This window comes from Furipterus horrens, unplaced genomic scaffold, assembly GCF_987537825.1.
Source record: "Furipterus horrens unplaced genomic scaffold, mFurHor1.1.pri manual_scaffold_4, whole genome shotgun sequence".
In the NCBI taxonomy this organism is placed as follows: domain Eukaryota; kingdom Metazoa; phylum Chordata; class Mammalia; order Chiroptera; family Furipteridae; genus Furipterus; species Furipterus horrens.
The window spans coordinates 47,202,478-47,274,566 of NW_028327174.1; the positions used below are offsets into that span (position 1 = coordinate 47,202,478).

The window sequence follows — 72,089 nt, forward strand, 5'->3', positions numbered from 1 at the left end:
CCCCTGGAAACTCCCCTAAAATTCCCACCTGCAGAAGAGAGCTAAAAACCCTCAAGACAAAGGATACCAGTTCTCTTTTGGAGCATACCCATACCTTTCTTACCCTTTTCTTTCCTGGGTGTGAACTTTTTTGCTAAACTCTAAGGGTCCCCAAGAGATTTGCAACTAAGAAAGCAACAGCAGCAGCAGCAGCAGCTCATCCTGGGCTAACCCCCTGACCCTCTCTTCTCCAAGGCCGCCTTTTCCCCAACTTTTCAGTGAGCTAACAGCAGTCGCACCTGGGCTCATTTCTGTCACTGTGATTTTTACTTCTCAGTGAGTCCACGCAGCCCCATGTGGCTCACTTCTTTCCTTTAACTTTTCTAGAGAAACAAAGCAGGCTAGGCTCTCTCCTATTGCTTCTTCTATCCTAAGCCCTTCCTTTGTTTCACTGCCCCCAGCTTTAGTAAATATATTCTCAGAGTCACCTGGACTCATGCTGTGAAATCTTTCTTGCACAAAGTCAAGAATCTACACACTACAGGCTGGCCCAAGGCAGGCCTGCTCTGGGTCTTATCCCTTTCTGGTGACAATGAGAGTCATTTCCTGTGTGCAGGCCCTAACATATCTGATTAAAACAAATCACAGGTACACTTAAAACATATGGCCATGGTGGTAAGACAAGTAACTTCTAATAGTGATGGATTAGTATTGTCTCAGTGGAGAGGAAGAAAAGTGAACAGTTACAATATGGGTGGGATGAATTAAATAAGGAGTGAGAAAGAAGGAGGTGTCTAAGATCATTTCTGGGTTTATGCTTTGTTCAACTAAATGGATGCTGGTGCCATATACAAAGAGGAAATGCAGGAAGAAGACCATTTGAGAGAGAAGATGGTGAGTAAAATGTGCTTTCAAGACAACCAAATAGAAATACTGTGTGGGCAGTTGGATTTAAGATCATATTCATGGAAAGGAATTCCCACTACACTTATTTATCTATCCATATATGATGATTCCAGGGCACTACTATTTATAGAGTGTGAATTTTCTCCCTAACATATCACATTTCTGGTTGATGCAAATGACACTTAAAGTGAGAAACATTACTATATTTATATCACTGGTGAAAAATTAATTTTCATATGCTACAGATGTTATTTGATACACGTCTGTGTTCCTGTTGTCCTTGTCAAACTAAAATCCATTCTCATAGTGAAACAGTCTCCCAACTTGAGCCAAACTGCCTTAAAGTACCCTTCATTCTATGGACCATAGGATAGCACTTCCTTTAATGTGACAAGAAATCACATTGTCTTCTGATTCACCCTAATAATCACATTTACTTGACTTGCACTACAACACAAGTTGTCCTGAGATTGATCCTTAAATTTATGAGATGAAGAAAACAACAGTTATGGGGAAATTTTGAAGTTTGCTGTTACTCTTGTAATTGGCCTGTCTTTCATAGTTTCAGGATGAAAGTAGGGAGATCAACAAGGTGACACAGATATTTACCCCCTCCCTTGAAACACAAACTACAGAGGTGCTAAAATAATGGCTCTGCTACTGTTGCTATTACCAAGGAGGTTTAAGGATTGTTTTCTCTATCTGTGCTTTAAGAAGTTTTAACAAAAGTGGCTGAAGTTGTTAGCTAGCTCAATTTTGCCAAAGGGGCTAAACTGATTGTAAGAGAGAAGTCTACACCCTTTCTGAAGGAGACAAGACTATTCCATGGTAACTAATTGTACTCACAGGATCCTGATCTTGGATCCTGTAAGATGTCTAAACTGCCTACAGACAGTAGCTGTTACTTGGGAAATATAGCTGCCTGAATGAGTCAAGATAAGGAAAGATGTAACCAGTTTTGTAGAGTCTTAATGGGGTACAAGCAGAAGGATGTAACTGGTGGTCACTTTCATGATGCATTATGCACCCCACTGAAATCGTCTGACAGCTTTGAGGAAGGTTTCAGAATCAAAAGGAGCCTGGTATATAATCCACAATTGGAGAAGGAAGGAATGAATTCCAAGCCTATTTTATCTTGTTTTTCACTTACTATCAAGAAAGAAGTTGACATCTATAACATACTGTTACATTAGGGAAAAGAAGGGCTTCTTTGGAGGAAGGTGTGCCAGGTACATCTCACCTATATATAACATACTGTTACGTTGATGATGATGATCAAACCTTTTAGAGCTTTTACCATGTATTGGCATTATACCAATGAACTTACTTAAATTATCTCATTTAATCTTCATCAAAACCCAATGGGGTAATTACTGCCATTATCCCCATAAAAAATAAATCTCATGGCATGTCCAAATATATTTTTTTCCAAAATTATCTGAAAAATGTTGCTGCATATTTAATTCTATAAAAAGACTATTTACCTGAAATAATCATTATTGATGCTAGTTTTGGGTGCTCATGAAAGTAATCTGGTAGAGCTTATTTATTTAAGAAAAAAGAGACAAAGAAATTTAACCCAGATTTATTCATTACTTTAGGGTTGGGAGGGCAACTAATAAAGTTTATGACTCAAGTCTTTTAAAATCACTCTAGAGGTAAGGTTGTAAACATAATGACTGTTCACCTAATGAGTTTAAAAATCTATTAATAATGTTATGCAAACATACACTTTTATGGAGTGGGATAAAATTTCCAATGACAGCATCAAACACAGATTCAAAAGTTTGGATTCTCATACAATTTGGATGAATGTGAAGACAGCCTCCAAAAAACTGTGCAACAACTCAAAGTAGCCAAAGTAATGACAAAGACACTGATGTTAAAGATGGTTGGGGAGAGTTTGAATCAAAGTATTTCCTGAAGTATGAAACTGAAAAATAAGTAATACTTCTAAACTAATATGGTTTTTCATATATAATAGAATATTAAATATGTACATGTAACTAAATGTGTAAATATTACAAGTTATAGTTTACATTTAAATCTTTTTTGTTTATATATTTAAGTTGACCAAAAACATTTTTTTATATCCCCTCACTGGAAAAGTAAAAACTCACTTTATTTCCAGGTTGGCCTAATTTGAACATTTGTGGTATCTTCCTCAAAGTTTCTATTCACTTACCAAGGGGCAGAAGTGGGATTTGAGTTCAGATCTTCTGAATCTAAAACTTGCTCTTATTCACTTCTTTCTATTGCACTGTGGGTGGCTCCAAGCTTTTCTCTTCATATACTAATATTGTAATAACTATGTATGGTACCAGGTGCGTACTAGACTTATCAGGGGATCAGTTTGACAATTATATAAATGTCTAACCATAAAGCTATACATGTGAAACTAATATAAGATAATATTGAATATCAATTGTAATTGAAAAAGAATTATGACAATTGTAATTGAAAAAGAATTATGACAAAGATAGGGTATAGATAATTTTATTTGTAATTGTCTGGGGCACAGTGCCCAAAAATATGTAGTCAAATGTCATTCTGGATGTTTGTATGAGACTAACATTTTAATCAGTGGACTTTGAGTAAAGTAGATAGCCCTCCATAATGTGGATGGGCCTCACCCAATCGTCTGAAGGCCTGAATAGAACAAAAGCTTGACCTCCCCTGTGAAAGAGATAATTGAACTTGAACCACAACACTGATTCTTGCCTCAGTCTTCAGCATGACCCACAGCACTGGCCTTTTTCTGCATCTCCAGCCTGCAAATCCACCCTGCAGGTTTTGGACTTGCTAGCCTCCCTAATCATGTGAGTCAATCCTTTAAAATAAACCCTATTCTATATATACACAGCCTATTGATTTTGTTTATCTGGAGAATCTTGACTCATATGGACAAAAACCAAGTGCTCAATTTCTTTGGAATTCTCTGCTTTAAGCCTTTTGTCCCATAGTAATTTCTGAACAGAAGAACTACTCAAAATGCTTATCTATAGACTTATATTTAATAAATATTAAAAATAAATAATTTTCATCTTAGACTACTTAAAACTTTTATGATGCAACTATTGCTAATAAATAAGTTTACTCCCCTCCCACCCCATAGGTGCTTTTAAAAAGCAGTTTGGATAATGCACACACAAGGACCTCCCTAGCTTTTCTCTTTCTCTCCTAGAATTCGCCAGCTTGACTCCCATACTTTCTGGTTTCTTACAGATCTAATGGAATGTCCTAAAGTAGAAAGAGTGATCTAGAAGGAGGTAGACAGATTAAATCACAGGATAGGAATGGACTTTCAGATTCAATTTTGTCCTGCTCAACAAATCTTTATGAAATTCTTCTGAAGTGCAAGGCACTGAGGTAGGCCTATATATGATTCAAAGATGAATATTTATGTTATCATTATCCATTCATCCTCTTAAGTTAGAAACCTGATTTAGTAATAAAAATAATTGCAATTACACACTTAATGCCAGGAATCATTCTATGTGCTTTTTATTTTTAATGTCCTTTAATTTTAAAAATCCTATGATGTATAAAAGATTACTAATATCATTTCCATTTTATAAAAACTGAGGTTAAGTAACTTGTCAACATTTACATGGTTAGTAAATGGCCAAGTCAGGATTCAAAATCCAGAAAATGTAGTACCCAAGTTCATGCTCTTCAACACTAAGCCACCTGCCTCTATTTGCTACCTTTGTCTTTTATCCCTCCTCCCAGAGCTAATCTGTGTCCACATTTCATTAAAAAAAAGAGCCACACCTCCAGCTGTTCCAGCTAATGCCTTTGTGAAATACCAAATAGAAGTGGAAATAATTGTAGTATTAATTCTTATCTTTTCAATGAATCCAAATGTCTTTCAGTATATGGTGAAAACTACAATACTCTTCACATAGTCACAAATTTTATATATACCTTAAGGAGATACACAGCCTATATAAAGATTAGGCCAAAAAAAAATCTCATTAAGCCAGACGAGGAAGAAGAAATTCTGCCAGAAGACTGCCTTTGGACTTGAACTGCAACATCAGTTCTTCCCTGAGTCTTCAGCCTGCCAGCATACCTGCAGATTTTGGACTCTGAAGTCTCCATAATCATGTAAACTAATTCCTTAAAATGAATCTTTCTCTCCCTCTCCCTCTTTATTTCTCTCTCTGATCCATTATAAAAGTATCTTTTACCCTTATAATTAATAAGTAACCTATGGAGTGGTACTTTGAGACTGTGTGAATAACCAGACCCCCCCCCAAATTTTAACCCTAATTAAGTTTTAGAATCTATTACTAACCCAAGCCTTTTATTTCCATTATCCTATCTATGAATTCTTAGCATTCTTCTTTAAAAAAGAGCTTTCTTTTTCAGCCAGCCCACACCCTTTATGACTCATGAATTTTTAAAAATTGTTCTATATATTGCAACCCATTACCAACATTATGTTTTATGGTGCTCAAATTGCCCCAAATTTGACTTGTACTATTGCATCTCAAAGACTTTGGTGTTAAACCAAGGAAGAAAAATGTGGCTCTTCCTTTCCAATCTGCCATCCACGGTGGAACCTCCACCAAGACACAGATTTTCATGAAAACTCTTATGGAAAAAAAAGAATTACTCAAGTTCGGACCCTCAAATACAATAGAAAATGTAAAGGCCAACAGCCAGGATAAGGAAGGAATTCCTCCTGATCAGCAAAGACTGATCTTTGCTGGCAAACAACTAGAAGATAGACATACTTTGTCTAACTACAACATTCAAAAGGAGTCCACTCTTCATCTTGTGTTGAGACTTCATGGTGGTGCTAAGAAAAGGAAAAGTCTTATACCACTTCCAAGAAAAATAAGTGTAAGAGAAAGAAGCTTAAGCTAATTGTCCTGAAGTACTGTAAAAGGTGTGTGAGAAGGGCAAAATCAGTGTCCTTTGTCAGGAATGCCCTTCAGGTGCCAGAAATGTTATGGCCAGCCACTCTGACAGACATTGTTGTGGCAAATGTTGTCTGACCTTCTGCTTCAACAAACCAGTAATTTTATATGGGTTAATAAAAGACATGAACAAAAAAAAGTGTATATATATATATATATATATATGGCAGAACATGGGCAGAACATGGGCTTTCAAGTCAGGAATCTGCCACTTACTAACATTGTGGCAATAAGCAAGTTAAATCCATGGAGCATCTATTTCTTCACCTACAAAAGGATGCTAATAATAATAATGCTTGGTTCACTGCTGTATCACCAATATCTTAGCCAGCAGACAGTTAATAAATAAATTGTTGACAATGTAAAGCATCTAGAATAATGCCTGCTACATAATAGTAGCACAATAAATAAGTTGTTTTTATTATTAATTCTTACTATTGTTGCTCATATTTATATAATATAATCTGGATTTATTAGTAAACTATTATTGAGATCTCTTTATGTGTAAACCATTGTACTGGCCATCAAGAAAAAACAGAGGGTGAGGCTACTTCCAATTCTACTTACTAATAAAAATAATGATTACTATTGTCATAATGACGACTAACATTACTATGTGACAGGCAATATTCTAAGCTCTTAATTAATTTATTTAGTTCTCTCAACAAGCTTGTGGATTAAGTGCTAGTATCATCCCCATTTTAAGATTAGAAAACTGAGGCCTCAAAATATAAGTAACTTGCTACATAGTCAGTAAGAGATGTAGCCAGGGTTCCCACACTAAGGATGTGGCATCAACAGTATTCTTTTACCCACTATGCTCTGCATAAAAAAAAAAAAAAGCTTTTAAAAATAAGATACATACAAGCAGAAGATGTTCTTTAAGCAGGACAGTGTATAAAAGAGCACATGACATTTATTTGAAGAACACACTCTACGTACTGGCACAGGACTGACCATGAAGACATCGGGTTCTTGCCTTGAAGTCTACTAGTGCCATAATTTGTTTAAAAAGATCACATTCTGGAAGATTCTGAGACCACTTCCAGATCTTAAGGCCCTAAAGGCAATGTAAGCCTTAGGAAATTAGAAGTAGATGCCAACTCTTATCTTCAGCTGGTGTTCCGTGGCAGCCGTGCAGTGATACACGCTGCTATGTCTGAATAACCCACCAGATGGTCCAGCTGTGAGAATGTTATTGTTTTCTACCAATTTGTATTATTCCCATGGTTTCACAAGTTCTAGTTCCTGAACCATCAAAAGATACCACAGTCTTTTCCTTAAGCTATGACAAAATAATAGGTTTCCCAAATTCATCACAAAAGTTTCATCGGATCTGTAGGTGAAGGCACAGGCAAATAGCAATGCTTTTCATAATCTCTTTAAAAGGCTGCATGATTAGTTCATAGGCGTTTTCCCTTACAAGAGGGATGAAAGTTTTGACAGAAAGTTTTCATCTGAGAAGATTGTGTGCCAGTGCTACCACTGTCAGTTAGTTAAGGCACTTTGAGAAAAACAATTCTCGTCTCTCAAAGGCTATTTTGTATCTCCTCCCTACACTCTCACCTTCTTCAGTGTTATGCGAAATTACTTGCCTGATGTTATCTCAGTGAGCATCCTGGTCATTCACAGGCACTATACATTCCCAGCTATCTGTTTCCTACATGAAAGATAAGCAATAAGAACTCATACAGTGTGAATTATATTCTAATAATTAGTATCTTGTGCATTAGAAGATGAAGGGCTGAGGGCTATGTAGCCATTCAAACAGTTAAGCATGAATTACCACACTATAATTCAGAGCCTGAAGCATCTTCTATACATAGAAGCAGATGTCTCTTATACTAGAAGAAGGAAACAAGTAGTAATCTGAAGGGGGAAAAAGTGTTTTAAAAAATTCCGGAGTGACCCCTATTGTTCCTATTACACCCAGAACTGGGGTATACAACATTCATCTAACCCCCCTTGCATTGATCCCAGCCTGCATATATCCGGCTCATGTAATTTTCCCTTGTACCAGCACAAAGGAGTCCTTCTGATTATTGAAATATACAACAAAAACAACAATGTCCCCCAAAGACTCTACTGGAAGCTACATTTGAGGTGTGGCCTTGTAGGGAAAGTAGACAGCCTAGAAACTTGTTACCATGGCCTACAAGGTCCTACAGCGCCTGGCTTCAGCCTGTGTTTCAGACCCAATCACCTGTAGTTCCCTCTAGCACATTGCTCTAAGCCACATTTGCCACATTTGTCACATTGCTGTTCCTCACACACGCCAAGTATTCACACATGTACTAAGTACATGCATCAGGGTACATGTCCTTCCTTCTGCCTGAAGACTCTTCAATCAGACACCTGCATGGCTGGTTACCTCACTTCATTCAGGTCTCTGCTCAAATGTCAGCCCCTCAAAGATAAAGGAAAGAAAAAGGGAAGATGGGGAACAAGGAACAGAGTAAGGACAGAAAAAGAAGGCCTCAGAGCGTCTTTTCTAGACCATCACTCATAACAGCATTCAATGCCATTTTTGTTCATTTGTTTCTTTACCTGAATTATTTTTCTTCCAAGCGCTTATCATTACTTAGCATTAAATTATATATTTATGTGTTTGGGTTTGTCTCTTGCATACAATTTAAGTTCCATGAAGCCAGTTCTTTTGTTTTGTTCACTGCTTTTTAGCTTCATAACCTCAGTCCTTAGAACAGTGCCTGACACATAGCAAGCCCTAAAATATTTGTCTAATGGAAGAATGATTTAATACACTCCCAGTTTCAAGGAATGGAAGAACTGGTATTTTCTTTTTTCCTTTTTTTAATCCTTACCTGATGATATATTTATTGATTTTAGAGAGAGAGAAAGGGAAGGGAAGAGAGAGAGAGACAGGCATGGATGTGAGAGAGAAACGTAGATCAGTTGCCTCCTGTACTTGCCTTGATTGGGGATCAAACCCGCAAACTTCTGGTTAATGGGAAGATGCTCCAACCAACTAAGCCACCTGACCATGTCTCCTTTGTAAAGGAGTGGGAACCTAAGTCCTTCAGCTCAGCCCTTTGAGTGCTTGCCTCACATTGAGCCCTTTCCACTTGGATGACCAACTAGTTTGCAATGTAATGGTGAGGGCATACCTCCAAGGATTTGCTCTTTTCGTGGTGTCCCTTCCACTGTCAGAGATTATAGGTCGGCTGAGAAGCAAAAGTTCTTTAACCTGAGCCCTTTTTCTAAAATATGGCCTTGAATTTTGAAAGCATTAAAGAAAAGCTATCATTTCAAAGCTTCCACTGGTTTTTTATTGAGATTTGTTTTATGTTCCAAACATGGTTTACCTCAGTGAGTGTTCCCTATACAACTGGAAAGAATGTATATTCTGCTGTTGTTGGATATAGTGTACTATAATTTTCGATTAGATCAAGTTAGTTCACAGAGTTCTTCAGGTTTTATATATTCTTAATGACTTTTTTGCCTCTGTGTTCTCTCAATTATTGACAGAGGAGTGCTGAAGCCTCTGGCTGTAATTGTGGATTTCTCTGATTATTCTTCTAGTTCTATCAGTTTTTGAGGCTCTGTTGTTCGATGCATCTACAGTTACTATTGTTATGTCTTCTTGGTGTACTGACTCCTTATCATCATGTAATGTCCTTCTTTATCCCTGGTAATAGTCCTTGTTCTGAATTTTACTTAGTCTGATATTCATATGGCCACTCTATCTTTCTTTTGATTAGTGTTTCCATGGTATATCTTTTTCAACCTACCTATGTCATTATTATTGAAAAGAGTTTCATATAGACAGGTCATTTTTAAATCCATTCTGCCAATTCCTGTTTTTTAATTGGTATATTTAGACCATTTATATTTAATATAATTAATGATATGACTGGGCTACAGTCAACAATCTCACTAGCTGTGTTTTATTTGTTCTATCTGTCCCTTGTTTCTTTTTCTCTTTCTTTCTTTCTCTTTCTTTTCTTTTTTTAAATTTTCTTTCTTTTTGCTTGCTTTTCTTCTTCTTGCTTTATATCTCCGCAACTGGCTGTTTTTTAAAAATCTCTTTTTAAAACTTTTAGTGGTTACCCTAGGGTTTATAATATGCTATTTCAAATAATACTGCTTCATGTTTAGTAGAAAAACCTAACCTTACAATTCTGTATTTTCAATTTCTTCTTCCCATCTTTTGTGTTCTAGTATATCTTGCTTCTACATGTGCTTTTAAACCAAACTACATTATTGCTGCTTTACAGAATATCCCTTACCTTTCAGAGCAATTAAGAATTATTTACATGGAGGCTGGCTTGGCAAGGGGATTTTCTCAACATTCTTACTCCACCTTCAACTTTATGTCTTACCTGTACACCTGTGCCTTAGAAAGAACCTGTCCTTCCCACAGAAGATTGCTGTTGCTTGTTACTCAGTGCTTCCAGCTTTGTGGGAGTGAAGGCTGGGGAAGGGGTGTGGATTGTCTGTTGTCTTAGTCTAGCCTCAGCCTTAGGCAGGCCCTCTATCCCTGGGTCTTAGAGGAAGGACATTCTTAATGATCTTACCTCTCACCGAGGTAAAATAGGCATAAGAGACCACTAACATCCTGGGTCACAGATGGTTTCTTGCTCCATCTCTTGAAATAGAAAAGTTTATTTTCTTTTTCCTTTTACCCACCCCTCAGCCACACAGCTCTTCGCAATGCCTCAGGGGTTTTAAGGTTTGCTACTCACCCCCCACCCCCACCCACGTCTTAAGACCTTTATCCTTCAAAGACCAAAAATTCAAGCAAAGTTTTATGGCTTTTGCACAGAAGCACCCATTTCCCTCCTATGAGCCTGCATCACTGAAGTAGGCTTTCCATAAGCTCCCACCCTGCCCCTTACCTTCCTTGTGAACATTGGTAAAGAAGGGTCTGTAAGTAGATGTATATATTCCTTGCTTGGGTGGCACCTAGGTTCTGTATTTTCATACTATCCTACCCCTAGTCTTTAGCAATTTATTAAAATATTTAACTGAACTCTTCTTATCAGGTGACTCCTGAGTTCCGCCAGAATTGACACCCTGCCTCTCCTTAGAGAGCCTCAATTTTCCTTAGACTTGAGTCTAGCTGTTGGCCCTTTGAACTCAATTTTCTGGTATATTAGAGAAAATGTATGATTTTCATTAATTATTTAAGTTTTTCTTATTGGGTGGGTGGGAACAACACTCCAGCTTTCTATATACTAGTTGGAGACCAAAATTCATTTTGGAATTGCTTCCTGTTCTATGCTGTAATTTCCCCACTGAGTCCCTAACTTTCATTAAAAGTCCACTACATCCCATTGCATTGTTAGAGTCATTTGCAAAGGATAGAGGAACATCCTTGGGATGAAGCAGCAGAGAGATCAGTAGCAGGCAGATGATCAAGAGCAGATCAAGAATTGCGTTGACAGCAGATATTTGCAATCAAGGGTGAAGGGCAACCATCAGGAAAATGCAAGCACCTCTTCCCACACTGGAAAGAATTTGGAAGGATCTTTGACTTTCCACAGTTGTGTGTAAAGAAGGGTTCAATTTATTTTACATGGCTGTTAAAGCAAAGTGGTTAAGCAGTGCTATAGGACTCAGGCCACTCAAGTTATAGGGATATAACCCAGTCATTACAACTGTCTGTCACCAAACCTAAGGAGCGGAACTGTGGTCTCAAGATGAGAAATTAAGTTCTTTGATAAGAGAAAGTTAACAATTAACTCAGGAGTTATCTGAATCTCACCACAATAGAAAAAAAAACAAAACTCAGAAAATTTGAATATCTTCTTTAATGAAAAAAAAAAGATACAATTTATTTCCTGTGTTATCTTACTTATTAGGTATTACAATGAGGGAACTAGAGGTTTAATTTTTATCATATTATGAGGGGCAAAGGGGATCAAATTTTAGAGGCCATCTCAGCATCTGAGTAATTTTTTTCAATCTAGCAAGATCAGATGGTCTGATTTACTTGCTCAGTGTTTCTGGTAGAAAAGGCAATTTTCAAGACTGAAATAGCAATTTCTTAGCCATCAGTGAGGCTCTTAAAATCCATTTTTTGAACTCCAATAGACTTCCATGTGTAAATGAAAGAAGACTCCTGGAAATACACATTTTTCTATTTTGAGAGATAACTCACTCAAGCATAAAGTTAATACAATTTATTAGACCAAAAGTAAAGTTACATTAGAGTGAGCTCATAACAGATGAGTGAACACACTTCACAAGAACGGGGTTGATGTGTCTGCTTTCCTGATTGTGTCTCCTTCATCTTCAATGCTTCCTTCAATATCTCATTCCTACATCAGACCTGCTGACATAGGACAGGACTGTCCTCCTGAGAGGTTTTAAAATCACCATCAGATCCTTGAAACTTTAATGCTAGTCCTTAGATGGGTAATAGCCTTTGATTATTCTTAGTGAAACAACATATTCACAGTCCTATAACATGAAAGCAATAGGATCTGGCCAAGATGGTAGTGTAGGCAGACACAGTTCACTTCTTTGCAAAACCACATCAAAATTACAGCTAAAATATAGAGCAACCATCAGCCAGAACCATCAGAAATCAAGTTGAATGGAAATCTGAAACTATGGAATTAAAGAAACCACATCCATTGAACAGGTAGGAGGGGTGCGGATGCAGAACAGGCTGGTCTCTCACCCACATGTGGTGAATAAAAATTTGGCATATCTTAGGGGCAAGGAGTCCCAGCCCCACACCAGGCCCCCCAGACCAGGGTTCCAGTGACAGGAAGATAAGTCCCCACAACTTCTGGCTACAAAAACCAGCAGGGATTGAATTGGTGGAAGAAACTGCTGGAGCCCCAAGCAGTTCCTCTTAAAGAACCCACACTCAGACTCACCTACTCAGACTCACTCCCTCTGAGCTCCAGCACCAGGGTAGCAGCTTGAAAGGCACCAGTGGTACATAAAGAAGAACTGAAGTATCTGGCATCAAGGCAAATAGAGGCCATTGTCTCTTTTCTAAACCCACCCCCCACAGAGCCAGCAAGCTGGTGCCATATCTGAAACTCCATCAGCTGGGCTAACACTGTTTGACCTGCCTTGGAAGCCTCAGAGACTCTACCTCATTCAACTTATTGGCCCACCCAAGCTGCTTGTTCCATAGGAAAGGCTAGACTTGGCTCATGCTTCATACTTCCTAAATCCTATCAAACAAGCAACAGCTGGCCTCAGTGAGCTCCAGGCCTGGCACTGGCAGTAGCCAGTCTAGAATAGACAAGGGAATGTTAAGAATAGTATAGGAAAGGGCGAAGCCAAAGAACTTACATGAATGACCCATGGACATGAACTAAGTAGGGGGGTTGCTGGAGGGAATGGAGGTGCCAGGTGGAGGGGGGCAAAGGGAAAATAGTGGAACAACTGTAACAGCATAATAAATAAAATATAGTTAAATAAAAAATGAAAGCAAGAAAATCAAGTTTAAGGGCTACTGAGCCAGGCTGCTCAGGCATATTAGATTTAATAGAATACTACTTATATGACCTCAGTCGAGGAGGTAGATTTCTCTGAGCCTCAATTGCTTCATATTGGAGTGAAAATTATTCTAATAATGATTCTAATAATGCCTAACTCATAGAGTTGTTGTGAGGAAAATTATATGCAAAGCACTTAGCAGAGTGTCTAGCACACAGTAGATATCTGGTAGAGGTTGAATATTTATTGATATTATCATCATTACTACTACTACTACTACATCAACCACCAGGTCAACCTGCTACCCAACCTACCACCTCAGTTTATTCTTTTGACAAGTTCTTGAGTATCAGCTGTGTACCAGGCTCTTCTGTAAGAGCTTGTGGTTAGTAAAGTAAGAATATAAGTGTTGTCTCCCCTGCCACCTGCCAGAAAAACACTTCATCTCCCTGAACCTGGGTTTTCTAGTCAATAAAATGGTAATAATCAGGACCAGGACTCAGTGAGGACTTGCACAATCTGAGAGGGACCCCTTACTGGCCTCACCCTCATTTAAGCACTTGGGAATAATAGTAACTACCTCACATGGAGACGAGGAAGCAGAGAGATATTTGCCATGCATGGCGGTGGGATTTGGGAAGCCTTGCCCAGTGAGAGTATGTTAAGGTGAGCCTCAAAAGATGGAAGGCATTGGGTTGTTCCCATAAACCAAAGAGTGAATGATAAGTTGTCCTTGGAAATGACAATATAGCCTAGAAAGAAATGATGATAAGAGCTAAGAGCTATTATTTACTCAGCACCTACTATGGTCAAGTACTTTACAAATATATTCTTTAATCCTTACAACAGCCTTCAAAAGTTGGTATCACTTATTCCCATTTTACAGTGTAGCCTCCTAAAAGCCAAGCCCAAAGAGGTAAAAAAAAAAAGTTATACAGTGTATTAATTTTCTATTGCTGCTATAACAAATTACCCCAAATTTGGTTGCTTAAAAACCACACAAATTATTATCTTGCCATTCTGGAGGTCAGAAGTCTGACACAGATGTCACTCAGTTAAAATCAAGGTTTCGGTAGCGCAGTGCTTTCTTCTGGAGCTCTAGGGTTGTCCTAGAATTCTTAACTTTCAGCTTCCAGAAGCCACTCGCATCCTTGGCTTGTGGCCTCCTTCCTCCATCTTCAAAGGCCACTCTGATGTCCTTCTCACACTGCATCACTCTGACCTTCATCTGTAGTCAGGTTTCCCCTCTGACTCTCTCTTCCACTTTTTAAAGACCTTTGTGATTATATTAGGCCTACCCAGATACCAAGATTAATCTCCTTATGTCCAACTGATTAGCAACAGTAATTTCATCTATAACCTTATTCTCCTTTGCCATGTAACCTAACATAGTTGCAGGTTCTTGGGATTATGACAAAGACATTTGTGGGGGGTGGGGTGGCAGGGAGTATAATTATTCTGCCTACCTCCAGGGTTTGTTAGTGGCAGAGCTGTTGTGTCGGGGTCAATTAGGATTTCATCCTGGGATGATAGGGAGGCATTGATGGTTTTTAAGGACTAAAGTGTATAAATCAATCTGTATTTTACATAAATAATCCTTAAATCAGGATGTAACAAGAAACTGCAGGATAATTAGAACATACTGGCATTAGAGAAATCTGTAAGAATTAATGAAGCATCAGGTGTTGAAACAGAAGAAAGGAAGTGGCTTGAAGGATATTTTAGAGACAGAATCTTCAAGGCCTAGTGACCAGTTGTATGTGGAAAGGGAAGGAGAGAGAGGATTCAGAAATGAATCCTAGATTTCCTAGTTAGGTAACAGAGGGGTGGTGATTTATCTTTGTGTTTCAATGTATTCACAACTGCTTTGCAGTCCATACATTTGTTCAAATCATTCATTTGTTCACTGAACATTTGTTCAGTGCCTACTATTGTTTTAGGTGTTTAACAAATGTAGTCTCTTGGAATACATCAATGAAGCCAGAACACAAAAATCCCTGCCCTGTAGGAACTTACGTCCTATTTGGGGGAGAAACGCATCAACAATAATTATAATGAAGAAGTAAATATGAGTATATTCAAAGGTGATGAGAGCTCTTGAAATGAATTAAAAGGCAGGGTACCCATGAAATCAGGAATACTGAGGGTGAAAGGGTGAGTGTAACTGTTACAGGGTGGTCAGAGTGAGCCTCATGTCAGTTGTATATAAGGGACAACCTGAAGGAGGTAAGGAATTAGCCCAGGCACGTCTGGGGAAATGCATTCCTGGCAGAGGAAACAGCTCGTGCACAGGCCTGAATGGGAGCGCGCTTGATGTGTCTGAGGAAAAGCAAGGAGCAGAGTGAGCGAGGGCAACCAAGTAGGGGCAGACGACCCTTCCCCTATTCAACGGGGAGAAAATGGCCTGACAGGTCATTGGGATCTCACAAGGAGGGGAGGGTGAGAAGGAGAGGGGGCAGTGTCACCCCTGCACCTGGTCACAGACGGGAGGAGTCCCATCCCTCCCTGACTGCTCACCCTCTTAGGAACCTTAGTCCATCTGTGCTCCGTTTGACATACATGGAACCGAAGATCATCTCACATCTCTTGAACTCTCACTATATGGCAGACTCTTCCTGAATTCATTCATTTGATCCTCAAAACAACTCCATGAGGCAGGTAGGATGATCAGCCCCAGTCCACAGCGGAGGGAAATGCGGACGATGACGCAACTAAAGAGTGGCCGACTGGGACTCAATTCCAGACAGACCAGCTCCAGAGTTGGCTCACTTAGCCTTCCCCGCACGCCGAACTGCATAAGGATCTGAAGAGTCCCTGACTGGAGTCCTTTCTATCTAAAAGGACTCCTCTCTGATCCCTAAAATCCCATCATTAACACTTCATTCCCACCATGAGCACTACCTGAAACTTCGGGGTGTGTGATAGGACAAGCCCCTTATACCTTTCGGCGAATGAGTCCATCCATGCAGTCAACGAGAGCTATTAATCACCTCCTCCTCCTCCTCCTCCGTGTTAGGTCTCTGCGAGAGGACTTTTCTCCACGGCAGGAAGGACTCAGCAGCGGGAAGTGTGTGCCAAAAAAAGAAAAGCAGGGCCCTACGGACAATTTTCATTTATTTGAAATTTTGCCTCAGGACATGTCCACATTCATCACTTAGTAACCATTAAGTCACCACACGGTATGATGAGGCTCATCCTTTCTGCGGGATGGCTCTCCCTCCACAGCTAATTGCCTTACATCTATAGTCTAGTTCTTGTCAGTTTTGTCACACTGTTATTACATACAGTAATGGTGTGTAAGATATTAGCCTGTCATTATATATAAATGTGTCTACGGAAAACTCATTTCCAAGAGTCATTTTTGAAAATGAATTCAGAAGAGAGGTAAAAGCATATTTTCTGTCTCCAAGGACAACATAAAGTAATTCTGAGGCTTGTCTGAGGATCATTTACGGTGGACTTTAGGGCCCCCCAGAATACCAAAGCCACATGTACATTTTGAGGTGTCTGAACAGCCCAGGAAATAGTTAAGCTGGAAGGCGGCAGCAGCTTTTGTCTCCTGCTCACTGTGCCATGCCTGAGGGTGTGAGCAACCCAGCCCTTTCCCCCTCACCATTCCACTATTTATTTTATTATGGTTAATAACACGTGACCAGAAAATCATTTTTACTACTTTCCTTCTGGTGCCATTAAGTTTAATATTCTTGTTTTATAATACAGCACCAGTGACTTGTCTGACATTAAAACTTTTTTCTCCCAGTTATCTATTAAAGTAACACTTTATTACAAAATAAACATTTCATACAACTCTCAAAACCGCGTGTTTGTGATATCTCTAAGTGTCAAGCGCTATCAGTGTTCCCAGTGTATTGACAGCTTACTACTTTCACCGCTGAGATATAAACTCTATGAAAGGCAGGACGATGTGACTTGCTGTGTCCCCTCACATGGCAAGTGTGTAACAACGCCCACTGAGTGACCAGCAGAATACACACCTTCTCCAACCTCTTATGCCTTCTCATCTCTGAACATACATGAAACAATCAAACGCTTTTCCATATGAAGAGTTTGTCTACAAAATGGGATGAAAATGGATTCTAACCACACTAAGAAAATGATTTATCTTAAATTACTTTAAATACATTAAGTATGAGTTAAATACCTGCTCTTTATAAGAGGAAGACTCGATTCTGGGCACTGAGGGAAAAATAAACGTACCCCAGATACTGTGCTTGCCCTACAGGGGCTCAGAGTTGGAAGGAACCTAGTTATTACCTGCAGAGAGAACCCTGAGTGAACTCAGTCTTTAAGTACCTCCCCCTCCAAAGCTCTCCAGTGCTCACAGAGGCCATTCATCTGGCACGTGCAGATGAAGATTCAGCTTATGGCCTCTGAGGCCAAAGTGTCCGAGTTCAAGTCCTGACTCTATCAAACACGAGCTCTGTGAATAGGACAACTTATTTACCTCTTCTGTGACTCAGTTTCCTCAGTTGTAAAATAGGATTAAATATTGGACTAATCTCATAGAGTTGTGATGAGTAAATGAATTCACGAATATGAAATGCTTAGACCAAAACCAGCTAAGGATTCAGATAATGTTAGCTATTATTTAATTATTTCCACTTTTTGATAAATTATATTTTGCATGGCTTTCTTAGGCTACTATTAATTTATATTGTTGTGTATTTTAAATAGAAATATCTTAATTGCTCTTTAGAATGATACATGATCATTATAAAGATTTAAGTTACATAGAGAAAGAGAACATTTCTCTGTAATTGTACCCCCAAAGGTAACCATACTTCGCAACTTGGCAAAACTTCTTCCACATGACAATTTGTCTATTTAAAGAGGTAGAGATAGATTCTCAACATAAGTGCATTATGCTCTACATATTGTCTCACAAACAGCTTATTTATTAAACTCACTATATTGAGATCATCTATCTGTAAATTTATGAAGATCCATTCTAGAATTTAAATAACCATTATCTTATTAGCAAATGTGAGGAAGAAGCCCACCATTTTGAAGTCTGCCGTTCCAAACAAAACCCCACCTTGAGGCAGCTCACCTTCCTCCCCACTGCCCCTAGCTGCCCTAGACTCAGGCGACTATCAGGAGAAGGCAACTGTCCACTTGCCAACCTGCTGGCTGTACAAGGGGACAACTTAGCCTACCCTGTACTTCTTATGTATTCCAAGCCTCAGAACTCCCTAAAAACTCATTCCACCCTGCCCCTAGCTGCTGATGTCTGTCTCCAACCCCAGCCCGCCATGTCGTGTACTCAATAAACCATCTTGTTCAGCATTTGGCTGCTGATCTTTTCCACCTCCAATGAACCCCCTGAAACCTAACACAAACATTTAGAGCACTTACTGGTTATATAGTGTTCAAGCAACAGCTCATGTTTCTTGAAGGAAATGCTATTGCATTCTCAAAAAGCTCTGCAGAAAGGAACATCTGAGTAAAATATTGATTGATTGATTGATTGATTGATTGATCGTTTAGAAGAATTGAACAGGCAGAAGAAGTGAGCTTCAACTACAGAAAATTCTATTTCTAAACTTTTGCTAAGTGTTCTAAAAAAGATTTTGACTAGCATAATATATCTACCAATTTTTCAGGGTTTTTGTGAAGACAAAATAAGGTCACGTATATAAAGGGCCCACACCCTATAAATGCTCAATATATGCTGGCTATCGTTGCTATTAGGATGGCAATTAACATGGGAAGAGATTTGACACCATATGTCTTTGATGACTTAGTCACTGACCTAGAAATGGTAAAACAGATATCTCTGGCAACCACCCTGGGTTCTAGGATTCTACTCTTTAATGATCAGATATTGTACTGAAGATCAATTAGAGCATGGAAATAAAAACATAGACAAACTCCCAGCAGCTAAAAATTCTCTACATGACATTTGTTAATTAATAAGAAAGGTTAAAAATAGTGTTTATCATATTTGCTTCCTCTGTCTAATGACCTGTAAGGAGGAGTGGCACTTGCAATTAGCATTTCACTACCTCATTCAGTTTGCCCACAAGAGAGAAAGATTAGCTAGGAGAGTATCTATCTATAAGCACAAGGAGACATGGGAGAGAAGCAGGAGAGAGAGTGATTATTGAACAAGACTCAAGTTCTGCTTTTTATATCATACTAAGGGTTTCTCAACCTTGGCATATTGACAGGTGGGGCCAGATAATTTTTTGTTATGGGAACTGTTTTGTCTATTTCAGGATACTTAGCAGCATCACTGGCCTCTACCCACTCAATACCAGTAGCATCTTCCCCCACCAAGTTTTGACCCCACAAAATGTCTCCAGACATTGCTAATGTTCCCTGGGGGGAGGGGGAACACCCCCAAATGAAACTCACTGATAAATGTATATGTATATATGTATTGTATAGGACTTTACACTTTGCAAGTGCATTTAATATTCACAACAGTTGTGCGAGTAGCTGGGTAGATATTCTCTGTTTTATAAATGGGAAAAACATGATCCTATAATACTAAACATGATCCTATAATATTAAATGTTGTGAAATCAAAATTTAAGTTATGAATCACTGAGATGACATCATGAATCATAACAGAAGAAAATAGTCTGTGAGTTTGTTTGTTTGTTTAAGTATTTTAATAAGAAGTCAGAGCTTCTCCTCCTTACCCGAAGACCACAAAATGATGATTATACAGCCAGCCTCAAAGAGGACCCTCTAAACAAGAACAAGTGTGATATGCAGCCATGTATTTCAGAGTTAATTTTGGGCTCAATTCATTACTTGCAGAGATAATGGTTTTAAGAAAAATTTGCCTGCTCCTGCAGAGATGGAAATGGGACAGCATGTGAATAAATGATTCTAATAGCTGCAATGATATATCTTTAGGAGGTATGAGCATTCCATCTATAAAGAAAGTCTGCCCATTAATTAAAATTTTTATGGATAGATGCAAAGCAGATTAAAATAGATAAAAGCCATAGCACCAACAGGTCTAAAAACCAATATCTTAGAAAATAAAGAAACTGCCTGAAGACAAGAATTTATAATCTAGAGACATTAAAAGAAGAGAGGTTTCAAGATGCCAGGAAGAGCTGAAGTCCCAAGGAGATGAAGAACAGATGAGGAACCAGAGGAAATTCACCAAGGTCATCAACTCTCAAGCTGAACCCCTAAGTGGCATGAGGAGACATCTATTAATTTGCACATGTCATTTCACTGATTGTGTAGGTATCAGCCCAGATGCTTATTTCTGCTTATATCTGCTGAGGTTTTTTTTTACTATATCAGAACTCAGGTTTGTAGACAGTGAAAATGTCATCACATTAAAAACAATCTGCTTCACATGTGTGAGATAATAGGCTTTGGGGTTAATGTGCTCCTGTCTGGGATATCGATCCATTCGTGAATAACTTGTAATTGGCCATTGTTCAATGCCAGTTTATAACGCATCCAGGCTATATGAATGGCACACTTTATTCACTGAAATAACTACAGAACCACAGAAACCAAAACTTACTCACAGAACTGGCCACTTGCCAAACAACATCTGCCTTCCTCCCTCCCCCCTCACTCTCCTATTTCCAGTTAAATACTCGATTGCTAGGAAAATATAAGATAATACATGGGCCCATCATAAATTACTGGCCTGGCAGGCCCCACAGGTAGAATGAAAAAGCTGTGACTTAAGACATAACAAGAGACCTTCTTTTTCACCATCAAGCATCATTTTATTATTTGGCCATCACCACCTCAGGTTTTGAAAGATCTGATCACCAAATACTAAGGTTATTTAAATAACATCTCATACAGCTCTAATTTCCTACAATTCCATGTAAGGTAGCAACCACCCTTTGGGTGAAGATACTTTGTCCATTACCGATAAAGCAACATAGTATCCATGAATAATAACATCGACAATTTATCAGGTTAACTATCAAAGTACAGAGGCCCCAAAACTATGGATAGTAGGACTGGTAAGTCAATTGAAGGAAGGAAGGAAGGAATTCAAAGAAACCTGAGGTGTCAGGGTCTGCTCAGTGATGGCAGCAGGTTGAGCAGCAAAGAGTAAAGAACAGAACATGGCCTTGAAGTTGAGTTTGAAGACTACGTTTATCATTTACTCAATGTGTAATAATTGGGTAAGCCCCTAAAGCTCTCTGGGCTTCAGTCCTCATATCTATGGGTAGACTAATACCTGCCTTAAAAGTTAATGTGTGAACTGAAAAGATGATGGCTGTTAAGCATCGTTAAGCACCTTGTTACTAAGTAGGTACCCAATGAAAACTAGATTCTTTTCTTTACTTACTCTAATGTAGTTTAAGTCAAACTTGTACTGGATTGTAGTGTTATTACTATTAATTATGAACTGATAAAGGGTCAAGCATCGTAAAACTAAATGATTATTTTCTATGGGCAGAATATCTGTAAATATATGTAAGTATTTAACAGGGTGTGGCTACATTCATCCATAGTTTAGATAAAACACTCAGTATGCTAGATACATCCCATTTCTACTGCTGTAGAATTGGGACTCTGAACTCTTAGCTCCAAAAGTCTCACTCAGATCAAGAGAATCAGAGTAACCCAAAAGGCCCCCATTAAGAGACTAAGGCGGGGTTCAGATCCTTCTGCACAAAGACCAACACTAGGGGGAGACTCTCTCCCTCTTAGCAGAGAAAGACGTCAATCTCCTTGCTCAATCACCACGCCCGTGCTCTTTGAACATTTCCTGAATAGTATCAAGTTCAATAACTGGTGACTAGAGTTGGGCAGGCAGCAAATGCCACTTATGGGATGGGGGAATGAAACCCAAGTAAGTGATAAGAAATTATTTTCCCAAAGTCATTTAGAAAAATCTAAAAGAAAAGTCAAAATTAAAAAGCCACAGCTTTTAATTCACTAATATTATCAATTGCCCAGCAATACGTTTTTATAATCACAATATTTTGTTTCTTGGTGGAAAAGTGACATTTACTAGTTAACAATATCAGTGGCAATATATTAATGATATTAATAATAATCAAAGGAATTAAACCCAATCTGTACAAAGTTTTATGTACACTTCTTTTTGCTTTTTAATTCTTCCAACAATCCAGTGAATGGATATATTAATCAATTTTTTCTGTATATAGAGGTTAAATGACTTAAAAAACAGTTTGCAGTAGTGGTTAAGAGCACAGATTGCAGAATCAGACTGACTAGATTCAAGTTTCAACCTCTACCACTCACTGGCTGTGTGACCTGGCAAGTTCATTAACATCACTAATTTTTATTTTCTGGTATTATTTGTTCTGAGGTTAGTTGTAATTCTTCTTGTGGTTGCGTGAGGAGGTGAAGTGTGTCTACCTATGCCTCCATCTTACCAGAAGTCTGGAATTTTGTGTCCACCCCAATATTCATATGTTGAAACCTAATTCCTAATGTGATGGTGTTTGGAGGTAGGGCCTTTGGGAGGCAAGTAGGTCATGAGAATGGGGCCTTCTTGAATCAGATTAGTGCCCTTATAAAAGAGACCCCAGAGAGATCGCTGACCCCTTCCAACATGTAAAATTGTGGAGAAAAGACAGCTGTTTGTGAACCAGGAAGTGGGTCTGCACCAGACACTGAATCTGCCAGCACTCTGATCTTGTACTTCCAGTCACCGTAACTGTGAGAAATAAATGCATGTTGCTTATAAGTGATCCATTTTATGGTATTTTTGTTATTACAGCCTGCATGGACCGATACTTTCTATACTATTAAACTGTCTTATTCATCTCTATGCCCCAGCATTCTGCAATCTACCTTGCACATAGTACACATTCAATACTTTTTTTTTTCTTTGATGGATTGAATTAAACTGTGAAGTTAAAATGAATTATTGAAACCCTATTATTGCCTTTGCACATCACAGAAGCCTTAGTTCGGTTCTGTGATTTCACAGATGAAAACACTAAAAAACTGAGTGGATAAGAAACAGAAGTTTTCATCTATAAAACTGAGTGATTGCCAAAAAGCAACAGATGATGATAAGAGCTGGCATATTCGGGAACTCCATGACCTTAAGATAACCACCATTCATGTTTTAGTGGCCATCTTATTTGTACAAATTGGATGATATTATACTGTAATATTCTTTTTCATCATGGACAGTTGCTTAAAATGCAATCTTTTTCTTTTAAACCTTGTCCTCCCTTCTCTTCTCCTCTACAAGATATCCCTTTGTTCTATCCCATCTCCCATGTAACCTGCGTTAATGATCTCTATATATCATTTCATGACATTTCCATGCTGCTAGAATCATGAACAAACATAAATACATATATGATGTGGTGTTGTCATCATTTCTCAAAAATGGGAGCATACTATATATACACTTCTCTAGGTCTTGCTTTTTGAACTTAACAATACATTATAGAAGTATGTCCAAGTTAACTGTGAAGTGGGGCCCATAGTCGGGTGATAATGCCATACTGGAATCAATGACTGTGGATCAGGCATTCTGTAAGCTCCTGGATGAGTTTTGGCGGTGGCTTTGCAGAGAGGAAAGGCAAATCCATATCAAGAATAGGGATCTATCAGTAAGGACAAAGCACCGGTCCCTCCAGAATGGAAGGGACCCAATGTGGTTCAGTGGCCACCAAGGCACTGGTGGCCTCCTTAAGGATGAGTGCCACCCTTTCCCTCCCTGCCCTCTGACCAGCCAGCCAGTTGGGCTGCTGGTTACAGCCCCAGTTTTTAATTACCACCCTAAGCAGCAAGTTTGTCCCATCCTCTGTGGTCTTTTCCAGCATTACATCCCAAGTCCTGAGAAAGTTCCCTGAAGCCAGTGAATTATTGCTTATCCCATTTTATGTTCTGCCTCCTTGACCAAGCCCATCAAAATTTATTTTCAGGCATATTTCTCGGACTCTTCCCAAAATGTGCTAGTTAGTCTTTGCCGTTCCTTTGAGGTATAATCTCTTTCCTTCCTTCTCAGTCTAGCTCATCCTCAGGTGGGTTCTGCTGTAAGTTAACCGTAGTGAGCAGACTGGCATTCAGGAGAGGCAGCAGGGGCAATGGTTTAGAGGGCCACCTGTTGCCATATGGAGGTGAGGTCTCTACCATGTCTTCCCACATGAGGGAAGACTCACTCTTTGAAGACAGAAGTGGATTGAAAGTTGTGTGGGTTCAAGGGAGTCTACAGAGCCACAATCCTTGTGGGCGCCCACCTAGATCTCCTCTTCCCATATAGCAGGGCCCCAAGCTTTCCCAACCAGGGTCCTTCACTTGGCTTGCTGAGAAAATAAAGGTCTCTGGAGCTCTGTGATTCTAACTGCTAAGTCCTGCACTTGCTCCTGACCTATATTCATGCTCAAAAAGAGTTCCTAAGAGAGGGCCTCTACTTCTCACACTCAGCCTTTAGAGGTTTATTAACAGCCTTCAGCTTCTCATTCTCTCTCTGTAGAGTATTAATACAACCTCCAAACACCAACCAACACCAATGCCTTATATGCATTTGTTCCCCTCAGTGAATTTCAAATATCTAAATCATCAAGAATGTTTTCATCCATCCAGGTCACCAACAGTGAAGGTTTTAGCAACTGAGTTGCCAGATTGTACCAGGGACTATCTGTATCCTGCATATTACATAGTAGTAGATAGAATAGAACAATGCCCACCCCCAAGATGTCCACATCCTAATCACCAGAATCTGTAAATATGTTTTCTTACATGAAAAAAGGGAGCTTGAAAATATGATTAAGTTAAGAATCTTGGGTTGGGGAGATTATCCTGAATTATACATTGGTGAATCCAATGTAATCACAAGAGATCTTTTTAAGTGAAAGATGGAGATAAGAGAGTCAAAGTCAGAGAGAGATTTGAAGATGTTATACTGCTGGCTTTGAAGGTGGAGAAAGGGACCACAAGCCAAGGAATATTGGTGACCTGTAGTGGATGGAAGAGGCAAGGAAAGAAATTCTACCCTGGAGCCTGCAGAAGTACACAGACCTGACAACACCTTGATTTTAGCCCAAGGAAACCCATTTTGGACTTCTAGCTTTCAAAACTTTAAGATAATAAATTTGTGTGTTTTAAGCCACACAGTTTGTGATAATTTTTTATAGCAGTCATAGAAAACTTATACAGATAGGGTAAGGCCCTCCTTTCCAGTAGCAAATGATCCAACCCAAACCCCATATTACTGCCTGCTTTTTCAGACCACTCTTGATACCAACTGTGTGTTTGGGTCCTCTGAGAAGCAGTCATCAATACAGAATTGACTTGCAAGTAATGTATTGGAAGAAACACTTCTGAAGCATTAAATGGAAGGAGAGAAGGAGTAAGCAAGAACAGCTTTCAAATTACAGTGCAGGTTTGTTATGCTTGGTGTACATATATGCAATGAAATATTATTCAGTCATAACAAGGAATGAAATCTTATCATTTGTGACAACATGGATGGACCTAAAGGGTAATGTGCTAAGTTAAATAAGTCAGACAGAAAAGGACAAATACCATACAATTTCACTTATATGTAGAATCTAAAGAACAAAACAGGTATCACTGCCCTTGTCCCAGCCTGTGCACCCAGCTCCTCTCACCATGGCCACACTCACCAAGAATCTGCAGTTCCAGAAGCTGCAGGAATGGTACTGTGAGCATGGCTCTGACCTCAACTTACACCACCTTTTTGAAGGGAACAAAGAACACTACAATCACTTCAGCTTGACACTCAATACCAACCATGAGTTTATTTTGGTGGATTACTTCAAGAACCTTTTGACAGAAGGTGTGATGCAGATGCTGGTGGACCTAGCCAAGTCCAGGGGTTTGGAGGCTTCCCAGAAGCACATGTTCAATGGTGAGATCAACTTCACTGAGAATAGGGCAGTGCTGCATGTGGCCTTGCAGAACCAGTTAAACACACCCATTCTGGTGGATGGCAAGGATGTGGTGCCAGAGGACAATAGTGTCCTGGAGAAGATGATGTCTTTCTCTCAGCACATCCAGAATGGTGACTGGAAGGGGTACTCAGGCAAGCCATTCACAGATGTCATCAACATCGGCATTGGTGGCTCTGACTGGGAACCCTCATGGTGACTGAAGCCCTTAAACCATACTCTTCAGGAGGCCCCAGGTCTGGTTTGTCTCTAACATTGATGGGACCCACATTGCCAAAACCCTGACCTCCCTGAACCCTGAGTCCTCCTTGTTCATCATCACTTCTAAGACTTTTACCACCCAGAAGACCATCACAAATGCAGAGATGGTGAAGGATTGGCTTCTCCAGTCAGCCAAGGATCCTTCTGCTGTTGTGAAGCACTTTGTTGCCCTGTCTACCAACATGACCAAAGTGGAAGAGTTTGGAATTGACTGTCAAAACATGTTCAAGTTCTGGGATTGGGTAGGAGGATGCTACTTGCTATGTTCAGCCATTGGACTCTCCATTGTCCTGCATGTGGGATTTGACAACATTGAGCAGCCAGTCTTAGGGTCTCACTGGATGGACCAGCACTTCCTCATGACACCCCTGGAGAAGAACACCCTGTCCTGCTGGCTTTTCTGGGTATCTAGTACATAAACTTCTTTGGGTGTGAGACACACGCCATGCTGCCCTATGACCTGCACTGCTTTGCTGCCTACTTCCAGCAGGATGACATGGAGTCCAACAGAAGTACATCACCAAGTCCAGCACCTATATGGACCATCAGACGGGCCCCATTATGGTGGTAGGAGACCCAGGAACCAATGGCCAGCATGCCTTCTACCAGCTCATCCACTAAGGCACCAAGATTATGCCCTCTGACTTCCTCATCCCAGTCCAGACCCAATAAGGAAGGATCTGCATCGCAATATCTTCCTCGCCAACTTCTGGCCCAGACTGAGGCCCTGATGAGGGGGTAGTTGACAGACAAGGCTCAGAAGGAGCTCCAGTCTGCAGGAAAGAATTCAGAGAACTTGTAGAAGCTGTTGCCTCACAAAGTCTTTGAAGATAATCATCCAACCAACTCTGTTGTGTTCACCAAGCTCACACCATTCATTCTTGGAGTCTTGATTGCCATGTATGAGCACAAGATCTTCATTCAGGGTATCATCTGGGACATTGACAGCTTTGACTAATGGGGAGTAGAGCTGGGAAAGCATCTGGCTAAGAAAATTGAGCCTGAGCTTGATGCCAACAGCCCAGTGAACTTTCACAATTCTTCCACCAATGGGCTGATCAACTTCATCAAGCAGCAGCATGACACTCAAGCAGCAGCCAATAAACTCATGCTGGGCTGCAGTTTTGTTGTGACTGTCCTTCTTGTGACTCCTCACCAGAGCCTGCACTGCATAGTCCTGCCCAGATCACCCTCTGGTCATGGGCTTAGGCCACAGGCCCTTTGAGGAAGCTGGTCTGGAATGGCCACCCCCACCCTCCGTGTCCTCACCCCTCTGTTTTACAATTAGCTGGAGTGTTTCAGTGCAGCTGATTTTTCTAACTCACGTTCACATTATTCATGTACCAGGTGGAAAAATAAAGGTGCCACAAAGGAGGCTGTAAGCTCAAAAAAAAAAAAAAAAAAAAAGAAACAGAAACAGACTCATGGATACATAGAACAAACTGATGGTTATCAGATGGGAGGGGATTGGAGGACTGGATGGAAAAGGTGAAGGTGTTAATAGGTACAAATTGGTAGTTGCAAAATAGTCACAGGGATATAAAGTACAGCAGAGGGAATATAGTCAGTAATATTGTAATAACTAGGTATGGTGCCAGGTGGGTGCTAGACTTATTACTTCATAAATTATATAAATGTCTGACTATTATGCTGTACACCTGAAACTAATATAAAATAATATTGAATGTCAACTGTAATGGACAAATTAAAAATCTTAAAATAATGCAGGTATGACACCTGGGCAAGGAAAATAGGAGGAAAGGATTGGATAGGAAAAGCCTCAGACTGCAGTGTAGCTCTGAAAATGTCTCATTCAGGTAATTGGAGAGCCCCAGAATAAAGACAGTCGTACCCAGGGAAAGTGTGACCTTGACATGAGGGCTGTGGCTGATCTCAAGGTGTAGCAGCTGAAGGGTGTCACCGTAAGCCAATAAACTCATTCTCGCAGCTAATTATCTTGAAAAGAGACCTAAGGAACCCACCTCAGTAGTCACAACCTCACTCACCCTCCACCCAGCCTCAGGCAGTGCTGACCATAGACCTCTTGCAGGGGAAGAGGCCTGACCCCGAGCTTACCAGATGGCCAAGAAAGTACCAGAGCCCATGGTCTCTGCAGCTGGGTATATGTATCCCTGACAGAGAAGGAGAGGGACTGACCTATATATGCCCAGGTCCTGATCCTCATAATTCATTGCTCCTCAACTGCTACAGAGAATGTGGAGGGCTCAAGAGAAGCCAGGACTGGTCCTCAAATGGGGTCCTCGTCACATCGCAAAAAATGTTAGAAGAGGGAAATAATGTGCCCCTCTATCAGATTGCTAGAACAAATGCCTTCCAATTCATTGCCAGATTGCTTTCCAAAAATATGGAAACATTTTACACATTTACCAAGCAATGCTCAGAGGACTGTCTTCTCCTATACCTGTACAGCACTAGGTGCATTCTCACTCTTTAATTTCTGCCATTCTAATGGATGTGAAATAGTTTATTCTTACTTAATTTGCATTTGCCTAACTGCTACAAAGATTGAACACCTTTTCATATGCCATCTGTTTTTTTTGTTTTTTTTTTTATGGACTGCCTATCCATATGCTTAGTCCATTCTACTATTGGTTTGCTTATGTTTCTTTTGTTAATATGTTTATAGAAGTTGTGTGTATATTATAGCTATTAACTCCTTATCTGCTATATGCATTGCAAATATTTTTCAGTCTTTTTTGCATCTTTTATGGTATCTTTTATAAGACAAAACATTTGAGGCTTTACGAGTAAAATAAACTTTATCTTTTCTTTATAGTTTCTGGGTTTTCTATCTTTGTTTGCAGGATCTTTCTGTTCTCACATTTTAAATAGTCTCCTAAATTTTCTTTGAATATTTTTACCATTTTAATTTTACATTTACTATTTCATCCATCTGAAATTTATTCTTATATTGTTTCCTTCCCTATCACAAAAGAATACATGTTTCTAATGGACATTTTAGGAAGCTTTAGATGACAAATGAGATACAAATTTTAATTACTCATAATTCTCCACTATCCTAATACATAGTCTCTGTGAACATTTCTGGCTATAGCCTTTCAGTCATTTTTTCCTATGCATTTCACACAATCTTAAAATTTTTCAAAAATATTTATATTATAAATTCTTTTATGCAACCTCCTTTTGGCACTTAACAATATAATCAAAACACTTTTTCACATCATGAAATAATCTTCAACATATGTCTAATACCACAGGAAAAATTCAATGTATAAACGCACCAGCATTTGTTTAATCAGATCTTTACTTTTTGACATTTACATGATTTCCAATGTTTTAGCCATGAAGGAATATGCCATGATGCTTCCTCTTATTTGTTAGACTGCATTTTACACTTTGTTAGAAAGCTCACTCATTTTCAAGTATATTTGTTTAATTTTAATAGCACCTAAAATTATCTGCTTAAAAATCAGATTAGGAGGGAAAAAGAAGATCTTTTTTTTTCCCTCCTGTACTGCTGTATTGATATACACCTGAATTGAATAGAGGGTTTGGAACTACCTTTAAGAAAGAACTGGATCCCCACAGTGCAATTGATGGGTTCAGAAATTACGTTTCTAAAAAGCAACACCTAGAAAGAGTCCAGAATTGAAGAGTTTGGAGTTAACAAAATAAAACAGTGTTCATACATGGGTGAAACCGCCAGGTGGAGAGATCAGAAAATCCTAAAATACCAGTAGCTGGGTGAAGGCTCAATGGGGTAACGATGCCAGTTCCCTTAACACCAGCACCACCTACACACCAAGAAGCCACCTGCAAACTCTTGGAAAGAGACAGACATAGATCAATATTCATTCCATTTCAGAATTTTACTAGAATCTCAAGACAAAAAAAAAAGAGTAATAGAAAGTCAGAGTGGAATGTTAAAAAAAGAGCACAGAGCATATTTTAAATAAATATGATTTCAAAACAAATACAAATATTTAAAAAATATTCTAAGTGGAGCAAAAGTGTGTACATTAACCTACTTTCAAACATATTTCTATTTGGCTTTGAATTCATTATGACTTGGGCATTGCTCTCTCTCTGCTCCATTCCACAACTAACTATATCCCAAACAAGAAAAATAAAAATTCAACTGTATACAATAAACCCCAGGGAATGTGATGTTAGGAGTTTACAGCTCAGCTACTCTGGCCTCAATATTTACTAGTGGGGAAGTTGTAGCAAAAAAAAAGGAGGGAGGGGGAAGAGTGGAGTAAATTGCTAAAAATCAACAGCTAGCTAGTTACCTGCTGAGCCAGGAATGGAAATGCAGATCTGCCTCTTAGCACAATGCTCCTGCCACTAGCATCACAAATCATGGTCATACTTGTTCTGGTGTCTGTGGTCATGAGTCGTACATCAAACCAGGAAGGCAGCAAAAAGAAATCTACGTTTATATGTGTGTGATCACATTTATTTGAGCACTGATATCTCTCCTCTAGCTGTTCTCTACCTTTAAGGTTTATATGTGAAGCTTTCTGAAAAGGAGCTACCAGGCATACGTCAGGCCTGGATACCTGTGGAGCCCCCTCCACAGCACACCTTACCTCCAGTGGCACCACAGCCTGCCATTTCCCTTGCTGCCAACGTTGAGTGGGAGGGGTCTTATCTCTCTTCAATGCCTGCTCCCCAGGGTAGAAGACCTTTCTATACTTTCCTCTGAGAAAATCTGATAGTTAGGAGCCAAGTGGAAAATGTTCAAAATGATCAGATACAGTTCCTACTAGCAAATTAAAATACATAATATTACAAAGAACATTTTTTGTCCTTTTTTTTAAAGCTTAAGGTTAAAAAAACTAGGAAGGTGTAGCCTGGAGCAAAAATTCTTGACTTTTCTCTAACACAATGCATATCCCATCTGTAACAGTAAGTCACAACAGAATATGGCTTGCCGAATATAACTCTACCCTCTCTTCCCTACTACCACTGAAACACCATAGTTGGGATAATGTTGGATATTTTAAAATAAAACCTGACCCAAGAGTCAGTCTCCTCTTTAATCTAGAAACTGAAGTTGTTTTGACTATGTGCATAATATGTACCTATTATTACTAGTAATAATAAGGACAAAAATGGCCAAATTATCTTAGTTAGGAATTAATTGCATGTAACTATAGTTATTTTAATAACTATAATAATGACAGTTACCTGGAGGAAATCTTTTTTAAATGCTTACTACAGAGTCTGACACACAGAACACTCAATAAATTTTAGATGATATTATTATTGTTGAAAACAACTACCAACTACATGAACTATTTTATAATCAAGATAACCTATACTCCTAAAAGCAGAACTTCAATGTAGTGGATGACTCTGGTGTTTTTGTCATATGATTTTTGCCCACCTCAGATCTCAGCTACAACTACCAGAAACCCACTCAAGTGCAACACTGCACCCAGCATTCTGCAGCATACTGCACCCACCTTGAAGGTTACCTGGGCATGAGCGCACAGCCTGAAAGTACAGGGGAGGTAAAAGCAGTTGGGAAAGCCTCCGTTGATGGGAAGCAGTAGCCACTGTCTTTGAGGAGAGCAATTCTGGGTGTTGTCTAAACTGTTTAGGTGATCTCCACAGAATGGCCCTTCCCACCATGCTCCCAGCAGGTTACTCTACGCTGCCTAATCCCCTGGCTTCCTCACTCACCTCCCAAGTTCATCACCTGCCCCCAACTCCTTGTCTCAGGCTTTGCTTTCAAGGAAACTCAAACAAAGGCATTCCGTTCCCAATCCAAGTGATTTCCAGAAACATAAACTAAAAATAATTTAAATGGCTGCTCCCCAACATAAGACAGTATCAGATTATTTTTTTCCATTAAAAATACTTTAAATGAAAAAGAGAATATTATTAGACATGAACCTTTTATAAATAAAGGTCATAATATTTTATCATGGGAACAATACATTGATGATTATTTCCATGTTCTCCATCGATGAGCCAGGTGCTCATTGGCCAAGTTCGGTTCTGATGCAGGCCCACAAGAGCATTTACTGTGTAACTACTTGATCATCTGGTCAATTCAAGCTTGAGCTCTTTGGTAAAATGGGGTCCTGGCAAAATTCCAGAGGCTGATGGCTAATTTGGAGTGGACATATCATGGGTATTTGGCTGCACGTCCAATGAAGTGGGTAATAACCAGCATTCAACAGGACATTTTAAGGTCTTTACCAATTGTTGTGAGTGACACGACCAGATTAGAATATCATAAAACCCTAAAGAGATCAAGTGACCAGGAGAAAACACTCAAGTCTTTTTATGCAATTGCCTTGAGAGAATTGACCATATAAAATTTAATTCAATAAGCACATTTGGAGCACTTCCTATGACATAACAATGAATAGTTATAGAGCAGTTTCACATCTATTATCACATTTGAGTCCAACATAACCTATTAGATGGGTGTTATGTACTCTCCACTTCACAAATGACACAACTGATACTCAGAGAAGTGATGAACACCAGGAAGGTGCTCCATGAATGCTCGTAAACTGAATACCTTACCTGAGGTTCTACCTCAAACATGAATCCAATTCTAATCCCCAATTCCTTGGTCTTTCCTCTATTTCCTGCTGCTTAGTACCAAGTACCAAGTATCACTTCTAACATAACATGCAAATGAATAGTCCTTGTTCTCTGCCTTAAGGACTCTTACCATCGGGCAGTCAAAACAGCACTATATTTGATTAAGTGAATTGACCCTGTGTCATATGAGTTTACCAAAGAGAGAGAGAGACGAGTGCTGGCCTGCAAGGTTAGGGACGCCTCTCTGCAGGGGAATGCAAACAGTGTGGGGCCCTGAAGGATGATCAGGATTTTTACGGGGCAAAAGGGAGGCTGAACGCATCGAATGCAGTTTGGACGACGCTGAGGAGGTGACAGCTTTGGGTTGTGAAAATCTCACAGGCCTTGATGGCTTAGAACTATTTACCATTCTTTAATTTCCTCAAAGTAAAGTTTTTATGGACTACAATTTTCTTAAGTTCTGTACTTATATCACTTCTCAATATGAAGGACTAATAAGCTCATTTTGGTGGTCTTCCAACATTTTTAGCAGGTGGACCCAGAACCGTAAGTGGAAGCCAATGTCAAAAGACGAGCTATTGTGGATGGAGGCAGAGGTCCGTGTAGGTAATTAGAGACCTGATGGAAAGGGGGTTGTTCACATCAGGCAAGTCCATATCAGCCGCCATTCTGCTATGTTGGACACGGCGCACCTGTCACTCAAGGTCCAGCCAGGAAAACAGAGAAGTATCTCCGTTACTATAACAGAGAAAATAAGACAGAAAGAACTGTATGGATGGTGTCGGAGGACTGGAAGCCAGAAAGGGAACAAGGAGAAAGTAGCTTCTCCCCTAGGGGAAAGGGAAATAAAGGAAAAGTGGTTGGCGTTTTTAAAACAATGAGGTTGGGCCCTGGCTGGTGTGGCTCAGTGGACTGAGTGCAAGCCTGTGAACCAACAGGTCACAGGTTTGATTCCCAGTCAGGGCACGTGACTGGGTTGCAGGCCAGATCCCCAGCTGGGGGTGTGCAAGAGGCAGCCACACATTGATGTTTCTCTCCCTCTCTTTCTCCCTCCCTTCCCCCCTCTCTAAAAATAAATAAATAAAATCTTTAAAAACAAAAGATAACAATGAGGTTGGAGGAAGTGTCACACTCAGCTGGTACTCAGACATTGAGGAAGTGGGTACTGCCCAGCTGGCACTAGCACCTCTGATGGGGGGCGGGGGGGGAGACCGGCTCTTGGGAGAGCTGATGGTAAAAATGCTGGGGTCTGGAACAAACTCCACCGAGCGGACAAAGGGCCATTCCTGGGGTGATGCTGATGGTAGCAACAAATAACCAGGAAGGACCAAGTCCCCCTTTCCTCCTCCTGTCTTCCAGTCTCCTGTTAGCATCTCCTATTGGTGAGACTCATCGGGGTCCAGCTGGTGAAGAAAAAAGGCGGAGTGCAGAGTCCTAACCTCAGCATCACAGAGCAGATTGTCAAGATGGAGCCGAGAAACAATAGCTTTATAACCAAATGGTGCCTCAGACCACAAGAAGGAGCAGACTGGAGAATAACAATGAGAGAATAATCCTGCCCTGAATTTTCATAATTGTTGAGAAAACAATTCAGAGTTTAGTCTTACAAATTGCAGATCAGTTGTCCTATCTTTATCTCTGAAGGACGAGATCATGATCTGTTAAATTGAGTATGAACCACAAGTTAGTATGTACATACAACTTTTTGGCAGGAAAAGGCCAGGACAATGGGATGAAGGAACAAAGTAGACTCAAATTCTGAAATATCTCATTTTGCCATATTTCCTGGTTCAGACTTTACTATTAAATAATTATTTATACTCTTCTTTACACATGTTCTCTTTCTCCAGGCAGATTCATTTTCTCTTCTGCAACTTATTTGGATAAAGTTCATACATCAGAATGGATGTCAAGCGATACAGCCACTAACTTCAAGTTCAACAAACGTCTGTACCATTTTCCCCATCTGTGAGATAGTGACTATTAAGGGATTATATGTAGAAATGAGGATTCTCTTGACAGTGACTCACTCACTCACTCATTCATTCATTCATTCAGCAAATACATTTAATATCTACCATATGCCAGGCAATGTTTTAGGAGGCAGGGGTTAAAACACTGGCTACAGTAGACAAAGCACCCATATCAGTTAGGAACCCCTATGGATTTTAATGGAAAAATCCCATGCCAGCGGCCTTACCAAACAGGGCTTCATGATTTTCACTTAACAAGAAATCATGAGGCAGGCAGCCAGGGCTAGGCGATGTGTTGTGATGCCATCACAGACCCAGTTTCTCATCACCTTTTTGCTCACCTTCCTTAAAGGACTGCTTTTCATACTCGTATTTGTCATTCCATGATCACAAGCTACCTACTCCACTGCCAGGAATCGTACCTGCATTCCAAACAAGCAGAAAGAGAAAAAGAGAAAGAGAGAGGCAACGTCTATGTTAGGGAAGCAAAGATGTCCCAGAAACCCCCACCAGAGCTGTGCTCATGTCACTGATGAGAGCTATAGCACATGGTTACCCCCAACTGCAAACCAGAATGTGAGGGGGAGCATTTTTAGTTGGACATATTTCCACTCCAAATAAAACTGAGAATGAGTTAGTAAAGAAGGAAGGGCCTGGGTGGTTCTCTAGCGGTCTCTGCCATGGCCCCTGCATCACGGAGCTCATATTCTAGTCTAGTGGGTTGTCTCCCTAGGGCTGCGCAGTTACAGCAACTAGAACCAACAGGAAAAGAATTTGTTGGAAGGATGTAAACCAGCTCACATAATCAAAGGAGAGTTGGAGAGTCAGGCTGTTGGAAGGATAGGAACCAGGCAGCCTCTGAGTGGTCTCATTAGGTAAACAAACACCAGCCACAGAAGAGGTAGTGCAAAGTCTTAGAGATGAGTCCAGCTGCTGGCTTGGGTCCTAGCAGTGCCACCAGGCCTGTACACTTTGGGAGAGGTGACTCCCCAAAATGAAGTCAGAGAGCACTTACCAAAAAAAAGAGATCAAGGCACTGGGAAGTCTAATAGGTCTTGGGCATGGACCAAGGGACTATTAAGCACTGTAAAATTCTTAATATTGTATCTGAATCTTAAAAACACATCTTAGCTTCAATTCTTTAATACCTCAGAAAGTCCAATTTTCACTTTGCTAAACTGAATCAGAACTGTGAAAAAAAAAAGTTTACACTAACAGAAAAGCAGACAGCTGAAGTTTAGATCATTTTGTTATTAAGACCGTCTTCTGGTTCATTTTATACAGAGCTTCTTCTGAATGTAGGTTAGGGAGCTATTAAAAAATTAAATAAGAGTAGAGCATTACTTCTGCTATTTGACTTGAAGATGTTCACAGCAGGGCAACATAAAATCAGATTTTTATAGTGTTGCCTGAAAATAATACCATATACTGAACTAGAAGCCCATAGGAAGATCAGGCTGTTGAGGACTATTACCCATGTTATTACTGCTAAAATATTTATATATATTATAATTTTGTAATAAGTTATTTCCAAAGAAAATAATGTTGGCTTAAACTGCACATATTAGTAAAGCCATTACAGGATAGCATTGTTTGGAAATCTTTGCAGGAGTCAAAGCCAAAAACACCAAACAGTTATTCCAAGTTTGGATTTTGCCCCTCTAAATGCCTTTTTCCTGATCCTTGAAAACATCTACAACAAAAGAAGACCAATAAAATCAAGCACAAGATTGCAATTTATTACAAAGAAAAAGAAAATTGTTATAGGTCCAGGTGCCATTGTTGTTCACATTCTTTTTCTGCAGTAGGATTACTTCAACTTTGAATCAGTTTTGAGGTCATTCTGTTATTCAAAAAATATTTATTGAACTTGCCTAGTAGGGCAGACATTACTACTTGTCTATTCAATAGTCATTCTCTTTACTAATATAATCCATATTTTTCAAGATGTTAATGTGTTCTGCTAAAATAGTAACTTCCAAGTACACTGGCAGCTAGGGGATGCCATGTGACCTAGTCTGTACAAGGAGGTATAAAGGAAAGCGTTATTTGTTTGCTTGTTTGTTTTAAAGGGGAGAGACTCATTTGGCAGTATCTTTGACCTTTCTGTCTGGAATGCAGATGTGATTCCTGGAACTGTGGCAGCCATTTTGCAACCATGAGGATATAGAACTGAAAAGAGGTGGATCATAGAACTTTGATGGCATTATGGAGATACTGTACCAGCCCTATACTGCCTATTTTCATCATTTTTCCTGTGTGATTAACATAAACCTCTATTTGGTTCAGCTATTGCAATCAAATGTATTACAGCCAGATGTATTACTAACTGATAGATGTACTATGTATCAGGCACTGTGTTGGACCTAGGAGATACAGCAGTGAACAAGATGTGTCCCTTAGCTTTAGAGAGCTTGTTATTTAATGAGAGAAACATTCAACAAATAATTACAGAATTAACTACTTAATTACAACTGCTATAAAGGGTAAGTGGTGGGGTATCTAAACTAGTGTGGATGAAGGTGGTGGTCAGAAAAGATCTTTTAAAGTAAGTGACTTATAAACTGGGACTTGGATAATTAGAAATTAAATGGGCAGTAGCACTTGGAGAGAGCATTCCAGGAGGCAAGAATATAGTGAAATATGGAGATTGAGAGAAATGATACTTCATGAGAGCAGGGACTTTTGACCATGATAAGAACTTGAGACCTTAATGCAGTGGAAAGTCATTGGTATACATGAAATGATCAGATTTCTGTTGTGAAGAATTCATTCTGTTTGCAGTATAAAGAAATGGGAGGAAGCAAGAGTGAATGTGTGAAGTAAGAAGCTTATTGAAGTAGTTTAGGTCAGGGATCAACAAACTACTTTCAAGGATCTGTTTCCATAAATAAAATTTTAATGGCATTCAGCTATACCCATTTGCTTACATATTGTTTACGGCAGCTTTTGAGCTACAATGGCAGAGTTGAGTGGTCGCTGCAGAGACCACATGGCCCACATAGGCACAAATATTTACTATCAGCCCTTTTACAAAACAGGTTTGCCAACTCCTGCTAGAGACAAGAGAAGATGGTGCCTTGGACTGCTTCCATGGGGATGTAGAAAAGTGGACAGATCTGAGATATGCTGGTGTGTTAAATTGGGGAGCTGAAGGAGAGAGAGAGAGGGCAGAGAAGAGGGAGAGGGAGAAGGAGAGGAAAAAGGAAGCAGGGGGAGAGAGAGAGGAACAAAGACTTTAAACATAAGCACCTGAAAAGATGAAAAAGTGATTTTTGGAGGGTAAAGTGTTCTGTCTAAGCAATATTGAGTTTAAGTATTTTAGAGAGAGAAAGAGACAATATTAATGTCATGGTCCCTCTCCTGTTAGAATATGAAAATCCTACAATATGGGGACTTCCCTTGCATTCATTCCATGTGGTAATCAGTACTGCTCACTAAGCATCATACTTCGGCATACTTACTTTTACACACAGAAAGTTCTGCCAAATCTAATTCAGTTCAGTCCATTTCAATTAAAAAATTAAGCAAAAGTTAAAAGAGACAGAGGCAAACAAATTATAATAAAAGTCTGATGATTTGAGAAAAGGCATCAGTTCCCCAGTGGAGCAGTACACCCACATGTCCCCCAGTATTTTCATGCCATTAAATACTATCACATTGATCTCATAAAAATAACAAGACAATGGGCCTGTTGTGGGTGAGGTACAATTTGCTGAGAACTGGCAGAGCTTTGGGGGTTAGCCCATTTTCTGTAGCCTTCTAAATAAAATGACTGTGTTTCTCTGTCAGAATCTAGGACACAAACCTTCACAACTGGAAAAAAAAGTTTAGGATTGTGGAAGTCCAAGAAAATATCAGAAATATGGTTGTCCCATATTTCTGTGTCAGATCCTAAGGCACAAAACATCCAAATCTCCACTCGTCCCCCTGAGAAAGGTCAGGCCTCAAGCACAGAAGGGAAAGTAGTCAACTGTCATGGGAAATGGTGTGGCCCAACATTTGAAATAAGACACCTTGGTGCTGTCCTTTGAATCCTCAGAAGTGTTTGGCAATATGGATATACAATATGTTTGATGAGACCTCCTACTGAGACTGTTAGAGGGGGAAAAAGCAAATCTTTCAAAATGTAAAAATATTCAGGATAATATTTGACCTGCACTCTTTTACTCAGAACTTCTTCACAGCTGCTCCACCAGTTTGGCGTGCTGCAGGAATCTCTGGAGTGCTACCTCCCAATTTTTCAGTGTTGTCTTATTGCTCCCTTTCACAATGGGTGTTTACTTTTTGTGTGTGTGGGTTTTTTGTTTTTGTTTGTTTTTGTTTTGTTTTGTTTGCAAAACATGCTGGAAATTTTCCTCATACCTTAAGAACAAGACTATTTATTTTGAGATGCACACATTGAGATGTGGGGAAGAAAATATCCGAGCAGAGAATGCAGAATGTAGAGGTCTAATGAAATGTGAAAATTGGAAAAGACAAGCATCCCTTCTGAAGATGGCCTTAACTCACTCGCACACTGGGTTGATTAAAAAGTATTCAGGTCAGAGAGGTCCATTTCAATTTGATTAAGTTTTTTAATTACTATTTTCAAGCAGAGGTGTTTTGTTTTTGTTTTTGGTGCTTTTTTCTCTGGAGGAAGCAAGGCATACCCAGCCAAACAGTGTTGAACTAATGCTCAGAAAGTAGAGTTTCCTCCTCCCCTCCTGAATCCACCTGCTCATGACCGTAAGCCCAGCCCCAGGCGGCACAGTGTTAGCGCAGCAGCTGGAGCAGAAGAGACGTTGGAACAGCCACACTGAGCTGATTTTGGTCCTAATTTTATTCACACCCACTTTTTTAAGGGGGCCTGAAAGTGTTGTTTTTAACTTGAAGTATAATTGACAAACAGTAAAATTCATGTTCTAAAATGTACAACTCTATGTATTTTGGGAAGTTCGTACAGACATACCTCATTTTATTGCACTTCACTTTATTGCACTTCACAGATACTACATTTTTATAAGTAAAAGGCAAGACCCTCCACCAGCAAAAATATTACAACTCACTTTATTGCAGTGGTCTGGAACCAAATCTGAATATCTCTGAGGTATGCCTGTAGAGTCATGTAACCGCCTCACAATTAAGGTAAAGAATATTTTCATACCCTTAAAAAGATCCCCCATGTCACTTTATAGTCAATTTTCTACCCCTACCCCAGCCCCTGGTAGCTGGCAACCACAGATCTGATTTCTATTTCTGCCTTTTCCAAAATACCATATAAGTGTGATCACACAATATGAAGCCTTTTGAATCTGAGTTTTCCATTATGATTATGTGGATATACCACAGTTTCAGTATGTGGTTGTTTGGTTGTTTCTAGTTTTGGATAATTATGAATAAAGCTGCTATAAATAAACATTTATGCACAGGTTTTTGGACCTATAAGAAACTGTCAAACTCTTTCCCTAAGCAGCTGTATAACTTTCGTTCCCACCAATAAAAATATAAAAGTTTCAGTTACCCAACACCATCACCAACATTTTGTATTGTCAACATATTGTTGTCTTTGAGCCATTATAACAGATACGTAGTGGTATCCCATTATTCTTTTAATTTATATTTCTCTGCTGACTAATGATACTGAGCATCAATTCATGTGTTTATTTGCCACATGTATTTCTTCTTTGATGAAGTATTTGTTCAAACCTTTTGCCTACCTTAACAGCTTATTGCTTTTCTCATTGAGTTTTGCAAGTTCTGAGAGTATATATTCTGATTATCAGTCCTTAATCAGATGGGTATTTTGCAAATACTTTCTCCTGTCTGTGGCTTGTCCTTTTATTCTCTTCACAATGTCACTTAAAGAGTAGAAGTTTTAAATTTTAATAAAATCTAATTTTATCAATTTTTTATTTTATGGATCATGCTGTTTATGTCCTTTCTAAGAGATCTTTGTCACAAAGATATTTTTCCTATGTTTTTTACCAAAGATTATATAATTTTAAGTTAAATTTAAGTTTTGATCCATTTCTAGTTAACTTTTGAATATAGTATGAGGCATTAATTGATTTTTACATATGGATGTCACTTCTTATAAATGGATATTCAAATCATCTAGCACCATGTATTGAAAATCCTATCCTTGCTGTCCTTTGCTAAAAAATCAGTTAATGTTGGTGGTCTGTTTCTGTGCTCTCCACTCTGTTTGACTGATCATGTGTCTATCCTTTTGCCATTATCATGCTATCTTGATTACTGTAGCTTTATAGTAAGTCTTAAAATTAGGTAGGGTTAGTCTTCCTACTTTGTTCTTTTAAAAATTGATTTTGCTATTCTATATCTTTTGATATTTCACATAGTTTTTACAATCATCTTGTCCATTTCTACAAAAATCCTCCTGGGAATTTTCACTGAAATTACAGTTAGTTTATGTATTAGTTTGAGGGAAATTGACATCTTGACATTATTGAGTCTTTTGATCCATAAAGACAGTATGCACACCACTTATTTAGGCCTTTTATTATTTCTGTCATCAATCTTTTTTAGTCTTTAGCACACAAATTTTGCAGATATTCATAGGTTTATTCATGTGTTGGATGCTGAAATGGTACTTTAAAAACTTCCTGTTCCCCCTTATCCCTTAATAGTATGTACAAATACAATTGATTTCTGTGTGTCTGTGTGTTGGTCTTGTATCTTGAAACCTGGCTAAACTTACTTAAAAGATCTAGCAGCTTTTTGATAGACTCTTTGGGATCTTCTATGCAGATAATAATATCATCTGAAAATATAAAATGTTTACATTTTCCTTTCCAAAATATATTTATTTTATTTGTTTTCTTGCCTAATTGTACTTGCTAGGACCTCCAGTATAATGAGAACCCCTTCTTCTTCCTGCTCGTGGTGGGAGATCTATGAGTCACACAACATTGAGTATTTTTGTAGATGTTTCTGGTAGATTCACTCTACCAGGTTGAGGGAATTCCTTTCTCTCCATAGTTTCTAAGAGTTTTTTGATGAATGGCTCTTGAATTTTGTCAGTCTTTTTTGCATCTATTGAGATGATCACATGGCTTTTCTTTTTTAGACTGTCATATAGTGAATTGATTTTTGAATGCTGGATCAACTGTACATTCCTGGGATAAACCTCAGTCATGTTTTATTAGTCTTTTTATATGTTGCTGGATTCATTTGGTGAATACTTTGTTAAGGTTTTTGGCATCTGTGTTAATAAGAAATATTGGATAGCTCTCAAGATAATGTTGATCTCACAAATGAGTTGTGAAGTATCCCCTTCTCTTTCATTTTCTGGAAGACTTTTGAGTGGAATTGATATTACTTTTTACAAAATATGTGGTAGATTCATCAGTGAAGTCATATGGACCTAGAGGGTTTTTTTAAAAGTAGGAGGGAGGTTTGAACTAAGGATTCAATTTATTTAATAGATATAGCACTATTCGGTTCACTTATTTTCTCTATTGAGATCTTTTAGTTTATAGTTTTATTACCTTATTTTTTCAGCTATTAGTTTATATTTTCAAGGGGTTTTGAGTGGCATGTTTAGTTTTAACAGATAGACTAAGGAAATTTGATTCTTCTATATCACTGAAATAATTTTTTTGAGAGAGCTGAGCTTTAAAAAAAGCATAAAAACCCATTCCAGCATTATTCTATGTGTCAAATAAGATGAAGTAAAGACTGAAAATGTTACAGTGTGAAAGGGGGTTCTTTCATGTGGCACCTTGGTGTAAAACCCAACAACTAGTGTTGAGGAAAACAGGTCTTTATTTACAATATTCCAAGCTGGGGAGGGCAGTGAGCACTTCAGCTCAGAGCCCTGTTCTCCCCTGGGACCCAGCACTTCCCTTGCTCCCCAAAAAGCTAGAAGCCAAAAACATGCCCAGAAGTTCCCCATCGCTTAACTGTCAGCTGTCTCCTTTAGGAGCTGGGGTACAATGTCATCAGCCTCCACATAACAGTCCAGGAAAACATGTGCCATGTTACACTGGATGACGCATGGTTCTCCCTTTGCCCTTTCAAAGCTGCATGGAGAACCCCCTTCTCAAAACCACATGGAGAACCTAGCTAAAATGTCTTCCGCCTATTTTTGAACCCCTGATTGTGTCCTCTGACCATTCACAGAACCCTGTACAGACTGTGTGTGCTCTTCCACACCATTCCATGGTCCAAAACCCCTCCCATCTTCTTGGCGCCTTGGAAGTATCAAAGCCATTTGTGTAACAAAGACACTAGCCACTAGCCACAGGCATGCGAAGGCATCTTAAAAGCTGTTTCCTTTTCCCCATCCCCCAACCCGCAGGCTCTGGGGATTTTTGGAGACCCCCATTCTGTAACAAAAGGAGCTGTATTATAACTTCAACATGAGCTCCTTCTTTTCTGTTTAAATGGCCCTGGCTGAAACTTACAACCATGGTCTAAAATAAGTGATGATCAGATCAACTTTTACTTCCTAGACAGGATGAGTGACTTAATTAACTAACTCAACAACAACTGATTAAGACTCCGCTTGTCCACTTTGTACAAGGTACTTTGCCGTGTACAATTCAAAGAAATCACCTCTAGGAAATGGTAATCTGTCCAGGTAATCAACTGGAAAATATCCATTAAGCCAAATATGACCACATTGAAATAAAGTGAACTTTCCATTTCAATGATGAGGAAACAGAAACAGGCATACTGGAAATCTTATTTTAAAAGGTAAGTTTTGAGCTCAATTTTCAGAAAACAGACAAAAGTTGGCAAGAAGAAATAGGAATGGCATCTATGGTGGAGAGAGGTATGGGCAGAATTATTATTTTGAAGCCTCAGCAAAAAATGAAGTTGGAAAAGTACAGGAAGTCAGATTGCTGCAGAGAGACCCCTGGGCAATAGCCTAATGGCAGGAAACTAACAGTACATGACAATCTCCAGGCCAATTCTTTAAGGTAATTTTTCTTCCCAGTTTGCTAATGAGAAGATTAACATTACAGCATTAGGATAACTTGCCTACAGTCACCCATGTGAATAGCAATCTGGCATCTGAACTCAGGTCCAAGATTAGAGCCCAGACTTCTCCCCCTGCCATACATGCTTTGCCACTAAAGGAGTTCAGCAAAGCCCCATCGGAGGTTCTCCACTGCAGTGTTTTATTCAACAGTGAAGTGAATTGGAAGTAATTTGTTGCTAGTAATATGCATTTATCCGCTCATTCAATAAATACAGGGATGAGCAAAAGTAGGTTTACAGTGGTCATGCAGGTCATGAGTATTACAGTAGTTGTATTACCACAACAAGAATAAACTGTTTTGTGTGCTCACAACTGTAAACCTACTTTTGCCCACCCCTGTATGTATTGAATGTCTTGCTCTGTATTAAGGTGCCACAGATAAGCAGTGAGCAAAATAAACACTGTTCCTGCCATCATGAATCTTATTTTCTAACAATGAAAACAGATATTGAACAAGTCATAGACATGTAATTGATACGTGTTTTTTAAAAAGTGTAGAAGCATTAAAAAAGGGTACCTAACCCAGTCTGGAGGTCCCTATGCTGAAGTTTGTAGTAGTTAGCTAAGTTAGTGTGTGTGTGTGTGTGTGTGTGTTTAATAAAAGACCTTATTCATGGGAAATGGAAGATTATTGTAGAGTTTTTACCAAGGGAGCAACAGATTCTTCAAATAACATATTTTTAGATAGTGCATTTTTAGAATTTATTCTGACTGCATTGTGGAGAATGAATTATAGAGGGGCATGATCCCAGATATCACTAAAGAGGGGAGAAGAGGATGGTGGAGGTCCTCCTTGAAAGCTAGCTTGGACTGAACATGGAAGTTGAGGGAAAGAAAGGAATCAAGGACCACTCTCATATTTCCAACATTTGTAACCAGGTGTCTGATAGTGTACCATTTACCCAAATTTGAAACAATGCAGAAAGAGCCAGTGGAGTGTTAGGGGGAGGTGGTAAGCAGATGAAGAGCTCAGTTTAGGAAAGCTGAATAGGATGTACACAGTGCAGTAGTTCAATGTGTAACCTATGAAGTCAGACTGCCTACATTCAAATCCCAGCTCCACCATTTCACAGCTATATAACCACAAGTCCCTCATCCACTCTCTATTTCAGTTTCTGTACCTAAAAAATTTGCCCTGGCTGGTTTAGCTCAGTGGATTGAGTGTCGGCCTGCGAGCTAAGTGTCGCTGGTTCGATCTTCCAGTCAGGGTACATCAGAGAAGGAAAACTCTGACTCCAAAAAACCTCCGCTGCCTTGCGGCATACCTCTTCAGGGGAAAGGCTAAGTGAGTAAACCCCGACAGAAAATCCGGAGCCGGAGTCCCTAAGGCGGTTTGACGTTGTAGTCAACACCGGCAACTCCTGCGGCGCACCTGAAGCCAAGCTGTATTGACTCCGTCTTTCCCTTGGACCCTTCAGCAGCAAAGAGAGGGGGGGTCTACTGCATGGGCAACAGCAGACCCTCCATATCACCCTGCCCAGGCTCTGTAGCTTCAGCGTCATCGCAAGATGTCGATTTAACACGGGAGGAGACAGATACCGTGTCACTCCCGAGTCGGACTGCACAGCCATTCTCGGCGGTTCAGATAAACTCTTAAGAAGCTACACCATCGTCTCTCGAGACGGACGGCTGCCGACGACGGACCTAAAAAATAGGGGTAATAATAGAATCTACCTCTAAAAACATTAGTAAGATTAAGATTAGTTATACATGTAAAGCTCTGTCTTAATATAATATATGGGCTTGGTAAGCATCAATATATTTGAACTATATTACAAGACTATTGCCGGAACATGGAGGCAGCTGGACTGCCCGCCCAGACTTTTGACGTATGCAGATGAACCATATGCAAATTAAGGTGCCAAAAGTGTTGATGGGTAAACTCACCCTAACCGAAATGAGTGCTTGAAAAGGTGCAGAGACAGCACCTGCAGCAATATAACCAAGCGATTTCTACACGCCTGTGTGGATGAGTGGCAGTCTTCTTCCTTTTACCTTGCTCCTTCAGGACCTTGGGCCCTCTGGCCCGCTAATCAATCTGGGAGTTTCTTTATTTCTTCACCCCTGTTACTCCTTATTCTCAATAAACCTGTTGTTCAAACCTGGAGTGGTCCCTGGGAAGTTTCTCAGAGCAAGGCTTCCTGACAACTGTGAGATGTTCAATATACACCTGAATATATTGTTTCGATTCTCAAAGGATAGCATCATCACAGGGGTGAAATTCCTAGTTCTCTTGTGCTTGAGTTGGGTACACTCAGCAGGTAGTACCAAAACCTCTGGTGCTCTCTTGCCCTGTGCATCAAGGCTGGTGATCTTTGAGAAGAAAACTACTCTATCCCAGGTCCCTGAGTAATTACAACAAACATCCTCCACACCAAGCTTAGGGGAGAAAGAAATCTTTGTTATTTTAAGCTACTTAAAATTTGAGGACTATTATTGCAGCATAACCTAGTCTGTTCTGACAAACACATCAATGACCTATTTAATTATGCAAATGACATGGCAAGTCTGAGAAGCTGTGGATCTAAAGTAAAAAAAAAATTATATGCTCAAAGGAGATTTATAGTTTGCAAATGATTTCCCCTGGAGATAGGTTTCCTTCTAAGAATGGGTCTAGACTGGAGTTTGTAATCCAAAGAAGAAACTGCTTGTCTTAGATATGTGGCCTTCTCATTGAGTAGCTGCTACAGGGATAGTAGAAGCTGAGACCACATGCGAAACATACAGGCACAATTTTCACTTCATACTGGGGAAATGCATAAAGAAAAGCTGGATTGGGTTTGGCAAAATGCAACATACCTGGCCGCATTTAGAACACCTAAACCCAAACTTTGATTAGAAAAGGAAGACCATCTTACTTTTTGTAATTTGCAAGAGACATGAAAGGAAGTGACCCTCCCACATCTGTTATCCAGTGTATGAAGCTGGGTGGTTGGGTGCTGTTGGGTTTCTTTGACAGCAAGATCCCAGCTGTGGATATATGGAAAATGAGGTTTCTCCTAATGGCAGACGTGTCTGCTATTCATTGTCCTCTGGGAAGAGGCAGATCTGAGGACTGAGAGTGACAAATGGGAAGGCAGACCTTACACTAGACATGAGAACGGAATTCCTTTTTCATGGGCCTTTACCCTCCTAGTCTTAGAGCCCAAACTAGGCAGGCTGCTTGAGTGGTGGTAAGGGTAGCTGCCATCCTCAGCAGGGCATCATGTTGGCAGACAGATACGAAACCCTTTAGCCCCAGTTTCAAGAGCCTCCATATTCTAACCAGTTGTAAACTTCATTGCTGTAATGTCCTCTGTTTTCTGATCTTTCAGTAAAGTTTTGGTTAACATCAAAGCCTGGGCTCAGTGGGGCTGGGAAGACTTAAGGGAAGGGTCTGTGTCTGCTTCGGTAATAAGGGAGTAACTCACCTTGAAGTCAGCACAACAGAGGCAGCATCAATCCTAGACTAGCACTGGGATCAACAGTCTGGAGTTGAGGAACAGTGTAGGCACATGCAGAGGGCTGGGAGCCCATGTAAAACACCCCTGGAGACTCCCTAAAAGAAATTAGAGGGAACCTGAGAAGGGCATCCTAGTCTTAGGCTGGTGGAGACTACCGATCAGGATAGGTTAAACTCTGACCTCATTTGCACCAGTGAGGCCGAGGGATATAGGGTTACAAATATAACCCATAGCATATGCTTCCTTGGGACTGTGACGCTCGTGGGAGTTTGTCTGCCACATGGATATCATTAGGACATGTGTTGGGTGAAAAAAGTTTGAGACGCTCTCTTCCAGGCAGTGGGGAGCCTCTCTGGGCTTCCCAGTAAGGAAGTGAGGAGATGAAAACAGATTTTGAATTTTTACAATTTTTTAATACCATTACAGTGCACAAAGGCTGGTTTTTCTATAACAATCCTATTAAGAAAGTCATAAATATTGTAAAGGAAATGTGTTTTCAGTTGAAATGAGACGGTAAATCAAGCTTGAAGCTTGCGGATTTAGTTAAGTGGGAATAGGTTAAACAAAAACTCAATAAATCAAGATATCCAACCTTAATGTAAGCAGTTCATTAACTGAAACTCACACCCACGTATACGATTTATACAATTCTGAAGTGACAATACTGAAATAGCATCTGCTTCCAAGGAACTTTGTTCTTGCTGAACAATAGAATAAATCTTGATCCTCCTATAATCCGTTTAGGACTGGGGGTGTTTCCCATGAAGTTTTCAAATGGCCTGGGCATGCTCATTTCCCTTTAGTAACAAATCTGGGGCTATAATTTGCTCAGTTTACAACTTTGAAGTAGCAATCATGCAAAGCTCCAATTGTCGATGTTGGAGAAAGAAGATTAAAAGCTGAAAGGAGCCCGAGGAGATTGAAGGGAAGGAGAGGAAAAGAGTGGAATGCCGTTTTCTATAGAGCAAGAGTGTCCAGGGGTGAAATAACTAAGGGTGAAAAGTCATCACTACTAAAACCAGAAATAAAACGAAGAAAATGTGTGATGAAGAAGCCAGTGTACTTACAGTGGCGTTGCGTTACATGTGGGTGTAACTTACTGAAGTTTAACCACATGTGATAAAGGGATCCACACAGGTAAAGGAAAAGATAGAGAAACAACAACCTAATTAGGTATGGCTGATTTTGGATGCTATTCCCACTCAAGGAACCATGTAAATTGAGAGGAGCAGCATAAATCTGTTTTTCCCTTAGATTATTAAGTGTCTCTCATTGTGTGGGCATCTTACTGCACTGAATATGAATCTAGGGTTTTAAGATGTGCATATTTTAAATATGGTTCTTAAATTCAAGCCAAGTACTTTAGTAGGTGCCCTATGGGAAGGGAGTTAAGGATGCGATGGCAGGAAACAGGGAAATCCTGTCAATGGATTAATTAAAAGATGTAATTAGTCTCTGTATTGGTTGGAGCCAGGCAGGTAAGCAGAACCATTATGAGAGATACAGAATAAGGAACCTAGGACCTGACACAATCATGGAAGTTGGTAAAAAGTTTATGGAAAGCTGTTCCCTGGGCATCTGGTAGTGGATCTGAAGTTGCTGTAGATCAGCAAGACTGGTATTGAAAAGAAAAGCTGGATATGAAGTGGGGAAGGGCAGGAACAAACTGGACCCCACAAGGACACAATGGGACCGAAAAGACAAAATAGAACTTGCAACCTCCAGACTTGGTGACCTATGGAAGGAGACAGTGCCATTCTTTCACTACAGAGCTACACATGCACTTGGTCCAGGACATGGAGAAGCCAAGGAGGAAATCTAACAAGAGCTGAAGGAGTCACAGGCCCAGCTGCGCCCCACAGCTGGCGAGGGAAGGCAGCAGATAAGCAGCAATGTGCACAAGCTGCTGCAGCAGCTATTGCCTTAGACCAGCCTTAGAAGCATAGCGACTTCCCTTCTGCCTTCCAAATCACGCACAACCTTTTCTGTGGCCAACCTTGATCCAGAACCAGACATGGAAGGGATCCTAGGAAAAGTAGTGCCAATTTTGCTAAATTGACACACTATAAAAAGACACTGCAGTCTCCAACATTAGACTTCTCTCTAAGGGATTTTCAAGGATAATGCTGATGAAATGTTTACCTATGTGCTGTATGTAGAACTCAGCCATTGTGTAAGGTGTAACTGCAGTATTCAGATTGACATGTACAAGCATTCTAAGTGGGAAAATCGCCTCTCACTTCTGGAACCAACGTTCTGGCTGGTATATTCTTCCCTCTTCCATCATTAAGGCAGTTATGGTCTGCCTACTGAGAAGAATACAACTGAGTCTACAATATGCTGTAATCAGTATTCTTCCCAGACATCCCTTGTGTTTGAACAAGCTATTATTAAATACAAACTTTTCCCCACATGTTGTGATCTTTTAAAAAATTTTGAACAGCCCTTATTTGCTGCCACTGACCTGCAAACCTGATATTTAATCTTAAAAAAAGAAAACCATTTCTTTTTAAGCTTCGATAGCACTAAAACTATACATTCCCTACTTCTTTCTGTTTACAAAGTGTTTGCATTGGTGAAACTTTCAATATTCATAACTCTGAGACTTGACTTTTTATTTTCCTGAAAAACAGTTCCATTATGGGAAAATGTTATGGCACTTTATTCCCTTTAAGTAATGGTTTACACAAATATATGAGCCATACCAGTAATTTCTCAGAATGCCCAAGAGCTCCATGATAGCTGAATTCTGAGTAAAACCATTAGCTTGGATGATCATTAACTAATAACTGCTGCTATATGCTATTTAATGATACAGTGAGCTCATTGAGGTTGGGGCTGTACCTCATTCATATCTGTATTCAAAGCAACTGACACATACTAAACACTCAGTAAACATTTATCAAAAGACTGAAGGATTTTCCTTGTATGACTTTAAATGTTTGGCTTTAAAAGTCTGACTTTAGATGAGACACTCAGACCCAGAACTGCAAAGACTAGGTGAGTATAGAAAACACAAATCAGGATAGTGGACAAAGAAAGGGAGTCATCTGCAATCTATTTGCCCTTATGTATTTCCATCAAAAACTATTTATTGATTACATACTACATAGCAAGCATTGCATCAGGCAGTAGAAATATAAAAATAAACAAGACAGAGTCATCGCCCTCAAGTATTTCACAGTCTTGCTGGCCTCAAGACATTGAGGCAAATAACTAACTGCAGGGTAAGTGCTTTTAATAGAGATGTGTATACAGAGCAAAAAGTGAGCAAATACATTCTCTAATTAGAATCTTAAACTACCCTAAAGAGATGCCTGAAGTTCTAGGAATGAGAATGGTATGGTTCCAATTTTTTGCTACCTAGATTAAAATGCCCATTTGGGGGTGGGAGAGGGGAATTTACTAGGCTCCACCTCACTTATAGTCCAGGTCCACCCACAGTTTAAGGAAATTATTGCTTATTAACATAGTTGAGCCTGTAGAACTGGAAAAGTCACCTAGATATGGTTTCCTAAACCCAGCTCAGGAGGCATCTATTCATTTCAGTGATGCATTACTCAGATGCACAGAGTATTGTATAAGTACGCTGAATCTTTAAGAATTGAGTTTGAGTCTATATTGTTATTCACTTACTGGACTAATCCTTACTGAGTGCCTGCTAGAGCCTGATTGGTTGCCAGGTATGAAAGCAAGGGCCAGTAATTGCTAATACCAAGTTGAACATCAAGGAGCTTGAGTCAGATGACAAATAATTTCAAAAACAATATGATAATATCTAAACAGATAATTACGGCACTCTATACATCAGGAGCCACAGAGTGTTGTTCGAACACTGTGGAGGAGCCATTAACTTTGCTAAAATGGCAGTTGGGAGAACTTCAGAAAATAGATATTTCCTCTGAATCTTGAAGAATGACTAGGGGTCCACCAAATACAGAAAAGCAAAGTCTCCCACAAATACTTAGTAAAATTTAACCAACCATATTTTAGGCAACACTATTAATGACTTCCTAATCATCTTTAAGTACTGACTGTCCCTAAAGGTAGCCATTGAAGGAAATTATCCAGCATTGGTTGGAAATATCTTTGGAATGTTGTGTGGCTCTAAGAGAATTAGGGACAAGTGAAACATCCAAATGCACATATTGAATCGCTCTCTTAACTGACTAAATATATAAAAAGTGAACTATAGCTAAGGTCATATGAGCAGGCCAAGTCTGACCTACCAACACACCGTTCTTACTTCACTAGTAGCAAAAAAATCAGCCTCCCAAGAATATCAACAAATATTACTTGACGGCTACTCTGTGCAAATCATTTTGGTGGGTTTGATGCGTGTGGAGCTTGATAAAAGGAAAGGAGTTTTCAAATGACAAAAATGTCCCTACTTCTAGAGGGCAGGGCCAGGCCTTTCATTGGTTTTTAAAGGACCAATAAAAAGGATGGATCAGTTTCCAATTATGTTTCCCACCTGACACAATTCATTCATTTTTTCCCCTATATATCTTGTTCCTGACTTTGTGCTCTAACAAGCCTTTCTTGTTGCATTTAGAAAAATCCATTGAACTTAAATCAAATAGTGAATGGTTTTCATTTGGTATAATTATGTTTTATGATTTTGTTTCTAACTATCCTCTGGTTTTAGAATTTCAGAAGTTTAGTAAGTACAATCTGAGGAGCATTAGCTTCTCAGGAACCCATTCCTGTTATTTATTATTTTGTCTTCATCAAAATTTCCATTAACCTTTCCTCCAACATCATATGGATTATAACTTGCAATCAACTGTCTATTGAATAAAAAGAAATCTTGCTTGTAACCAATCAAACAACTAAATAAATGATTTTGCCCACACTTCCATCCTGCTGGTTCTTAAAGCTACCTTCTAATTATTTCACAGACAGTTTAGTAATTTTTTACCAAAGTTACTAAAAGTAACTTTTATAAAAGTAAAACTTCATTAAAAAAGTTAAGTCTTCAATATGTAGACCAAACCCTACAGTATAGTCAACTCCCAATTATTTATATCTTGGCATAGACCTAGGGATACCAACCCATAAAACTGAGAGCTCAGTAAAGTTAGACAATGCTTAAAATATTTGCTTCAAGTTCCATTTGAGATACATACAAGTGAAAATTATAGAAGCTATTATTTGCATAATATATTGAAAGCTGAATAGCACAATAGAGAGTATTTCAATTCCAGTAATTCTTACATTGACAAAGGATATATATTTCAACTATTTAATCTTGTGGTCAGAGATCTCATTACTAGAGGTAAAAGTACTAGACGTCTTAGAAATGCACTCCACAACATTCTTTCGCTGTGGTAGGAGTACTTCCTCCTACCCTGTATTTTACACAAAGCAAGAGTGAACACCTGAACCCTCTTGGTCTTTTATAAGGGTACTCATGCCTATCTTAGAAAAATTACTTAGGTTGTGTCAATAAAAATTAACAGCTAAAATGTATTGAACTGTAACTGTGTTTTAGGAACTCCATCTGTATTGTCATATTTAATCCTAACAATAACCCTCTAATACAGATAATATTAATTATTCCCATTTTACAGGTGAAACCATTAAGTTTCCAAAGAGCTTAAGTAAGTTGCCAAAGAGCCATGGCTAGAACGTGTCAGAGTCAAAACTCAAACACTTCTCTGTCAAATTCAGAAGCCCAAGTTCTCAACACTTCCCCAAGCGATAGGGACTGACATTTTACAGCCCTCTTTTTACTGATCACCAAGTAATGCTTCCCATGGCACTCTGATGAAAATCCAAATATCCTACAGCCCCCTAGAGCCCGCTTGGATCTGACCGGGTGTCCTCTCCAGACTGACCACAGACCTCCTTTCTTGTCCTGTCAGCTCCACTCACATTTGTCAAGGGCCAGGTTCCCTCCTACCTCAGGGTCTTTATAAATGCAGGAATCTAATGCCTGTTGATTTCAACCATCCCTTCTTCAGGAAATGCTTCCCACCGACTCCCCAGCATCCCATCAACATTCCCTCTATTCACCCCACCCCCACCCACACTTGTTATAAGCTCTCATAGCATCCTATGATTTCTTCCTAGGTCCTTACACATGCTTACTGATTTTAGACAGAGGGGAAGAGAAGGAAAAAGAGAGGGAGAGAAACAACGTGAGAGAGATATCGATCAATTGCCTCTTGTACACACTGCAACCAGGGACCAAGCCCACAAGCTAGGCATGCGCCCTGACCAGGGATCAAACCTGTGACCTTTTTGGTTTTTTATAGGACAACACCCAACAACTGAGCCACACCAGCCAGGGTTATGCCCTTACACATTTTAAAATTATATGTATGTATGATTATTTTTTTCAGTGTCTCTTTCCCTTTTTGATCATAAGATTCATGAGAGCCAAGTCTGAGGCTGTAATGATCACCATGCATTCTTCCATGCTCCATCCAGCCCTGACACAATGCTCAGTAGATCATTGCTGAATGAACAAAGTGATGGGGATGTAGGGAAAGTACAGGACCTTATGTCGGAAAGCCTGTGTCTGTAGGCCTGGGCCCAGCCCCTGACTGCTTGAGTACAAGGACCTAGTTAATCCCTCAAAGCTTCCACTGCATCACATGTAACTAATATTTGCACACTGACCCACGTGGCTCAGTTGGTTGGACACCATCTGGCAAAACAAAAGGTCACCAGTTCCATTCCCTGTCAGGGCACATGCCTGGGTTACACGTTTGGCCCTGGTTGGAGCATGTACAAGACACCACCTATCGTAGTTTCTCACATTGATGTTTCTGTACCTCTCTTTCTCCCTCTCTTAACCTCTCTCTAAAAATAAAAACAAATAAAATCTATAAAATAATGCTTGCTTCACAGGGCCATTGTCCTGTGAGACCATTGTCCAGGCACAAGGGCCCTGTAAGCTGTAAAGTGCAGGGTGCCTGTCCTTGTTATTATCCCAGTTCCCAAAAGAGAAACTGTTGTTCAGATGAGCACAAAGGGACAGACACACCAATGAACTTGTTCCCAGGAGGAGAGGGCGAGTGGTTTGAGGAATGGCTAGAGCTTCCTGGGGTGTTTGTGAAACCAGGTGAATTTAGTCCAGAAAGATTCCATGGAGAATATGATGCAGCGGAGATTTGAACAAAGATGAGTTGATGATTCTGTTCTGAGAAAAGGGAGGTTATTGTCTGGGAGTGGAAAGGCAAGCCGTTTAACCTGCCTAGAACTACTGAGTCAAGGCAAGTGCTTCCCTCCACAAATAAACATGTGTCAGCACAGCAAAATACTGACATATGCCTTCAATAAATTAATTCTGAAACAGGTGAGGAAAGGCTATGATTTTTAAAAGAAAAATGTGATGGGGCAATGTTTCGAGATTTTTTTTTTTTACTATGATTCTTCCTATCACCAGCCCACTTTGTATCCTAGTACCCCTTGATATTTTTCTCACATTTAGGGAGCAGCATTGATTCCTTTAGGGATAAGAAGATTCAGCAAAAAGCCAAGGCTTTTGAGTTTCAGATGCTTTGTGTTTTGAATTGTATAAACCTAAGCCCTGAGCAAACTCAGGGCATAAGATAAAAAGCTTTGGAAGAAAACATGATGATCAAAAAGTAAGTTTAAGGTAGGGGGATGGGAGGGAGCCATGAAGAGGGGGACCCTGGGGAAGTGAAAATTATTCTATTCCTAAGAAAAAGGCCTGAGGCTGGGCTTAGCCACACCTCACCTCTGCCACCTGCCTGAGCCCAGATACTGGACGAGGAAGGTACAGTGGAGGCATTTGGCCATGGCACCGGCTCCAGGAAGGCTCTGAGACCCCATGCCCCACTTTCCCATGGGGATCCCAGGTTTCTCTATTCCAGCTTGATAGGGCAGCAGAAGGTCTGCATGAGGGGGCTAAGTAGGAGCCCCCTAGCCAGTCTGAGAACGTTTCTCAGGTGCCCACCAGCAAGGCCGACCTGGCCCGGGAGCTGCTGCACTGACCTGTATGGACCCCGTACAAGACTCAGTGGCAACAGGATGTAAGCCCAAGGGGGTGCTCATGACACAAGACCAAGCAACCCTCAGCAGCCAGAACAGCAACACCTTAAATGCTGCCCAGGGAAAGGGACAGAGTTGCTGGAGTTCAACTTTATTTGGGTCATAGAAAAATGACAATCGTTTTGTTTCTATACCCCTGAGTGAGTGGACTGAACATCTAACCCACTTCAGAAGCAGTGGTGAAATGAACTATGCAGTCAAGGGTCAAACAAGGTGGAGAGGTGTGGACTGGGGAAGCCTGAGGCCCCGCCTCCCTCACACATGCACACACACTTTCAGAGCATTTTCTTCACATCATATTCATTTCCTCTCCTCATTTAAACAAACTCACACAATAGGGACTGTACTGCATCTCCTTCTGAGCGCAATCCCACCATTCAGCATCCTTGAATTGCTTAGCCTTTACATCACAAAGGTTTATTCCAATGTCCCTTAGAGCCTCCACAGGTAGTCTTTCATGTCAAATATGTTTTTCCTGATAATAAAAAAACAACTCTAGATGTGTTTAACACAGCAGCCAAGTTGTACCCAAGGGGTGTAATTAGCACTTACTATGTTAGAGAGAAAAGGCAAGACATAATGCAGCACCGCTTCCCTGAAAGAAAACAGTGAGGTACAAGGGTGGAAAGAATTGCTTCAAAATTGTCTTTTTTCCCCCGAAGTACTTGGAAGTGATATTTACTGTGGTTCTGTTGATTATGGAATGAAACAGGGGGTTACTTAGCAATGCCAGGCATCCATTCCCTCTCATGGAGGGAGTAAAAGAGAGGGCCTGGGGATTGCTAATGTCGTTTACAGGGACCAGCACCACAGAGATTTCCAGACTCCTAGTCAGGTGCAGGGAACTGATGGCAACTGATACTATTAACAGCATTTAGCTTCTTCTTCTTCTTCTTCTTTTTTTTTAAAAATAAACGTGGGTGTGTGGAGACACGTTCTGGACTTCTGGGCTTTGTTTCAGTTTTACCCACTCCTTGTGCAGGAGTGGTTGAATAACTGGCGTTTTGCCTTTATACCAAAGGGTTCCAAACTCTTTCTGCTGTCGTTTTGTCTTGTTTCCCTTCTTCAAATTATGTGTTTAAAAGGGCTATGACTCATATCCAGAGTGTTTCTAATTTTGCCTGATACATGGCACCTTTCTATCACTTGCACCCTATTCTTAGATTGGAGTGATAATTCCCAAATATTATGCTGTTTTAAGACTTAATTTTCTATCAGATGAAAGAACAGTTTTGTGGACCAAGAGTTTACAAATGCCACCAAAATTATATGTCATGTGAAATCAAAAGCTCAGATTAAAAAACAAACAAAACACCTCACAACATTTTAACAATTTTATTAAAGTCGAAGGTATGGGAGAATGTGAAGTGAATTTCAGAACCAAAATGATTTTATTTGATTTAAGTGACTTATTAATTCGTTGCAGCTGGGTAAAGGATAGGGCATTTTCTTTGCATCTTAAGAAATGAAAGCATTAAATAAGATGGATTAGTACTTAATGCTCTAAATATTAAGACATGCCATTTGGGTTTAAATCCCTTCCAAGTTTGAGATGGTTCTAGTGATAGAAGCCATATTTGTGCCTTGGTTTTTAAGATGTTTCCATAATTGAAGGTGGAACCACAGAGAGCTTCAATAAAGTTTAGAGAACAAGGTTAGATAAATGTAAGAACTTCATTTGAACAGCCTTGAGATGAAAGATAATGGCTTAGGAAACTTTAAAGATGATGCTACTGTTACTGAGTGAAAGAGGGTTCTTTCACATGGTGCCTTGCTGTAAAACCCAATGACTAGTGTTGAGGAAAACAAGTCTTTAACTACAATATTCCAACCTGGGGAGGGCTGTGAGCATTCCTGCTCAGAGCCCTGTTCTCCCATGAGACCCAGCACTTCCCTTGCTCCCCACAATGTTATAAGCCAAAACCAAGCCCAATAGCTCCCCATCCCTTATCTGTCAGCTGTCTCCTTCAGGATCTGGTGTATGATGTCCTCAGCCTCCATATAACTGTCCAGCAAAACATGCGCTGTGTTACACTGGATCACACATAGTTCTTTCCTCTTCCCTTTCAAAGCCATATGGTTCTCTTTCCCCTTTCAAAGCTGCATGGTTCTCCTTCTGCCCTTTCAAAGCCGCGTGGGTCTCTCTTTCCTTCTAAAACCGCATGGTGCTCTCCCTTCCCTTTCAAAGCCCCATGGTTTTCCCCACAAAAATGCCTGCCACCTTATTTTTAAATTTCTGGCTGCAGCCTGTGACGCAGTGGGCAGGGTGAATAATTGCAGCTACTTGTAGAATTTTACACAGGCACCGTAAGCTTTGCATCACCATTCTATGGTCAAAGCCCCTTCCATCTCCTTGGGGACCCTGCTCTGTAATACTATCACAATGTTGCAAGGAAAATAATATATCATTACTTACTTCTGAAGTTAGTTGTATTCTATATTAACCACACCACATACTCTAGCACTTAGCCAAGATATACTGAATGAAAGATACAGGAAAAGTAAGTGAAAATGTGTTGGGGAGAATTAAGTAAAAAATAATAATAATAATAGGTGCCAACAAACCTAACCCTGCCCATAATATTAATATACATGTGTCCTTTCTTGATCATTTTAGGAAAAAGTTGTTTTGGTTATCATTTCAATTCCTACTGTCAAATTTTACCTTAAAAATCAAGCTAAACTAGAAAGGATACTGCCCAGTATTAATTCTCTATGATAATAATAATCTAAATCATACTAGAGGTTAATTTTAAAAGGTTGACATTTGAAAATTATCTAGGAAATTACCTGGAAATCACCAAAATAACTAAGGTACCATTTTTCATGAATTCTAAGATAAATTTTCCCAACATTTAAAAATCTCTGAAATTGGGATGTGTTCAGCAATCAATGTCTTTCAGTTACAACTGACAGCATTTTTTTCTTAGTAGTGCACAAAATAATAATACATCTTAAAGCTGACAGTGTCTTAGGTTCTACAAAATATGGTAGTTTGGGGTCATGAGCAGTATTCTTACAAAGTGAGGGAATGAAAACTCTCCCATGACTTTCTCGGAGTTAATACATAGTAATCACCTAGGTTACCTCAAGTTACTTGGTTTTCTAGAGCTGAGCTGCCAGTTATGATAGCCACTAGCCACATGTCGTATTTTCAAATTAAATTGATTGAGATCAGTAAAAATCCATTCCTTGGTGGCACCAGCCATATTTCAAGTGGTAAATAGAGCCACCTGTAGCTGTGCTACCATACTGGGCAGTGTGGGTTTACAGGACACAGTCACCATCGCAGAAAGCTTTATAGGTCAATGCCAGTGGAGAGCACTGACTTTATCTGATAAATTTCTCAGATTTGAGCAATAGCACAGAAAGCTCACATAAATTTTAGTATCTATCTCAGGGGCAGCAGTTCGGTGTAGTTGTTTCAAGCATGGGCTTTGAAATCAAGCAAACCTAGGTCTGAGTCATGAATGTGGATTTGTTAACGTGGCTGTGGTCAGATTGTTTGACCTAAGACTCAGTTTTTCATTTGTATGATAAGGGATAATCATTGTAACTATTACTATACAGGGCTATTTAAAAACAAAATATCATCCACGATGCATATAGTAAGCATTCAATAAATACTATCTTTCGTGATTAGACTTTGAGAATTTTAGTGACTATATTAGTCAAGTTGCAGTATGATAGTGTCTGATAAGTGCTAACGTACAATCGCAAATAGGGTGATCGGGGAACAAAGAGAAGGGAACTTGCTCAGTCAGCCGGGGGTGGGGGGCAGAGAAGGTTTCCCAGAGCAGTGGCACTTGCACTACATCTTGAAGGACAACCAGGAGTTCACTGCACTGAAGAAGGCTGAGGTTGGGATTTTTCACCAGAGAAACAGCATGCATGATGTTACAGGGGCTTGCAAGAACTCTTGGCACTAGGAGAAAAGGATGTGATTTGGGAGTAGAATGGAGAGAAATAATCAGAAGCTGAGGCTATGGAATGTTTGTTGCAGTCAAATTGTGAAGGGCCTGAGTGCCAAGCCAAAGATTTTATCAACTTGAGGCAGGGAGCCTATTGCAATGGTCTGGGTGAGAGCTCTGAGCAAGACTGACAGGGAAAATGGGGAAGAGCTGTCTATACTCACTGTTCCGATTTGTCTCCTCCCATTTGCCCTTGAACCCAAAGCTGCTCTTATCAGGATCACCAGTGCCCTCCATGTTGCTATGCCCTGTGAACAGTGTCGGTACTCACCCAGCTTAGCCTAAGAGCATCATCTGACAACTTAATTGCTCTCTCCTCCTTAAAATACTTTCTTCCCTTGGCTTCCCAAAGATCACATTTCTGGTTTTTCTCCTACTTCATCATCATCTCCTTCTAAATCTCCTTTGCTGGTTTTTCCTCATCTGTTTAACACTCAACCCTAGGGCATGGGGCTCAGCCCTCTCAGCCACTGGATTTTCTTATGACTCCTCTGATGAGCTAATTCAGTCTCATGGCTTTGCATGCACACTATCAAGTTTAAATCTCCAGCCCAGCTCTCTAGCCTGAAGTCCACATTTGCCCATCCACAGCTCATACTTGGATCAACAGACTTGGATGCCTTAATGCATTGCTTCTTCACTTGTTCAAAACAGAATTCTTTTTTTCAATCACCATTTACATTTAATATTATTTTGTATTAGTTTCAGGTGTACAGCATCGTGGTTAGATATTCATATACTTTACAAAGTGTTTCCCCTGATATATCCAGCACCCACCTGGCACCATACATAGTTATTACAATATTATTGACTATATCTCCTATACTGTACTTTACATCCCATGACTATTTTGTAACTACCAATTTGTACTTCTCAATTCCGTCACCTTTTTTACCCAGTCCCCCAACCCCCTCCCCTCTAGCAAACTTCTATAGGTTTGTGTTTTGTTTGTTTATATTGTTCTTTAGATTCCACATATAAGTGAAATCACATGGCATTTGTCTTTCTCTGACTGACTTATTTTACTTAGCATAATACTCTCTAGGTTCATTCATATTGTTGTAAATGGTAAGATTTCGCTGTTTTTTAATGACCAGGTAATATTCCATTGTATATATGTACCACAGCTTTTTTTAATCTGCTCATCTATTGATGGGCTCTTGGATTGCTTCCATAGCTTGGTTACTGTAAATAACACTGCAATAAACATAGGGGTGCATGTATTCTTTGCAATTAGTGTTCTGGGTTCCTTCAAATATGTATGCAGAAGTGGAACCACTGGGTCATAAGGCAGTTCCATTTTTAATTTTTTGAGGAACCTCCATACTGTTGAGAGTGGCGGCACCAATCTCAAAGCAGAATTCTTGGTCTGCTGTTATAAGCCACCCTCCCTGCAGTTCCTCATTTGAGTTGATGGAAGCTCTTATTCCCAGCTGCTCAGGTCAAAAACTGGAGTTATCACTGACTTTCCCTCTGTCTCTCTTCTCTCTTCTCTCTCTCTCCCTCTCTCCCTCTCACTCTCTCTCTCTCTCTCTCTCTATCTCTCTCTGTCTCACACACACACACACCCCACATCCAATCTGTCAGCCTATCCTCTTGACTCTAGCTCCAGAATACCTCCACTTTTCACCATCTCAACTGCTACCACCCTGTTTGAGCAACCGCCACTTCTCTCACCCTAATTCCACATACTGTCCTTCTCTCCTAGCCCCACCCCCACCCACCCTCCTCTATTCTCAAGACAATAGAATGATCCACTTTTGACATAAATCAGGTCACTCCATTCAAAATCCCCCAGTGACTTGACACTTCCAAGTCAGAGACACTAAAATTACCCACGTGTTCATCCCCTTCCTGCTCTGAATCTCCTTCTCCTCCTCTTGCCCACTCTACTCCAGTCACATAAAGCTCCTTTCCAGCTCCTGAACATGATAGGCACTCTTTCACCTCAGAGCCTTTGCACCTGCTGTTCTTGCTGCTAAGCATATCTCCTCCCACTCCTGCTCCAACCATATCTGTGTGGCTTACTTCCTAACCTGCCCTTGCTGTTTAGTCAAATGCCACTTTCTCAGTGAAGCCTTTCCTGAGCTCCCTATTTTGCACTGAGCAACTCTCCTTAACACATTCCTTATGCCTTTACCTACTTATTTTTTCCTGTACCATTTATAATCATTAAATACTATATATTTTATTCACTCATTTCATTTATTATCTGTCTCCTCTAGCTAGAGCGTAAACTCCACAGGGGCAGGGAGTTTTGTCTGCTCTTGTTTACTGCTGTGCCCCCCAGGGCCTGGCACATAAGTGCTTGGTAAATGCTTGTTGAACAAATCAATGCACACGGTTGCTTCTTTGTGGGGGCAGAGGAACATGGAGGAGGTGAGAAGTCATTCAGTTATTCCGTAACATTTAGTGAGCATCTCCCACATGCCATCTACTATGCGAGGTGCTCAAAATCCAGGGGACTTCAGCAGCTGCGAGTGTGGTGATGCCAACAACAAAGACAGTGACTCTAGAGAAGCAACAGGTGTATTGAGGACACTTGTTGAATTTGGGGGATTACAGGACACCCAGGTGCAGATTCTACTCATGAGCTGCAATCAATTCCAAAATCTGCATCTTTCCATCATGCAGGAGCCACGCTGAGAGTCAAGGTTACAGGGCCTCCCTGGAGCTCTAAGCCACATGCACACCCGGCCAGTAGCACTATTCCTTGTGCTGTATTTGACTACAAAGAATAAAGTAAACATTCAGAATCCTTACCTCTTAGCACTGATTGAGCCCTCGGCTTCCCAGATGAAAGGTGCTGTAGAACTACAAAGTTGATCCTGCTGACTCAGAGGGAAGGCTGGCACCCTTAATCACCAGTGTCTTGAATTACCATGGCCCTTACCAGGTCATCTGGGTCTGTCATATATATTCTTCTCCATGAGTTGACCCAGCCGCTCCCTAATCTCCCAGTGAGATCTAAAATGTCCTCATAAAGTGAATCAAGAATACTTAATAAAGAGTAAAAAAGTTGTTATAACTATGTATCTCGGTGTGTGTGTGGGGGGGATCACTTCAAATAGATTAGTTTTTTTTTTAATTAAAAAAAATTGATTTCCAATGATGCAAGACTTCAAACATGGAGTGAAGAGGAGCATAAGGAAGCTTGTTCTCTCCCACTTCAGTGGGCATTGTAGCTAAAGAGGTGAATAGTTTGCCCAGAGGACTAAGGATAGCTTGTCAGCAAATGGTTTACCTATTCTAAGAAAGAATTATCTGCAAGGAGCAAATATAAAAGAAGCAAATGGGTTGGATCCTCCCTACTGACAAAGATAGAATGTGAGTATAAGGACATGTTTCCCAGAACTTGAAGGTATTTGTAGCAAGAAAGCTTATTTTGGAGTAGGAAGGGTTCATGGAGGGTGGGTTGGGGGAAGGAGGAGGTGTTTGAATTCTGGAACCTTTAGTGAAGCTTGTTTTTCTTGTCTGAATCTTTTGGTTCCTGTGTCTGTGACAGTATTCATAACTCAGCCCCAGTGTGCCAACAAGCCCCATATGTTTTGGTTCTCTTCTTATCGTTTAAGCCAAGATAAGGTTGGAATTACTGTATTGCCAAAGATTTGTGATAGCACACACACACAAACACACAGTGGCAGAGGGTGGGGACATGTCTTACTCATCCTTGTTTTCTCAACAGAAGACTTACACAAAGGAGGCACTCAATAAAAGCTTCTTAATTAAATGTGCATGTCCTTAAAACAAAAAAAGAAGAAAGTTCTCCATGGGGAAGGTCTTTATTTACAGACTGAGGGGAAGTAGCTGTGAGTCAGATAACAGGACTGAGCACGGAAACCATCTCTAGCCACATTGAGAGAGGAAGCATTGTCTTCTCTCCCCACTCTGCTTCTCATTCACCTATTCATCCAACAGGCTTTCAATCACTGCTTACATTTGAGTGGCTACCATCTGCCAAGCACTGCTTCGGATACTGGGGAACTAAAAAGGAATAGGACAAAGTCCTGATGTAAAACTGATAATGAAGTACAGGAGAAATAGTAATATGTAACGTCAGGTACTATGATAAGCTCCTTTCCAAACATTATTTTATTTAATCTAATTATTCTCAGATTATTTAAAATCCTCACTTCATACATTCATTGATTTGAGAGAGAGAACAAGAGAGAAAGGTCAGTAAGTTGCCTCCCATATACTCCCGACTGGGGATTGAACCCACAATCTAGGTATGTACCCTGACCAGGAATTGAACCTTCTGGATGATGCTCCAATCAGCTGAGCCACCTGGCCAAGGCTAATTCTTCTCATATTTTAACATACCTATGAATCATCTGGGAATTTTGTTCAGTTGCAAATCTGACTCAGTAAGTCTGGGATGGGCCCTGCAATTTTGTATTTCTAGCAATTTCCCAGGTGATGCCTATTTCAATGTTTCTTGAACCATAGTTTGAATATTAAGAATTTAAGCATTCCAGTAACCCTCTGTGAAAGGAACTATCATTATCTCCATTGAAGAGGAGGAAACTGGGACTTGGAGAAATTACATAATTCATTGGTGGTCATACAACTAGTCAACTCCAGAAACAGGTACAAATCCAAATCTATTCACCATTTCCTCCAACAGCCTCTCTTAAAACTACCTGCTGAGCAATGGGACTGAGAGAGCTACTCATTGCACACAAGGAAAAAATGTCATGAGGTTTGGAGAATACCCCACAAGGGAGGGGATACAACCAACATTGGGATTTACCAATGTCATGTGGAGTCTAGAACAGTGTTTTTGAACCTATTTTTCAGCTCCAGGTATTTACTTCCCCCATGCAGCATTTTTAGGTGTTTTTTTTCTAATCCCCACCGCCATAAACTTTTAACATCATGGATATATTGTAATTTATTTATGTAATGTGGCCCTTTGGAGACCTCAAAATCATTGTAAGCCCTAAGATTTTTGTCACACATTTCCCTCCTCCCCAAAAACTTCTGTCCTATTGGGGGCAATATCGCCCCTATTGAGAATATATGATCTAACACAACACTCCACTCACCTTGTGAAATATACCATTGCCTGGAAAGAATCGCAAAATCTCAGGATTGAAAATAAAGGAATTTATACCCATCTGCAAAAGCCTTGACCAGTGATCATCTATATTGTGTTTGGAGCCTCACAGTGATGGTGAACTCACTACCTTCCATGGCAGTCCCGTCCATCTTAGGAGTGCTATTTACTAGAAAGTTCCTTTTTATTTTGAGTTTAGATCTGGCATGTCAAAATTTTATTCACTAGTTGGAGTTCTACCCTTCGTTGCTGAACAGAAGGTACAAAACTAGGTGCAATGGAGGGTAGAAACATGTAGAATATTTTGTTTCTGTTTCTAGGACCACACAGTAATTGGGTATGTTTGGAAGTGTTATGAAAATTCTCTTGTGAATCATCTCTTTCAAACTCTATGCTTATTGACTTTACACCTCTAATAATACAGTGTAAAGTTCCTCTAGCTCCTAGAAGAAGCCACATCACACTTTAATTCCTCTTACTGTCAACTAAAAATTTTCAGTATTGGTGTTGTTTTTAGAGGTGCTGTAAGAGGTACAGTAGAAACAAATAGGGGTGAAAAACTCAGGGGTGATAAGAAATAGATGGCTACATGTTTTACTTAAAATAACAAAAGTAATCAGTTATAGAACTAAAAATAACATAACTAGAAAACAGGTGGAGGGAGAGGTGAGGAGAAAATGGGTAAAAGTGAGTGATGCCCTCTTCCTTCAGAGTGGGGAGTCAATAGAGTTGTCAAAAATTGATAAATGAAGGAGAGACAAGCATGATATTTTGAGTTATGGAAATAGCTATGAATGTCTAAAAACAGAAGCAGACAGAAGGGTAAGATAAAGAGGGGATAGGAGAGTCTTGATTTTTTCTCACAAGTTCTTCTTAACCATCAGACATTCTATGAAACACATATATACATTAATTAAAATTTAAAAACAAAAGAATGATGGAATAGAAGCAGTCAGTGTGGTGCTCTGGCACTAACTACAGGCCTGATGTGAATAAGCCACATAATCTTGGATTAAAATCTCTCACCTAAAAATGGGCTTAGTCACCGATTTCAATGTTTTTAAAATAAAATATTACACAGAATCCCAATATATTAAAAAAAATTAATGGAGCTCTTCTGATGGCAGTTGGGGGAGGTACCAGGAGTATAACCCACTAAGCCTTGCCCTTCCCCTTTCCCTTCCCCTCCGCACTCTATCCCCACTGCAGGCAGCCCCAAGGCACTTCATCAAAGAACTGCCGAGAATTTAGTTTGAAAACAATTAGCCGGCATAATTGTTTTTCAAATTATAGTGGCTTTTAATCAAAATAGGATAGGCCAGGATGGAATGGAATAGAGTAAAATAGAACAGAAAAATTAGATGCAATCCATTGTACTGTCTTGCACAACTCTTAATTCCATTGTATGTGTATGTGTATTCACTACCTTTCTGGCCAGCTGAGTGGAAAGAAGTTTTCAGGAGAGTTTGTCCTGTTGAGAACCTCAACAGCTGGGCAGGGCGGATGTCTGATGTTGGAAAAACAGACCTGACCTTGCTGTGTAAAATGGGGGAGGGGAGTCTCAGAGCAGACAGCATTAGTTAAGTCCAAACTCACACCCTTAGGCCAGGCCTCCCGTGAGAGCCTTGCCCACCGCACCCCAAGCTGGGCTACAGGGAAGGGCTGCTGGTTCAGGCAGAAGTCAGGCAGGGGTCCTGAGCACTTCTGCCACCATACACAATTCGGTTGTTTTAGTAGTGAGGCATTTGAATTAAAACATCACCATCTTAGACAAAAGTGAAGGATGAAGATGGACAGTATGTATTTCTTGCTACTAGTCAGAACCCAAACTTTTATGTTGTTTTTCCCAACTCTGACATTATCTGGTTCTGTGACTTCTCTGAGCCATCTACTCTCTCTTAGGACACAAAATGACAATACGTAGCACAAATTGTCATTGATTTTCTACCTTCAGCTAGAACGTCTTCATATTTCCACTAGGCATTACAAAGACTGCTCTTTGGTCTGCAACTCTGAGTCCTGTCTGGGAAGGAGGAAACAGCAGATAATTTGAAAATCCCTCCAGGTGATTCTGATACATAGTCACCCTCCAGGACCACTCTTTCTCCCCTCCCAACCCCTGGACCAAGAGTAGAAACAGCTGGTAATGCAACAGCAAAATGCATCTGGGCAAAACCTAAATACCTAAGCACCAATTGTTGGCTAGGATGGCCAATGGTTCTTCTAGATTAGTGAATTTTTATGCAGTACAGTTCTAAACTGATAAGAAATATCTCAGATAGATTTCATTTTTATGGATGCCAAAATAATTATAGTGTTTTATATTATATTACAACAAACTCAGGAAAGTACTATGTTCTCATACAGAAAAGAAAACTAGAATAGATACACAAGAGGGAGGGGTTACTTGGGCCTTATGCCCCTAGAGCTTCATAAACCAACCCCTTGGAAATACACAAAATATTGTTTGATTGTGCATATGTGTGTTTTTCACGTAGGGTAAAATGTCAATCACCTTCATCAGCTTCTCAAAGGAATGTGGAATCTAAGAAAGGTTAAACAAAGCACAAAGTTAAAGGATCACATTCATTACAAGCTCAATATAAGCCTCTGTCTCCCGGTGAAACAAATTTTGACTTAATCAACACAATGCTTTGTTTTTCCTCTTTTGGAAAGGCCTTAAAAACCCCTGAGCATCTGCCTTCGCTAAGGGTTCATCAATTCAGAGCAGACAGCCTTAGATGACAGACGCCAGAGCAGGAAGACCTCCATTGCAGTTACACCTGCCACCACTGGCCAGGAGTCCCTGCAACAGCACCTGTGAGAACACCCTCCACAGGTCATCGAGAGACTTGATAGGGGGCAGCAGGGCACAGTGAGAAAACAAAAAAGCCACCTTCAGGACTGACAATTATTTGCTGAGTATTTCATGAGATAATGCTATTAAAAATAATGAATAGTTAATATCTTTTATTATACTTATTTAAATTTCTAGTTATTTTCTTAGGTGAGATTTCCAGGATTTATAGGCCAAAGGGAATGAATATACTCAAAGCTGTTGATACATTTTGTCAAATTACTTTGTTTAAAGAATAGCCTATTATACTCCCTCCAGGACTATGCCAAGGCCTATTTCAACAAACCTTGGCCAGCATTAGGTATTCTCTTTGTTCTTATTCTTTGCTAACTTTAAGCAGAAACTGGTATCTCCTTGTGTATATAATCATCTCGTTTGATTATGTGTGAGTCTGAACATTTTTTTTTCATAGGTTTACCGAACACTTGAATTTCCCCTCTAGTGACTTCTCTGCACAGAAAGGACATCTATTATTTCCAAACCTAGTTATGTTTGCAGAGGTGAAATGCATAATATTCATTTATTTCAACAGAAACTGGAAAATTCTTTCTCTATTCTTCCTCAGCTTCAAGGTTCTTAGCCCTTATCGGGTCCTCCAAGGACGATCGCCGCCAGGTTTTCTCAGAAAGGCTTTCTTTCGCCGGTTCCCAGCTGCTCTGTGCGTTTTCTGAAGGTGCCGCCTGGCATCAGCTCAGTTGTCAGGCCCAGCCCTGCACTGGCAGACCTTGTGACTGGTTCAGACTCTTTTCCCCTGACTGCTGCCTTCCTATATTCCTTCCAGCCTCTCCCTCCTCACTCTGTTCAATTCCTCGAGAGAATAAACCTTCCATCTCCAGCAAGGTAGCCAGCCAGGTGTGACAGGTAGAAGCCCTGAGGTCTAATTACTTCTCTTGAAAACGCTGACCAATCCTCCCAGTTCCGCCACACCCTTCACCTCTACTTCCAAGGTCCCAGGTGCCTCAGGTTCTAAAAATCTACAGAGCGGCTGGCTGGACTGTAATGTCAAGCTTCATCCAGGTTCCTAGTGCCGGCATTACAAAAGGTCTCACTGCATCTTAAATGCCCCAGACAGAGAATGATAACTTTTATAGGCCAGGGATAGGACATGGCATCATAAGAGCACCCTCTACTTAAAACTCACAAGCAATTTGTTCAGATCACAGTCAAGAAACTTCAAAGATACCCACATTCACTTCCCAGACCGCACACTACTAAAAGCATTCCAGTCTTACAACTGTGCTGGCCTCTATTATAAACTATAACTGTTTCGTTCCAAATTACTTATCTTGATTATGAAGTCCTTGTGTTCAAGGGTTGGGAGGTGATGAAAGTAGATGCAAAGAAGCAAGTTACAACAGGTATCTTGACATTTCAGATAATTTAATCTGAAAAAAAATGGTACTTGAACAGTTTTTCTGTTTCAGGTTAACTGCAGACATAAAATCAGAGCCATCTCAAATTTCCTAGAGGGTCCTAGTCCTGGTGTCAACAGGAACTACAATAAAGCCACTCTGATTGCAGAGACAAAAATAATCTCATTAGAGTTTTTATTCTAAACATTATAAGCCACCTGTGATACACTTGAGTATAATCAAAGAATGTGCTAAAATAGTTCCCAAATAACCTAAAATTCACCTTAAATATAGTGATAACAATTTGGAATTAAGGTCACACACCAGCTTTAAAAATAATCAAAACTCTCTAATCCTGGAAATCAATAATTGCAAAAGAAAAACAAAATCAAATAAAACACACACACACACACACACACACAAGATATGGCTTCATGAGAGAGAATCATATTAACAAGGGAATAAGATTCTAAATCCCTGTATGTGTTAGAGAATCATATTAGGAGGTATATTAGAATATATAATTACCTTCAACATTAGTCTCAAGCACAAAATATAAATTAGATTCTTTCTTGTTCTTGTAACTTGATGCTTTATCAGTCTAAACAGTTACTGCCTTCTGGGTCAATTTTCAAAATTTAAGAGAATGTATTCCAGAGGAAAACAATAAGGTTGTTACTATTACCAGTAGTCAACATTGACAATTTTATGCCTTGTTATAATTTTTTAAAAGAATTTATTTGTTTATTTTTAGAGAGAGGAGAAGAGAAGACAAAAGAGAGGAAAAAAAACACCAATGTGAGAGAGAAACATCTATTGGTTATCTCTCGCACATGCCCCAACAAGACATGTGCCCTGACCAGGAATCGAACCACTGACCTTTCACTTTGTGGAATGATGCCCAAGCAACTGAGCCACACTGGTCAGGACCTGTTGTCATAATTTCTAAACATAACACAATTTCAAAGCCTGAACCTTAATGCTGTTCATAATTGTTTACTTTTTTAAAAGTCTGAGTGAATTTTAAAATATCTCCCTCATAATTTCATTTATAAGTAGTAAAAATAAATCTCACTAGCGTCTGAGTATCTCACCATGGCTCCACCTATTTCCCCTGATATTGACCTATTTTCTTCCCACTGAACCTCAGAAGCTGATCCACAAACTACATCTTGCACAATGGGATACAGGTTATAAAAACCAGTAGTATTTCTACATCCTATTTCTGATAAAATGTATAAAATACGTATGCTAAGGCTCATGGTGAAGCCCTTGAACTGAGAATCAAACTGTCCCCTTCAACTTCATTTTAATGGAATTATTTAAAACTGTGTGATCTCTAAAGTTCTTCTAAGCTGAGAAATAGAAGGTGTCTATGATATCCCTCACCATAAATAGATTTAAGTAGAGTTGATATATATGTATTTCCTAACCATCAAAATTATCTGACACCTCACCTTAGCGTGAGACACCTTAACAGATTTGGTCTTCATAAAGCAAGGATTGCTTAGGTGCATGGTGCTGAGTTTACCAGCGGCCCTTCGTCACAATGTAATAGCTCAGTGGGAAGATATTAACTCCATTATTAATAATGATTGTTGAAGTGTCCCTTGAGAAAAGAAAGCTACTGGTCAGGTCCATACAACGAGCAGTAGAAACCTTTGCTCTTAGGTTTGTCAATCAGCAATATGATATATGTGCCTACCACCCCTTCCCAAAACACTTCAAGAGAAGAAAGGCAGAGACAAAAACAAAAACAAAAAACAAATTTCCATTTTGCTTTTACTTCTGAATGCACTGTTAGCTTTGAAGAAACGTGATGGCAGTTGCTGGAAGAGTCCCTTGTGCACTAAAGTATGCCTCTTCCCAAAGCAATACTAGTGATGGTTTTCCTTACCTCCAGGTAGGAAAAGTTCATACATGCAAGCGTGCGCACACACACACATACGCAGTGCTTCACAATGGAGAAAAAATAATCTTCTCTAAGGCAAGGCAGAAAAGGATCATTTTGTCATGGCCAATTTCTATCTATTTTGGAATTTCCAGTGATTGCAACTGAAATTATTGTCTTGATAATTAACTTATTGAATAAATATTTGTTGGGTGCTATTATGTGCTAATGATTCTTATGTTTTGTGATGTTTAATGATCCTGTCAAATGCTTTCTTCCTTAGAAAATAAAATTATACCTTCTGAAGAAATGTCTTCCACTCAACAACAAAAATATTCAGCACTAACGAAGTATTTTATTTCAGTAAATAAGCTTGTCATTCAGAAACGGCCAGTTGATAGATGGTGGTATGTTTCTAAGCCACAAGATGATTGCTAATACTAACTAGTTATGTCTCTTTAAATTACTATGGCTATTATAAAAACATGGAAATTTCTACAATATCTCAGATGATGTTCAAGTCATGAAACATTCTGTTAAGAATTGCTATATAGTTCTAACTGATAATTTTTCCTTCTCTCTATCAAAATAACTACTATTTCCCATAATTTCCACACATTGTTCCTAGTGTTCTCCTTTGAGGCTACATGAACTAGTCCAGTCTTCTGCAGTTGGAATCATAATTACCATTGGCATTTACTGGGTATTTACTATGTATAGCACCTTGTGCTAAATTCTTTAAAGACATTATGATACCTCCCTCTGTAAAAACAGATCCATACCATCCCCTGTTCCAGGCAAAATAAACTGAGATCTTACAGCTGATTTTCACGTGATTGTTTCCAGACCTTCCAACATTTTAATCACCCTCCTCTGGTGAGCTCCACTTTGTCAATGTGTCCCTATGTAGTCACAATCTTGCAGATGGAAGTTATCCACTTCTAAATACAGAGGACTATTATTTCCTTGGTCTGGGAAGGCTATTTGTTCTTGGTCTGGCTTAAGAAGTAGGATTTTTCATCTACTTGTTCTGGGGTGTGTTTTTCGTTTTTTTGTTTGTTTGTTTGTTTGTTTTTGCCAAATCACATGATGTGTTCATGATGACCTTGCTGTCAAGTAAAACCCTGAAAGCTTTCTTCATATAAACTGCATTTAAACCAAATTTCCACCTGCCTGGCAGCTGATTTTTAATGCGAGGGAAATTTTATTTTGCATGTATTTATCCCAATTAAATTTATTTTCTTCAATTCACCATACCTTCCAGGCTATCAAGGTCTTTTTGAATCTTATTTTATCACTCAATACATTAATTTTCTTTATATCATCTGAAAATGAAGTAAGTACATCTTCCATATCTTCATCTAAGCTGATAATTTCATAAATTGAATGGTCCCGTAAACTATACCAGGTAAAATGTTTTCACCTAGTGTATAATCAGTTCATGAGTGGGACGCCCTACACGCCTTCAACCAGTTATGAATCTACATAATTATTTTTATCCTCTAGACCCTTTTCTTCAGTTTGTCCTCAGTGATACCCAGTAATACTGTCAGCTGCTTGCTAGAATCATGATACATTTTTCCAGTCTAAGACTCTGGAAAAATATGAACAAAAAGAA

At 39.7% G+C, this 72,089-nt stretch overlaps 2 pseudogenes; both read left to right on the forward strand.

Moving 5' to 3' along the window:
* Positions 1 to 5,472: 5,472 nt before the first annotated feature.
* LOC150011634 (ubiquitin-ribosomal protein eS31 fusion protein pseudogene) lies at positions 5,473 to 17,214 on the forward strand (annotated as a pseudogene).
* An 8,588-nt stretch (positions 17,215 to 25,802) lies between these two features.
* Positions 25,803 to 27,587, forward strand: LOC150011635 (glucose-6-phosphate isomerase pseudogene; annotated as a pseudogene).
* Positions 27,588 to 72,089: the final 44,502 nt, after the last annotated feature.